This window comes from Phoxinus phoxinus (genome assembly GCF_949152265.1).
Source record: "Phoxinus phoxinus genome assembly, chromosome: 17".
Taxonomy (NCBI): domain Eukaryota; kingdom Metazoa; phylum Chordata; class Actinopteri; order Cypriniformes; family Leuciscidae; genus Phoxinus; species Phoxinus phoxinus.
Genome location: NC_136892.1, coordinates 30,770,011 through 30,842,099, shown reverse-complemented (window position 1 = coordinate 30,842,099; position 72,089 = coordinate 30,770,011). Strand labels below are relative to the sequence as shown.

At 38.6% G+C, this 72,089-nt stretch overlaps 2 protein-coding genes and 1 long non-coding RNA gene across 6 annotated transcripts in view; 2 read left to right on the top strand and 1 right to left on the bottom strand.

Annotated features, from left to right (window-relative positions):
- Nucleotides 1-16,680: 16,680 nt before the first annotated feature.
- hmgcrb (3-hydroxy-3-methylglutaryl-CoA reductase b) lies at nt 16,681-27,887 on the top strand. Its single transcript, XM_079586995.1, has 20 exons — nt 16,681-16,810; nt 17,712-17,902; nt 18,206-18,317; nt 19,287-19,374; nt 19,460-19,544; nt 20,360-20,465; nt 20,800-20,906; nt 20,999-21,118; nt 21,786-21,910; nt 21,985-22,199; nt 22,379-22,485; nt 22,760-22,954; nt 23,272-23,430; nt 23,978-24,135; nt 24,241-24,346; nt 25,334-25,504; nt 25,618-25,758; nt 26,570-26,728; nt 26,935-27,089; nt 27,539-27,887. The coding sequence occupies exons 2-20, from the start codon at nt 17,735-17,737 to the stop codon at nt 27,588-27,590; spliced, it is 2,529 nt and encodes an 842-aa protein (XP_079443121.1). The 5' UTR covers nt 16,681-16,810; nt 17,712-17,734; the 3' UTR covers nt 27,591-27,887.
- A 2,757-nt stretch (nt 27,888-30,644) lies between these two features.
- cert1b (ceramide transporter 1b) lies at nt 30,645-69,217 on the bottom strand. 4 transcript variants are annotated; one of them, XR_013794604.1, is made up of 19 exons: nt 68,563-68,958; nt 67,171-67,305; nt 50,669-50,785; nt 44,500-44,607; nt 43,198-43,336; nt 42,780-42,863; nt 41,670-41,827; nt 40,307-40,399; nt 40,134-40,220; nt 37,588-37,680; nt 37,382-37,462; nt 35,246-35,341; nt 34,433-34,565; nt 34,225-34,295; nt 34,023-34,151; nt 32,959-33,088; nt 32,628-32,762; nt 31,275-32,408; nt 30,645-30,766 (listed from the first exon to the last, which is right to left on the bottom strand). XR_013794604.1 is itself a non-coding variant. In XM_079586315.1 (18 exons), exons 1-17 carry the CDS (start codon nt 68,704-68,706, stop codon nt 32,635-32,637), a joined length of 1,926 nt encoding a protein of 641 aa, XP_079442441.1. In that variant the 5' UTR covers nt 68,707-69,144; the 3' UTR covers nt 30,645-32,408; nt 32,628-32,634. The 4 variants fall into 4 exon arrangements, 2 of the variants coding, with proteins under 2 accessions (XP_079442441.1, XP_079442442.1); XR_013794603.1 differs by lacking the exon at nt 37,382-37,462 and having other exon boundaries at nt 68,563-69,144; XM_079586315.1 differs by having other exon boundaries at nt 30,645-32,408; nt 68,563-69,144.
- A 1,021-nt stretch (nt 69,218-70,238) lies between these two features.
- The window catches only part of LOC306984973, a 6,559-nt gene continuing 4,708 nt past the window's right edge, over nt 70,239-72,089 (top strand). Inside the window, exons 1-2 of the long non-coding RNA XR_013794707.1 lie at nt 70,239-70,367; nt 71,805-71,904. This is a non-coding gene — a long non-coding RNA (uncharacterized lncRNA). The remainder of the gene's footprint in view (nt 70,368-71,804; nt 71,905-72,089) is intronic.

Sequence of the window (72,089 nt, the reverse complement as noted above, 5' to 3'; positions counted from 1 at the left end):
TTATAGGGGGGAAACCCCTAGAGAAACTTTATTGTAAGTGTGATCAACAAACCTGTGGATGCCAGAACTAGGAAATACACAGAGAATAGGCAGAGAAATAACATATCAATAACATTATCAAAATCATTCACATTAGTTTTGGCTGAAGAATACTTAATAATACAGTAAGTAAAGCACAAATTTGTATTGAGATTTACAGCTCATAAAACACATGCACTGCATGCCATCATGTGAGAGTAGATGAAGTGTTTCCCAGCAGTTGGATATTAAAGGGCTGGTAAAATGCCCTTTTCACAAGATGTAAAATAAGTCTCTGATGTCCCCAGAGTGTGTGTGTGAAGTTTTAGCTCAAAATACCCCACAGATATTTTATATACCATGTTAAAATTGTCACTTTTTGAGGGTGAGCAAAAACGCACCGTTTTTGTGTTTGTCCCATTCAAATGCAAATGAGCTTCTGTCCTTTTATGTACATTTTAAGGTTGGTGATGTCACTAACCCGGGAGGAATGTCGTGTAGTTCCTACCAGCCGTTTGTTGTAGTCCTTTTCTTTAAAAGCAAATATCTCCCTTTGCTTTGAACTTTGAGCGTTGTAACTTTTGCAGATGTTGTTTATGATCAAACAGCAACATTACACACTAAAAGTTAGAAAAGTGAAATCATAATCAACCACCCCTTTAATTCAGTACTGAGGGATATTGGCACTTTACGTTCCAGGAAACTAACAGAGAGAGGAAAAAAAACATCACATACTTTCACATAACTATTTTATCAGCATAGAATTAAATACACCTCACAGTCACTTAACACTCAATTGAACTCTTTCCCCGTCAGTATTATTATAATTTTTTTTTAAGTTGCCAGCCACTGCCAGCATTTTTGATAATGATGCAATGATTTTTGATAAGCGGTGCTCACTGCAGTCAAATGACGTCCAGCTCCTCCTCTCTGGACGCCTAATGGAAACAGAGCCTCTGCTTTTAAACAAAATAATAACAATAATAATAATAATTCTAGTTTCATGCATAATTTTTTTTTATCATCACTTAAATGTAAGTTACATAAACATTTTGAACAAAAAGATGACAAAATCGCTTTTTTGTCAAAGACTATGCCTGGATCGGATTCAGAAAGATGATCAAAACACAGATAGTAGATAATTTCCATCGACACCCACAAAGTAGTCCTATACCTCTCTATGGGTCAACATTTCATTCGGTAACGTTGAGGCCCGTTCGCACCAAGAACAAAAACTATCAAGATAACTATAGCAATAATATTAGCGTCCACACCAGCGGACACTATTCTTTTGTTTATTCGGTTTATTCCAAGTCTTCTGTCGCTTTAAATGCTCAAGCTCTTTAAAGCAGGATGGATTCCGATTGGCTGTTTAATCGTTCATCAGCTGGAAAAATGTATTTAAAAAGTTATTCCAACGTTATCATTCCTATAGTTTATATATAGCTATCATTCTTGTGAACAATGCGTCTATCACTTGTTTCGGCTTATTTTTTGCTTGATTTTGGATCTGGAGATTCTGTACTCTTTCAGAAGATGTGTAATAGCGCCCCCTACAGTATAACACTGAAAACTGGCGGGGAAAGAGTTAAGCATAAGAATTGAACAATTTATATTATTCAAAATGGAGCAGAGCATCCATGTGTTTGTAGCATGTTGTACACAGCATTCTAATCATCGTAGATTGTGAAGAGAACAATGGGGGCTGAAACTTCACAATCGCATTTTAAGTTTAACTTGTAATTAAAACTTAACTGGGAACCTGGAATATCCAAACACTCACCTCAGTTCAATTACAGTACACTCATATGCAGATTACGTTCAGATCCTGAGAGGAAGAGACAGGTGTGTGGTTTTAGGTATCACATCTAAGGAGTCAAATAAAAGGCTAAAAGCCTCATAATTAATTCACGTTTTCTACAAATCCACAAAATAATTATTACCATCAGGTGGATCTAATTTCTTGCTGTTTTCTCTCACAAGTTTCAATAGAATACGTTTTTAATTGTATTGGAACTACAACTAAAATAACATATTTTCTGAGGTTAACCTGACAGCATCTGTTATTGAGCTTACTTGGTTGTGTAATACTTACTGGGTGGATCTTGAATGCTGTTCTGTCTTGCAGATTTCACTCCTTCACCTTTAATTGTTTTTCTTTCCATCTCAGATTCTCTTTCACTCTGAGGTTGGACTTTGCTTTCAGACACTGTAGATAAAAACACAATGACAGCTTTAGTTCACATACAGTATAAGGATCTAAGGATTCTTAGCAGTGTGTGTGTGTGTGTGTGTGTGTGTGTGTGTGTGTGTGTGTGTGTGTGTGTGTGTGTGTGTGTGTGTGTGTGTGTGTGTGTGTGTGTGTGCTCTTTAGGAGAGCCATACATCTGTGTTTTATTTGTTTTATTCAATTTAATCATATAACAATTTAGAATCATTAATCAATTATGTAGATGTCATTTTATTTTACATTATGTATCACTGAATAATTAATTCATTTACGTCATTTTTTATTTAATTTAAATGTTTTACTTATTTTCATTGCTCTTATGCTTGCTATTGTTATTTTAAACTTATGATTGTGTGGTTTCAAGGGATGTTTGTCGATTAAATGCAGGGCTAGGCTAGGCTTTAAGGCTAGGCTATAATTTGTCTTTTTTCGCTCTCTTTTTTTGTGCTTGTTTTGTGTGTTTTTGTACTATAAACAAACGTAAATTAAAATGTATTAAATTTAACTTGCATGATAAAACTTAAAGGATTTAAGGTTTAGACACTCGTTCATGGGTTCAACATATCAACGTCATTTAGCGGCGAACCATCGGAATTTCGAATTTTGAAACGTTTTCAAACAGCATGACATGACGTTTGCTGAAATCACGTGACGTGATATAGAATAAAATAGAATAGAATAGAATGAGGCATTTATATAGCGCTTTCATATGTACTACTGCACACCCAAAGCGCTTTACAATCATATCAGGGGGTCTCTCCTCAACCACCACCAGTGTGAGCATCCACTGGGATGATGCGACGGCAGCCACAGTACAACAGCGCCAGTGCGCTCACACACACACCAGATATAGTGGAGAGAGGAGAGAGTGATAGATCCAATTCAGTGGATGGGGATTATTAGGAGGACATGATTGGCAAAGGCCAATGCCGGTGAAGTGTGGCCAGGACACCGGGGTTACACCCCTATATGTTGAAGATTTTATTATTTAGAAAATAAGTAATTCAGCTATATATTAGTACACCATTATTTCCTCTATGTGTGTCTTTGGTTTGACTTTTGGGGGCTTAAAGAAAGGTCAGAATGCTGATGCAGCAGAGAATTCTATTTAAGTGTGTCACATGGTGTAAGACCCTATCTATAGGATGTATGACCATTTTTGGAGGCGATGTATGTATATATGTGAAAAGCTAACCGATGTTCGGGAGTCATCTCCTGCAGGACCTCCCCGCGGGAGGTTGCTCGGCTTTGTTTTGTTAAAGGATAATTCCGGTATTTAACACCTTGAGTCTATATTGTAGTTTGTTTTGGATGAACAAGAGTGGTGGACAACATTTTTTTGACAATGGTTCCTCTCTCGAGTTTTTGACTATATAAGAATTGGCCATGGACCCATTTAACATTGGAGTCAATGGGCATGTCCGAAAATGTCATTAAAACAACCTTTAACATTAGTTTTCAAAACTGTTAAACTCACCGAGTGATTAGTGATGTTAGTTGATGTTCCAGAAACAAAAAGTGTTGCGAAATACAGTTTCTGTCGTGTTTTATTCGTCATTTTGTAAAATCCCATTGAATTCTGTTGAAGGACTGAGTGCCCGTTAGTATAAATGCGCTACCGGAAACGGAAAGGGGGCTGTTTACATTTGGTCGATGATGTAGTCTTTTTGCTCGCTTCCGTTTCTCATAAGGCTAGCGAGCAGAGCAACTGTGCTCCGGGAGAGTAAGCCAAATAAACAAACAAAACCTTGAAAATTGAAAGACGTGACCACTGACCAGTGCAATATGAAGTTGAACTCGACTGTGACCGTGAGTGTCCCGCGAGACATAAACATCGGTTATCGCCATCAAGTGGTCGGGAGTGTGCTAACGCTTCAGATTCAAATATTGAGCGGAAGTTACACGGTTGTGAAGTGTCTGAAAAAATAGTTCCACTATAGCAAAATAAACGGATTGGAATCATATATTGCGACGATATATTGTTTATAATCATATAATCATGCACCCAGCGCATTTGACTTTGTACACCGACGCATGTATCATTCCTATTTTGCACCCGCGGACTTTTCCCTTCACAGACGCACGTCGGTAAATTAGGGAATGAACTTGCGCTCGCGGGGGCGGTTCAGAAAAGAGGAGCGTGTTCCGGCGCAAACGTTCCCTGGTGCTATTTTGCAGATTCAGAAAACAATTCCGCCGCTGACCAGGAAAAAAACAGTCTAAAGACAGTGGCGCGTTGCGTGTTATTCAGATTCTATTTTAAGGGCGCGTGCTTGGCCATTATGTAGCGTGTGAACAACGCACACACACTTTGATTCTCTAATAAACAGATGCAGCAGTTTTCATTTTGGCAAATCATACATTATTAAAAGGAAAAATATTAACACACGAGGGAAATCATTGTTGTGTCCGTGAAGATGTGAAAAAAAAATAGGCATAAATCTAGCAACACATTTACCTAAATTATTATATGCCTGTTTAACCGAAGCTTATTTGGGTTGGTTTCTCCCATCATCCTCATACAATGTCACTTCTCTGTCTTTTCGGCCCTGACGAGAACGTCGGTCTCCTCAGCTGTGAACCGCTCCTGGCGTGCGCTGGCAAATCCGACGTTATAATAGCAATCCGCCACGGAACAAGCGCGCCGGCTCTTAAAGGGATAGTTCACTTTGAAATTAAATGTTGGTATGTTTTAGCTTACTTGAAGTGCATCCAAGATGTAGGTGTCTTTGTCTCCGCAGTAGTTTCAATTTTGATATTTTTAGGTCAAACCGTTCTTGTCTGTCAGTCATATAATGCAGGTATATAGGCACTGTCTCCAAAAGCATGCAGAGAAAAGTCCAAATTAAACAATTCCCCATCGTAAGTGCACATTGATGGCCTAAGACACGAAACAAGCGGTGTGTGTGATAAAACGAACAGTATTTATATAGTTTTTATCTCTTTTACACAACCACGTCCATCTGATCTGTTTACGTCGCTTGCGCAGACATAAAGCGCCGTATAGCGCCGGAAGTGATCTCCCGGATGAGTTTGCGCGAGCTTACGTAAATTTTTTTTTTTTCCATCGGTGTAAACATCCCGGATAAGCGCAAACTAGTACCATTTCTATTAGCCGTCCTACGTATAATCTCTGTTCTGTGCATCGGTTCTGTTGTAAACAATGAGTGACGTACACACGCAAGAGATCACTTGCGGAGCCTTGCGGTGCTCTGTGCAAGCGACGTAAACAGATCAGATGGCCGTGGTTCTGTAAAAGAGATAAAAACGATATAAATACTGTTAGTTTTATCACACAAACCGCTTGTTTCGTGTCTTAGGCCATCAATGTGCACTTACGATGGGGAATTGTTTAATTTGGACTTTTCTTTGCATGCTATTAGAGACAGTACCTATACACCTGCATTATATGACTGACAGACAAGAACGGTTTGACCTAAAAATATAAAAATTTAAACTACTGCGGAGACAAAGACACCTACATCTTGGATGCACTTCAGGTAAACTAAAACATCCCAAAATTTAATTTAAAAGTGAACTATCACTTTAAAGGGAATGTGAGAGGATGCTCTGATTGGTTTATTTCACGTTACGCCCAAAATCACACCTATGAATAATGAAGATCAACCCATTTTAGATTTGCGTCGGGCACAAAAGCCATTTATCCCGCCGGTATAATAGCAACAGTGCCGGGGTCCGCCCACAAAGTTATTATTTGATACTTGCGTTTCAGATCGTTAAAATAGTTGTATTTCAAATGTTGTATTTCTATGTTGTATTTCAAATAGATTTCTTACTGTAAGGTGGATTTTTGTCCATGCTGTTTCGTCTTACTGGTTTCTGACTTCCAAGTGATCCTGCGGATTGTGAATGATCTCTGCTCTTAGACACTATAGAAAAACAAATGATTTTTTTTTCTGTATGAAGTTTGTGATTTAATCTTGAGCATTATTAAATTCAAAGGGTGTACACCTTTTGAGTACACAAACCTATAAATAGCCCCAGTGAACCTGGTAAATCTAATGACACCTTACATTTGTACAGATAACAGATGATGATAATACTCACCAGCAGAACCTGCTGTGGCCTGAAGATGTTCTCTGGATCTGACATCTCTCTTTCTCACTTCTCTCTCTCTGATCTCCAGCTCCTTCTCTCTTTCATCCAGTTGCTTTTCTCTTCTATGCAGATTTCTCTCTCTCTCACGCAGACAGCCTTCTTTAACTCTGGCATTATTTTCTAGTTGTTTTTTTAACTCTTCAATTTCTCTTTGTAGTTTCTCGATGTCGTCCCTTAACTGATTATCTCTGTCTCTCGTATCATTCAACTCTTTTCTTAGTTTATCCTCCTTTTCCACATACTCTTCCTGAAAATAAATGCTAGCTTTTTTGAAACACTCCAGATGTGTTGTGAAAAAACTGCTGTCTTTACTCTTTGTCATTGTCTCTATTTTTTTAAACAGTTTCTTAACACTGTCGTCAGTATTGTTTAAAATGTGGTATCTGCTTCCACACATCTTCAAACAGTAGTTCTTTTTTGGATCATTGTGTTTAGCCCTATCCATGAATAATACCATACAATAATCCAAGACCTCCTCCCCGAACACATCACTGAGAGCTCGTAAAAGGTAATTCTCTCTACCAGAATCTTTCACATCTCTATGTACTAACAGAAAGGCATGAGGACCTGGAAACATCATAGACTCATATGACTCAATTTCATTTCTGATAGCTTTGACTCCCCTGCTGAAAAACAAGTATGATTTCAAATTTTTCAGCCATGTGAATGGCGTTTTCAATACAGAAACCTGTCGTCCACTAGCATAAGCATTCCTAGGCTTTAATGGTCCAAATGTAAATGCAGTCTTTCTATTTCTTTTCCTAAGGATTGTGCCACACGCTTTATCCATAAGAACATCATCACCTCCAAGAACCATCAATCTTAGCTTTTGAGTGGAGCCTGTGTTCGGTCCGGCTTCATCTGTGAATGACCCATCTGTTAAAAAGTGAACGAAGCAAATTCAGTAGACAAATGCATAAAACCTGTGTTGTAGAAATAATAACAATAATACTGAAGCAATCGAAAAATTATTTAATGTAAACATTCAAATGTGAATATTGCACAACACTGAAATAGACTTGTTTCCAAACAGTGACTATTTACATACATTTTTACCAAATTGGGTGTTAATGTGAATAAAATGTGCCCCACACAATAATTCCTACACCACTGGTGTAATTAATGTAATGGGTATACAATTCTAACATTCATTGCCATTTAACTGAGTTTAAATGAAAAGTATGTCAACTTCAAAGAAACTAAATTAATGTGCACCTGATTGTTCTTGATCTTGGTTCTCTGTTATGCTGGTATATGGCTGTGAATCTAAGAGGGAAAAAACAACTTGTAAATGTGACAGACAAAAAAATGACCTGACCCAAAGATGTAGCCTAACTGTAAAGTACAGTGTATCTGCGCTTAAATGCTGCAGGGTTTTTTGTCTTCTTTAAAGGTGCTCTAACTATCCGATGTTGGGTGACGTTCAAAGTATTGTAAAACAAAACGGAGGCTAGCTCGGCCCTCCCTCCTCTTCATCCCCTCCCCTGATGTAAATTTGGGACTTCGTGGGTTCCTTCTCCTTTTCCCTCTTCTTTGCTATTTGTTCATCGGAACGTCATCTCTTTGGTTGTGTGTCAGCCGTATCAAAATTCAAGAAATATAATTCTAACGTTAGTCGTTGTCTAGGTCGGACATCTCTCCTTTAGCTAACTTCCCTCTTCATGCTTCTCTCTCCTTCACTCCCCACACCCCCCTTCATGTGCACACACACTAACCCCCCCAACCCCAAATCCTTCTTGCCGGTTATTGGCTGGAACAATGTTTGTTGTGTTTCATGGTCCAGGTTGGCCCAGTTTGTTTTAGTTGCTGTTTGTGGAGCCTGGGCTGTCTACAGAGACCACGTTTTTTTACAGTGTGTTCAGGGGACAGGCAGCTAGCGGATAGTGAGGAGATGTTTGCTGTATGTGATAAATATAGAGAAAAACAGTCTCCATGTAAACAACAAAAACATGAATATCTGAAGACGATGACGTCATTCACATGCGCATTAATGTTCAATCTATAGGGCCCTAACTTGCACTCAGCGCAATTGACTTTGTACACCGACGCATGTATCATTCCTATTTTGCACCCGCGCACAGCGGACTTTTCCCTCCACAGACGCACGTCGGTAAATTAGGGAATGAACTTGCGCTCGCGGGGGCGGTTTAGCACAAAGAGGAGGCGTGTTCCGGCGCAAAAGTTCCCTGGCGCTATTTTCCAGTTTCAGAAAGCAATTCCGCCACTGACCAGGAAAAACCCAGTCTAAAGACAGTGGCGCGTTGCGCATTAGTCATGTGGTATTTTAAGGGAACGTGCTTGGCCATTATGGAGTGTGTTAACGCGCATCCACTTTGATTCTCTAATATAAAAAGACGCAGCAGTTTTCATTTTTGCAAATCATACATTATTACAAGGAAAAATACGAGGGAAATCATTGTTGTGTCCATGAAGATGTGAAAAAAAAGGCATAAATCTAGCAACACATTTACCTAAATTATTATATGCCTGTTTAACCGAAGCTTATTTGGGTGGGTTTCTCCCATCCCCATACAATGTCACTTCTCTGTGTTTTACGGCACAGACGAGAACGTTGGTCTCCTCGGCTGTGAACCGCTCCTGGCGTGCGCTGGCAAATCCGACGTTATAATAGCAATCCACCATGGAACAAGCGCGCCGGCTCTTAAAGGAGAACTCCGGGCAATTTTTAAGTTAATCTTGATCGTTATATCTTTGTGAGTACTGTCGATAGGAAAAAAAAAAAACCAACTGGATTGGTGCTTGCAACACGGAGCTGCTACCGCTAATGCCCAGAGCTCCACTCAGCTAACGGCAGTTATGGGGCATATACATAAAGAGTGTCTTTGTGCCTCTTAACAGACACAAAATGCAATTAAAATGTCTGTCCACATGAACAGGGTCCTTACATGACAACAACATGCGTTTAGCAACTTAGCCATTGTTTAAATTCACCTAAATAGTGTTTTAGACGGCTAGCTGTAGTCTCGCGCTGAAGTCCCGTGGGAACTCCCGTTGTAGCCGGGAAAAGGTATTGTTGACTGAAGAGTGTGAGGCTAGTTCTTCGTCTGTATACTCGGGTTTGAATAAATAAGGACGACCATCTAACTCAAAAGCCTCTTCCATGTGTTCAAAATCTTCTATATTCTCCATAGTTAGCCTACGTTACGAACCATTTCTTCTTCATTTGTGAGCAACTCCGATCATCACTCTTCACACACGACGCTCCTCCTCCTGCACACTGCTATTTACCCTTTTCCCGGCTACAACTGAGTTCCCACGGGACTTCAGCGCGAGACTACAGCTAGCCGTCTAAAACACTATTTAGGTGAATTTAAACAATGGCTAAGTTGCTAAACGCATCTTGTTGTCATGTAAGGGCCCTGTTCATGTTGGACGGACATTTTAATTGCATTTTGTGTCTGTTAAGAGGCACAAAAACACTGTTTATGAATATGCCCCATAACTGCCGGTTTAGCTGAGTGAGCTCTGGGCATTAGCGGTAGCAGCTCCGTGTTGCAAGCACCAATCCGGTTCGGGGTTTTTTTCTATAGACAGAACTCACAAAGGTATAATGATCAAGATTAACTTAAAAATTGTCCGGAGTTCTCCTTTAAAGGGAATGTGAGATGACTCTGATTGGTTTATTTCACGTTACGCCCAAACAACCACACCTATGAATGAAGCTACTTCAGACCAACTCATTATAGATTAGCGTCGGAGATCCGCCCACAAAGTTACTTGCGTTTCGCGTTTGATACTTGCGTTTCAGAGCGTTAAAATAGGGCCCATAGTGTTTCATGGCCATCTAATGGCCTGGCATTAGAATAAAGCATTTTTAGTCGGTTTTGCGGTTCCGTGTGAATGGGGATCGTTTTAACAATGGTGTCGTCTGAACGGAGAAAACTCAAAGGTAAAACTTCTCTGTTTTAAGCATATCGTTGTCGTGTAAACGTGCCCTTAATCAGCTGGTGTTTTAGTGAATTTTATTAAATGTATGAAGTCAGTTGCTGTCTAAATATGATACTTGATTTATTTTGTCAGATATTGACAACCCTAACCACAGTCCTAACTGTCTTTTATTTATAAACAAATGTGTTGGTATGCATCTTTTCATGTGTCAAAATATTATAGTTAATATACTCTAAAATAGGCTACAATACTACAATTCTACCAATTTCCAATAAAATCAGAAAACAAACACTTGTTTCTGTCCAAATAGGCTATACTTACCATTTATTCTTACACAAGGAACTGTAAAAAGAACAGAATGTCATTCTTTGACTTGTACATTTATTCATAAAATACATCTCATTACATTTTTCACATAATGAATCTTTACATCTGGCATTCCAGAAATTCCTTAAAGGTGGGGTATGTGATTTGCAAAACGGCCGGCAGATTTTGAAAATACACAACTCAAATGGTCCTACCTTCCTTCCTTTGACTCCACCCATTCAAAGAACATGGACATGGAGGGGGGAGGGGGGGATGGTACGACCGATTGATTGACACACTTACTGTCCAATGATTCTAGGTGGTCTTGGAAATGATTGGCTGGAGTTTTTCGAGTCCTGCCCGTTCCACAGATAATTAAATTGCTTAATTTTTATTTCAGTGCTTCTAACTCAGTGGCTGTAAGTGGGTTAGGAATAGGATTTTAAGTGATTTTGAAAAAATGGGCAAAAAAGAGAATTACATACCCCACCTTTAACTAAGTTGGCTTTGATCATGTGAACTACTGTAGTTTTCACAATCAATTAGCTATTTTACATTAAAAGACAATTTATACCTATACTTTTCATAAGTGAATCAAAATGTTTATGTATGATGCTCTTTATTCTCTTTCATTCTTTATTTATGTTTACCGTATCAATTTTATTTTATGAATTGTATCTCCTGCCTACAACACTTTGTAAACATTTCCATCCATCCAGGGTCACGGGGATGCTCTATCCCAATGCATTAGACCATCAGCAGGGGACACATCCACACCATACAGGCAATTTTAAGCACTTTTATATTTATTTATTTACCAATAAATAAATTTGTTTTATGGTGTTATGTCCAAGGACGTAGTAATATTTTGTTGTTTTTCATGTCAGGAGTGTTACTGGAATCTGTGTGCTGCTTTTTCGCTGTGCTTGCTTCCCTGACCGTGATCAACTGTTTTCAATCGCCAGAGAACTGATTGGTGCGTGCCTCGAGGATTACAAGATAAAGCTGCAGAAAGAGCCCTGGGGAAGGGGAGAGACAAAGCAGCGTTTGAGGATTTCCATCCTCCAGTCCCAGACCAGTTTGCGCTCCTTGCTGTTGAGTTTCAATGTTTGTGTCACAATGTGCATATTTTGTTGACGAAATTTGTGATAAGTTACAAGTTTATGGGCATAGGGGGAGACCGGGTATGGTTGAAACATGGAGAGAGTTGTAACAACACCAATTGCACCAATCAGGGATAAGCAAGGAGTCCTGATCATTTCATTATTTATCCCATGTGAATAGTTGTCAAGACTGTATAGGCACATGCAGATTTTACAAAGATAAAACAGATTATTAGGTAAGAATGCATTTTGTTGACAAACTATATTTTGTTTAGTACTGAACCATTTGCAGATAAAATCATATAATTTATATATTAGATTAATTTGTAGTTTCCGATGCTAAATGTGATGCATTCTTAACCTGCAAATTGCAAATCATTATGCTAATGAAGCTCTGACTGACAGGGGTGGGGTATAGTAACACATCTTTAAAAAGTGTTACAACCATCCCCTTTCGTACAACTAAAAACTTTATTGGTAATAATTTTACAGAATGCTTAGACAGTGGAAAAGAAAAACAGATAGATCAGCGCCACACGCGAGCCTCGCGAGTCCCGCGGATATAAGAAATAAGGACCCGCAAGTGCTGTATTAATACTCACACACAGGTCAGTTTATTAGACGAATGAAGAGGTAACGCAGCGCTGTCTCACTCGCTCTACACTCTACACTATCACACTAAACTGCATTTGAGTGTGTTAAAGTTATAATGTTATTCTATGTGTTAGTTTGTCTGAATGAGACTAGCAGTAAGCTAGATCAACATTAGAATAACATACTGATCATATTCTAACATTTCATAATGTAGAGCTATATAATATTGATTAGTTTTATGTTACAATTGTTCACCTGTCTAATAAAGTACATGCAACAAGTACATGTCCCTGTCAAGTCGTGGCTCATGAAGCTCTGTCACGGACGTGGAGCTCTCGGCATCTCGAAAACGTCACGCTGATATTGATCCTCGTTTTAGTTCTCCTTTTTTCCCAAAGTCTGCTTGCCATGGTCCATAATGTTTGAACGAAACAACAACAGCGTGCAGCTAGACGTAAGACTGTTGTTCACGTCTGTCGCCATGGTTACTATGGCAGTACGAGCGGAAACCAGGGATAACGCGGATATTACGTCATTGAGGCAACAAGTGAACAGGGATTGTGCAAGATAAGAATTTACTTGTATAACACACAATTTTAGACATGTTCTGATCTCTAAGAGATGCGTGTTTGCACTATTGTAAAGAAAATTCTTGAATAAAAATAAAAAATTAAAAAATAAAATAAAATAAAAAATTCCGGGACGGGCCATTATTTAAAATGGGAATTTCTCTGAATTTAAAAATCTTTGGGAACTTTTGGGATATTGTAAGTACACAACTGCAGGAAATATATCACAATGTGCAAGTGATTTTGGGATATTTTATTTAAAAATTCTTACATATTGTACCTTTAACTGATGAAGTTTTAAAGAAGGCCAGGTCAGTCAGATCAGTTGTGACGGCAATGTTGAAAGCCAGTGGTGAGGATTCTGAGACCACCACAGACAATGAAAACTTTCATGTTGTCTGTTTGGAGCCATGTGGCAGGAAGTGTGATTGAGAATATTCATACATGACACACATTTACACATAAAAAATTTATAGATCTATATAGTGTTCATTAAGCTAAAATACTGCTAAGGAACTTTGTTCATATAATTTACTGACACATAGGCTACACACACTCTGAGTGCAACTGAATGTGTATTTGAGCTGTGGTCGCTCACAGAAAGAGAGACATTGTTTTGTATTGTTTCAATAAACCTGTTTCTGAAGCATATTGCATGCTGTGGCCACTGTTTTCTTTTTGGCTTATTTTGTCTAAATTGTACTACTTGCCCCAGCATTAGTTACAACACACACCCGGTCTGTCTCCCCCTATTGGTGGACGATTCCTATTTCGTTTATCCTGTTTAGAGGACAGTTACGAGTGAGGGAAGTTATCTGTTGTTGTTGTTTTTTTTTAATGTTAGACAAGTTAGTGTTTATTCCCTTTAGGTAGGCCTACTTTCTTTTGTTCGGGTCCTCCTCCCGAGGTTGAAGTTCGTTCTTTGTTTCTTTTTTGTATTTCATTCGTTCTGCTTCATTTCTTATCCCTGCTTAATAAGGAAATAAACTGACAAAGCGACAGTGAAACCTCAATTTTTGTGTTGTGATTCTGGGTCTGGAAAGCTGGAGATCCTCAAAGTCTCTCCATATGTGTGTTGTTCGTTGTTCTCTAGACTGAGAACGTGACAATGTTTAAGTAGCTAACGATCTTTTTTTTTGTCATTAAAGGATAAATCTGGGGAGTCATGATATGTCCATTCATTCAAAAATGATTCAGTGGTTTAAATGTTACTCACTCAGTTCATCTTTATCTCTGGAACCTGGTAAATACAAAACAGTTTTTAAGTTTAGTTTGTTTAGCTATCATACTCGGATTAGACTATAGGCCATAAATACATTTAGTCGCTACTCAAGTTCTCAATGAAAGATTGAGAAAGTGTCAAGTAAGAGATCGAGTTACCGACCTCTGGCTCTGCGTTTTCGTCTCCTCCCCATATTGCAGTGCCGAGAATGAAGAAAAAGTCGAAATAAACCTAATTTTGGCCTTGATGCAATCTTCCTCAACAAAAGCTTGTTTCGAAAGTGAAATAAAATAGGGATCTCATCAGTGGCGTAACGAGTCAACACCGGGCCCTTAAGCAGGATTATCAAGGCGGGCCCCCCTACTACAACACGTGATGACGCTACACGCACAAAAAAAAAAAAAAAAAAAAAAAAAAAAAATGATGACGGCGCACCATAACACATTGTTACTGTTACTGTCACTGTTATACATAGGCCTAAGTCCAAATACATAAAAAATATGCTCACTTACATTATAGCTGCATTTTCCGGGCTTTCCTCTGTGCGAAGCTGTCAGGTCATAGGTTTAGTTACCTATGATCACGCGCGTGAACTCGACAATTGACTACTTTGGACTTCAACCGAAAACAGGAACTAAATACAGGTATTTGCGCTGGCTGATATAACATCATTTTTATTCATATCTTTCACATCTACTGCAGTCAGATTCACCGTGTTCACTCTGAAGGAATCACTCAACATGGCTGGGCACTTGTATGACACATCAAGGATGATAAGAGAAATAAAAGCAGGTTTAAAATTAGACCCCATTCAAGTCGCAAATTTTAAAAAGAGGATAACACGGTGTAGGCAACACCGATTTTTGTCGTTGTTCTCTGTATTGACAGCACTCCAAATTTACTAAAAATTGAGCTCAATGTTAAAATTGACCGGAGTTCTCCTTTAAGATCCAGATAGCGCGCACGGGCATTCTCAATTGACAGTATGGCAAGTCCAGAGAGACGACCCTGTCCCATTGAGCTCCTGAGATAGCTTTTTATCAGTTTCAGTTTAGAAAAAGAACGCTCTGACAAACAATTTGACGACTCCATATCTGTCTCAAGTTCACCGGTTTTTACTGTTTTGCACGCAATGCGCATCTTCACCCGGGGATTCCCCAGTCCCAATTCGAAACAAATTACACCAAATTCATCATTGTTCGTTTCAAACATTTATTTAATGATCAGTCAAATATGTTGTTGTCATTATTTATTCAAATCAATAAGCAAAAAATTAAAATGCGATCAGACTATAAGTAGTAAAATGCGATAGGGGGACCCGCCTGGGCCTGTCAATCAATATCGTCCAGTCACGCGGGCGGGCCCCTGATTGGCCCGGGCCCGTAAGCAACCGCTTACCCTGCTTACCGATAGTTACGCCCCTGCATCTCATTCACTGTGCGTTACGTGCGTACGCACGAATTTGTGCGTAAAATCTGCGTATGAACGTTTTCAGGAACAAATCATGATATGACACACTATTAACTTTCATATAGGCTAGACCTACAAAAAAGTATTCTTAATTGAAAATGTTTTTTTTTTTTTTTTAACAACCTAAATCACGTGTAGGCCTAGCCTATGCAAAAACCACATATCTCAGATCTCAGTCAGATCTGAGTGACCTTAATTATAATCGGAATATTTTCAAGGTTATGCGGAACAAAACCGTTATGGCAAGCCGTATTGAATTTTATTTATTCCCATATGAATTATGAACAATTACATTTTCACTTGTTAAAATGCTTATTCTTGATATCAGGAATTACATCTCTACTAGTAGCCTACATTTTTTATTCTTGATATCAACAATGGCGTCTTCTTTACTCACAGAAATAGGCTACAAAGTCTTGATATCAAGATACATTTAAACTAAAAAACTGTATTTGTATCTGTAGCCTAATTGTATTTTCAATAATGTCACAATTCATATTCATTCAAATTCAATTGTTGATATAAAGATTTTATTTCTTAGTTGAAATTACAATTGCACATAGGCCTATCAAATATAGGTCTAGGCTAAAATTCTTGCAAAAAATCATAATTTTTAGATCAATAATTAGCCTACGTGGTTACTAAAAATATAAATTCCTGATCAAGAACTCAGTTCACTTGTTGAGATGTTCATTCTTGATAGCCTGTAAAAGTATTTCAACATGTTACATTGGTTATTTCTGATATCCAATAATTAGGAAAATAATTTCAGATATAGTCTATAAAATATGTCTTTCTTATTAACATCACATTCGAAATTAACATCGTGACAATCGAATTATTGATATCAAAAATTACAATTTTTGCTATATGTAGCAATTCAATTGTTGATATCAAGAACAGACATTCTCTCTAGTAACAACGTAATTATTGATTATGAACCGTTAAATTTTCGTAACATATATTTCTTTTTAGCCATAGTCCTAGATGTTCATTTTATATTTTAGTTGTTGTTATTCTTTGTCTTACATTCTCTGAACTGTACAACAATGCCTTGTGGTTGTCTTGTAGCCTACTTTTTGCACTGTAGGCCTACAAAAAAGAAAATAGGCTAAAAATGTCCGCAACCCCCTTGCCTTGAAGATTACGTCGCGGTAGTGGGCGGGGCCTGCTCCCTCCTGGTGGCTCGTGCACGAGCCCGTTGAGGGCGGATTACGTCAGTCACATTCACCGTGTAACACGGACACTGATCAGAGGAGAACAGATGAGGGTATGTTAGAATATTTCAGACATTAACAGTTATATCTTTAACTTTCAATCTTAAATGCCCTACTTCAGTCGATATAATTAGTTATCTTGACATTTGTCGGTGTTGTTGTTGAGTATGAGGCTCAATGACAGCTGTGACTCCTTTAGCTAATGCTAAATTAACTTAGCATGCTGTCTTTTCATTCTTTGACAAACTTAGTGAGACACGATATTAATAATTACATTTCTGTAATGTGTTATAAAGGCAATATAGTGTGTTTATGGTTACCCGGCTAACGTTACTATTATAACTCGAATGATTATTATTGTGATCATGCTAATGCTAGTGAACTATTTTGTGTCATGTTTCTTTTATTAATGTCAGTAAGCTTATATTACTTTACTGATGGATATGCTTTATGTGTGAATAGTTTTGACGTCTCGTCAGTTTAATATCAGTAAAATCTTCTTATATATCTTTTTAGAGAGGAAAATTACTGTCTAAATGAATTAAAATTTAGGTAAATAAAAAAAGCTCATAAAGAGTTGTTAACCAAAATAAAAACTAACGAGAAAGGAGTAAAGGAACACATTTGGACTAGTTTATCATTGATTTTCTGAATAATATTGGTTGTTTGAATAATATTTGTAAAGTATCCAACACTGTTTTGATCAAAATTGTCACATTTTTGTTTACATTTTTGAAGATTTTGTCGTTTTCCACATGTTGGAAATTGGGAAAGAACAATAAAAATGCTAAATTCAACTAAACTTAAATTCTAATAAATTGTCAGTGCTGTAAATAGGCACATTTATCATATTCTGGATATTGATAGCAGCTGACACCAGTTTTGATGTTTTATATGTTCTGTCAACAGATGATGGTGTATATGTTCTGTTAACTTTATATGTTGTGTTAACAGGTGATCATCCGCTGAAGGCCGTGATGATGCTGTCGCGTGTCTTCCGGCTGCATGGCCTGTTCGTCGCCTCTCACCCGTGGGAGGTGATCGTGGGAACAGTCGCGGTGACGTTGTGTCTGATGTCCATGAACGCTTTCGCTACTAATGACCAGATCTGTGGCTGGAACCATCAGTGTCCCAAAGTACAGGAGGTACTCGGATCGACTTCACTGGACTTCCAGAACACACTGTTATTATTATACAGATCTGTTTCCATGTCCATTCACAAAAATATTGACATAAAGTATATTTATATATTCTCTGTATATTTACACACAAGGTTTATGGCTTAGTTCCTATTTGAACTGTTTTATTGCTGCTGAAGTCTAGCTCAGTTTATAGGCTGTGAACTGTGTGATTGTGAATTATGATCTTTACAGAAGCATAGGTTGCAAGTTATTGTATAAAACCAATGTTAACGTGCAGATTGTTTGTGTTTGCTCATTTTTTTGTAGAAAATTCAAAGCGGTGACATGATAATTTTAACCATCACACGATGCATGGCCATCGTTTACATCTACGTCCAGTTCAAAAACCTTCGTCAGCTCGGCTCCAAATACATACTGGGTGAGTTTCTCTCTCTTCAAACAACTCATTTAACGGGACTTATTTCCAAATAAAATGGGAATAGAATAGACACAAAAAAAAGTTAGAGTTAGGGCCCTATAAAATCCGTTTTATTTTTTCCCAAATTCCGTTTTAATTTTTGCAAATTCCTTTGTTTCTCGTTAAAATTTTTGGGAATTACGTTTTTTTTTAACCCGTTACTGTTATAAACTGTATAAACTCTCTTTACTGTCGTAAAAAGAGTGTGCTTTTAATGTTAATTATTAAAATGTACAGAAATAAAATAGTAATGACCTTAAATTTATTGAGGTAACAAACATCACGTTTACTCAGTACTTTTCAGGACAAATACTGCATGATGCAACATAACACTGCACTCTAACTACTTCAAGTAACAACAAAATATTAATGGTTATGAGCTTAAAAATATGAATGGTTATATTGACTGGTTAAAACGCAGTGCAGCTGCACAGCAGACACATAGCTGAGTGTCTAGCGCGGTCATTGGCACTAACTGCACGAACCTATGGCGAGGCGGCTCAGACGTGCGAACCAATCTGTGCGTCAGAGCCCACCAGAATTATAACTTTATAAGCCCTCGTTCAGCCATAGAAATCAGGTTAAATCGACTAAAGCGATCCCCCGATCAGAAATGACGGGATGGGTTGTGTCGCCCAGATTTGCTTCCTGCATATTCCCCAGACATATGTTGTTCTCCCACACAAAAACAGAATTTCATTCCAAATATGTAAAATTCCGCGAAATTCCGTGTTAACACTAGATTCCCCGTTAATTTTCCAATTCCCCGATTCCATTTTATAGGCCAAATTATAGGGCCCTATAGAGTTTATCCTGTGGAATTGGATGTTCTCTATATCATTTATGATTGTTCACGATGAGACCAGGAAACGTTGTCTTTCTTCTGTTCGACTGTTTATAATAAAAATGCATTTATTGTTTCATGTCCAGGTATCGCTGGTCTGTTTACCATCTTCTCCAGCTTCGTGTTCAGCACTGTGGTCGTTCACTTCCTGGGTAAAGAGCTCACTGGACTGAAGTATGACTCTCATCCGTCTCCCACAGTCACTATTATTATCTGTCATTAGTTTGTGTGTGTAAAGCGTCTCCTCATGTTCCTCCAGCGAGGCGCTGCCGTTCTTCCTGTTGCTGATCGATCTGTCTAAAGCCTGCACACTGGCCAAGTTCGCTCTCAGCTCAAACTCACAGGTACAGAAATATGATTTTTGCTGCCAGTATAAAATTAAACAACATCATGAATATTCCTTTTGTTTTTTATTTGACCATTTCCTCAAGACCATGTAGTTTCACAATCCTCCCTGAGTGTTAAGACAGATGTTTTTAAAAAAGGCAGAATTTTTAGTTAAATGATTTCTTTGAACCAATTCACACTCTTCATTTAAATAAACAGATAAAAAATGTATGATCTAAATCATTAGTTTGTTTGGATCGTCAGTGAGGTGAACACTATAAAAAATTAACAAAAATACACATTCAAATTTTTTTTTTGGTGAATTTTGCCCATCTCTCTCTCTCTCTCTCTCTCTCTCTCTCTCTCTCTCTCTCTCTCTCTCTCTCTCTCTCTCTCTCTCTCTCTCTCTCTCTCTCTCTCTCTCATATATATATATATAGAGAGAGAGAGAGTTGAGAAAGTTGGGTATTATATGTATATAATACCCAACTTTATCATTATACATAGTATATACTGATATACATAAACTGATATATAATATACAGTATATAGCAAAATCACAGCTGCATGATAGCTTGTTTTAATATAGTAAAATGTAACTATATTATTGTCCAGCTCTAATTTGCTAAATGCAACTCTAAGACATGAAGATATTATAAACATTAACATCATGATTTGCTGGTTTAAAACTGTGTGCTGTGAAAAGTGCTGTACAAAGAAATTTGACTTAATTTAATATGTGTGAGTATCTATGTGAATATTGCTGTTTGTTACTTTGTGCTGTTATGTTGGTGCATATGAATGTAATGATGACGGGTCACGTGACCCACAGGAGGAGGTCCGAGAGAATATCGCTCAAGGCATGGCCATCCTGGGTCCCACGTTCACACTGGACGCGCTCGTGGAGTGTCTGGTCATCGGTGTGGGCACCATGTCTGGTCAGTCAAAGCAGTGTTTCTCACTCTCGCTCTTTAGTATCGATTTCCTACAGAGACGTCTTTAATTAAAAGCAGGGGTGACTGTGGTCATAGAAACCTTCGTAAGAGAGGTTTTTGTGACCTAATTGTGATTTCAGGGTGTGGAAATGTCAAGAAAACGATCAAATATTGTTCATTTTTAATTTTTAAATACATTTTGCTCAGGTTTATTTTTTGTGCAACTTTTAGTCATGGAAATGTATTGTATAGAAGTCGCTTGAACCCTTAAAAATGTCTTACTCTGCCTTTAAACTGTGTAAACGTGTCTCTGTAACTACTTCCTGTCTGATTGCAGGTGTGCCCCAGCTGGAGATCATGTGCTGTTTCGGCTGCATGTCGGTTCTGGCCAATTACTTTGTGTTCCTGACGTTCTTCCCCGCCTGTGTGTCTCTGGTGTTAGAGGTCAGTGTGGCACTGTGGGATTTGTGTCTTGTTTAAGATGTTCCGACTGAACATTGATCTGTGAGTGACCATTGACCCCCTGTCTCGTCCAGCTGTCCCGTGAGAGCCGTGAGGGGCGGCCCATCTGGCAGCTCAGTCATTTCGCTCGTGTCCTGGAGGAAGAAGAGGGAAACAAACCGAACCCCGTCACTCAGAGAGTCAAAATGATCATGGTGAGTTTAGGAAACATGTCATACACGGATCTTCAAAAGTAAGATCTCTTTTTTGAAGGAAAATCAATAAGAATCCATTAAATTGAATACAAGTGACAGGAAAGACATTTATAATGTTACAAATTATTTCCATTTCAAATAAATGCTGTCTCTTTTAAACTTTCCATTCATCGAAGTATCCTGAGAAAAATAAATATATCATGTTATCAATGTTTTTAACATGGATAATAATCATAAATGTTTCTTGAGCAGCAAATCATCATATTATACTGATTTCTGAAGGATCATGTGACACTGAAGACCGGAGTAATGCTTAAAATACAGCTTTGATCACAGGAATAAATTACAGTTTACAATATATTCGCATAGACATTTTAAATGGTAATAATATTTCACAATATTACAGTTTTTACTGTATTTTTACTCAAATAAATGCAGCTTTGGTGAGCAGAAGAGACTTGTTTCAAAAAAATATTACGGACCCCAAACATTTGAATGCTTGTGTACATGCAGTGGTCACAAAAAGTATTTTGACTAATCTTTTCTCTTGACTTTTTGCTTAATGTTTTTTAATCAGCTGGTGTCACTTGTGTTGATATTTTTGTGTCCTCTTTTGGGCCACTTTACATTAATATGATTTTTGCCTGTTGCTGTGACTGTGCTTCAGTCTCTAGGCCTGGCTCTGGTTCACGCTCACACTCGACTCGTGACTGAATCTCCGACACACAACATGAGCAGTTCAGACGTGGATCTGCCCACATCCAACATGGAGTCGGACAGAGCCATGTCCAGGTACCAGCTGAGAAACAGAGCTAATGTTGCTGAGATTCAGGAGTCGTTTTAAACAGTCTTGTTGTTCTTCTCAGTGTGGATTTGGAGCAGGTCATCACGCTCTCTCTCGCTCTGTTATTGGCGGCCAAGTACGTGTTTTTCGAGCAGGCCGAAACTGAATCATCCCTGTCAATCAAATCCCCTGTGGCCACGCCCAGCTGCGCTCTGACCAATAAGAGAGCAGGAGAGGACCGCTGTCAGAGGGAGTCGGCCCCGCCCAAAGCCCTGAAGACGGTCCAGACCAACAAAGGTGAACCGGATCTTCCCTTCTCTCAACTTCTGTCCATTATTTCTGCTTATTGATTCATTCATTATTTTATTCTTGTTTGTTTTGATTTCTGTTGTTTATTGATTTGTTCTTTTTTTCATTGTTTGGTATTTTTTTTATTTATTCTTTTATTCATTCTTGTTTATTATTCACTCTGTCAGATGGAGATGGACAGAATGAGGGGGAAGAAGCGGACGAGTGTCGTGAGCTCCAGTCTCACCAGCGCCGCCCTGTGGACGAATGTCTCACCATTCTTAAAGACCCCAGAGTAATCAATCAATCAATCATGTGATCACTTTCTTAACCGTCTTGTGCTTTACATCAGCACTCTCGCTCTCGTGCTGAAGTTTGATTATTATTTTAGAAATGAGTGTTAGGTTTTCTAAGATGCTATTTTCACGTCTTGAGAGACTCCGTTTTAAATCTATTGCGCTCCTTCTGGCTGCTTTTTTTAAAATAGATTTTTACTAATAAATGTTATCTTTATTTTTTTGTAAATAAAGTGATCTTAAAGTCAAGTCTCTCTCTCTCTCTTGTTTAAGAGAGGAGCTCGGTTCCTGAGCAACGCTGAGGTGTCGTCATTAGTGGAGTGCAGAGGGATTCTGGGATACCGTTTGGAAGCGGTGCTGGAGAGTCCCGAGAGAGGCGTGGCCGTACGCAGAGAGATGCTCTCCTCTAAACTCTCAGACTCGTCAGCGCTGGAGAACCTGCCCTACAGACACTACGACTACTCAAAGGTGCTGCTCACCGTGTGTGTGTGTGTGTGTGTGTGTGTGCTCACCGTCTGCTGCGGAGATGCAGCGTCACGTGTGTGTGTGTGTGCGTGTGTGTGTGTGTGTGCTCACCGTCTGCTGCGGAGATGCAGCGTCACGTGTGTGTGTGTGTGCGTGCGTGTGTGTGTGTGTGTGCTCACCGTCTGCTGCGGAGATGCAGCGTCACGTGTGTGTGTGTGTGTGTGTGTGTGTGCTCACCGTCTGCTGCGGAGATCCAGCGTCACGAGTGTGTGTGTGATGAGCTATTTAACTGTGTTTAACTGGTGTGTCCTTGTTCTCAGGTGATCGGCACTAACTGTGAGAACGTGATTGGCTATGTGCCTGTGCCAGTCGGCGTGGCCGGACCGCTCCTATTGGACGGGAAAGAATTCCACGTCCCCTTGGCGACGACGGAAGGCTGTTTAGTGGCCAGCACCAACCGAGGATGCCGAGCCGTCACAGTGAGTCTTTCGTTCATTTATTTTTCTTCATTATTTATTTTTTCTTTCTTCTGCTAGTTTTTTCTTTTGTTTTGTTTCTTTTTTGTTCATTCTTTCTTCTGCTTTATTTTATTAGTCATTCCTACACTTCTTTTGTCGATTAATTCATTCTTTTGTTTATTCGTTCTTTTGTTTTAATTTCTGTTGTTTATTAATTAGTTTGTTCCTCCATGTTATTTATTTTGTTGCTTGGTCCTTCCGTTTGTTGATTTATTCGTTCATTGTTGTTTTTCCTCTTTTATTGATTTATTCATATTTTATATTTCTTTCTTTCTTTCTTTGTTAGATCTTTTGTTCATTCTTTATTTTGTCATGTCTCATTTGCTCCTTTTTTTTATTCGTTCTTCAATTTGGTTTCTGATGTTCATTAATTTCTTATTTTTTTCATCATTATTTCAGCTTTTTTTTCCTGTCAGTCCATTGTCTTTTGATGATACGTCCATTCTCTTGTTCATTTGTTCTTTGCTTTGATTTCTGTTGTTTATTAATTTGATCATTAATTGTGTAGTTGTCGGGTGGCGTGAGCAGTCGAGTTCTAGCGGACGGGATGACCCGCGGGCCGGTGGTTCAGATGCCGTCAGCGTGCCGGGCGGCCGAGGTCAAGGGTTGGCTGGAGAGTTCAGAGGGCTTCAGTGCCGTCAAACAGGCCTTCGATCACACCAGCAGGTCAGAGGGCAAAGGTCACGCACAGAATGAGCCTCATATAGTTTCCAGTGATAAGTGTATTAAAATGCGTCTCGAGTCCGAGTCTCTAACTGGACTTTTCTCCAGGTTTGCTCGTCTGGACCGGCTGCAGGTCAGTTTGGCCGGGAGGAACCTGTACATCCGCTTCCAGTCTCAGACCGGAGACGCCATGGGCATGAACATGCTGTCAAAGGTGTGTGTGATGAAGCAGATCTGTGGGTCAGAGTTCACAGAGCATCTCCACTTCAGGCCTAAACCTTTTACTCCAGTATTGACAGTCAAACGTTTTGGGATCAGTAAGAATGTTTTTAAAATGAGTCTCTTCTGCTCACTCCCCGAGGCTGCATTGACTTGATTAAAAATACCACAACAACTAAAATATTGTGAAATATTATTACAATTTAAAGCAGCTATCATTTATATAGTAATTTATTCCTGTGATCAAAGCTGTATTTTCAGTATTATTACTCCAGTCTTCAGTGTCACATGATCCTTCAGAAATCACTCTAATATGATGATTTGCTTTCAGGATTCTTTGATGAATGGAAAGAGAACAGCATTTATCTGAAATATAAAAGCTTTTGTAACATTAAACACTACCGTTCAAAAGTTTGGGGTCAGTAAGAATTATTATTTTATTTTTTGGAGAAAATCAATACTTAGTTTTACTCATCAAGGATGAATTAAATTGATCATAAGTGACAGTGAAGACATTTATAATGTTACAAAAGATTATATTTCTAATGAATGCTGTTCTTTTGAACTTTCTATGCATCATAGAATCCTGAACAAAAAATTGTACAAAACTATTTTCAACATTGATAATAATAATGACTTGAATGAATGTTTTTTGAGCAGCAAAGCATCATATTAGAATGATTTCTGGAGGATCATGTGACACTGAAGACTGGAGTAATGATGCTGAAAATACAGCTTTGATCACAGGAATAAATTACAGTTTAAAATATATTAAAATAGAAAACAGTTATTTTAATTGTCATAATATGTAACAATATTACGTTTTTTTTTTTTTTTTTTTTTTCAAATAAATGCAGGCTTGGTGAGCAGAAGAGACTTCTTTTAAAAACATAAAAAAATCTTACCGATCCAAAACGTTTGAACGGCAGTGTGTATGTTGTGCAGGTTTAAAGTTGCAGTGTGTGTGTGTTGGTGTGTGTAGGGAACAGAAGAGGCTCTCAGCAGACTTCAGGAACGCTATCCGGACATGCGTCTGTTAGCCGTCAGCGGGAACTTCTGCACCGATAAAAAACCAGCCGCTGTCAACTGGATCCAAGGCAGAGGAAAATCCACAGTGTGTGAAGCCATCGTACCGGCCCGAGTGGTGAAGGAGGTCAGACTGAGAGACCATCACTGACACACTGTTCATGATCCTCTAGGGGGCGTCAGAAAGCTCTGTGTGCAGATGTCTGTAGTGTAACCTCCTCAATCTGTGTGTGTGTGCAGGTGTTGAAGAGCAGCACAGGCGCTCTGGTGGAGCTGAACATCAGTAAGAATCTGGTGGGATCGGCGATGGCCGGAAGCATCGGCGGATTCAACGCTCATGCAGCAAACATCGTAACGGCCATATACATCGCCTGCGGACAGGTGTGTGTGAGAGACATACTCGGTTATATTATACACATAATCCTGATCATATAGTGCATGACTCATCAGTGCATGTGATTCTAAAGAACAATAATAATAGTAACAATCTTACTTGATTATCTATTCACAATCCAGGGAAAATTCCAGTGGATACGTTTCTGTTAAAATGAAGTGCAGTGCATTGAAATGTATTTAAAAAGTACACACACACACACACACACACACACACACACACACACACACACACACACACACACACACACACACACACACATATATATATATAGGCTGGAGACAAGATACATCTAAACTTGTTTTGTTTTTTTATACACATATTTTGAATCATGTTGTGTGCGATTCATCAGTGCATATTATGCATTGTGAATGATATTATACGTTAGAATATTATATCATTATATGTTATAGTATAAATACAATTTATAATAAAAGTATAAATATAATGGTTATAATAATAATATATTAAAAAAGTTACATATATATTATATTTTATATATTATATACGATAACAATAATAATCAATAATTATTATTTGTATGATTCATTTATAATTATTTATATATATATATAATGTAATTATTATTTTATTATCAGTAATTTTTCTTATCTGTGTGTTGTTAAGCACTTTGATTCGCATTGCTTGATGTTTCTAAATCTTCTTTTTAAATTAAACAAACTTGAAACCTGAGTAAAGATTTCACAGCATGTCAAATAAATAATTGTTCTAAATAAAATGTTAGTGTATGTAATTACAGATGTGTGTGTGTGTGTGTGTGTGTGTGTGTGTGTGTAGGACCCTGCGCAGTCGGTGGGCAGCAGTAACTGTATTACTCTGATGGAGAGTGTTGGGACAGATGGAGATGATCTGTACATCTCCTGCACGATGCCCTCATTAGAGCTGGGCACTGTGGGCGGAGGAACCGGCCTGCCCGCGCAACACGCCTGTTTACAGGTAACACACACACACACACACTCTCTCTCTTTCTCTCACTCACTCTCTCTTTCACACACTCTCTCTTTCTCACTCACTCACTCTCACTCTTATACACACACACACTCCTCAAGTGTCACTGAGGCCCTCTATGAGATGAACCCCTGGTGTGTGTGTGTGTGTGTGTGTGTGTGTGTGTGTGTGTGTGTGTGTGTGTGTGTCATCAGATGTTGGGTGTTCAGGGGGCCAGTGCTCAGTGTCCCGGGGAGAACTCCCGAACGCTGGCACGGATCGTCTGTGGGACAGTGCTGGCGGGAGAGCTCTCGCTGATGGCTGCTCTCGCCGCGGGACACCTCGTCAAGAGTCACATGACCCACAACAGGTGCAACATATAGTATAGTATATAACTATACATATACATAGTTCATTTGCCATGTCATACAGAAAACAATATTTCTTTTTTAAGTACAAATATTATAAATAATATATATTACATTTTTAGATAGAAAGATTTTCTTGAAGTTGTGAATAAAACAAGTGTTTCTACTTCAAAAAAAAAATTATTTCACTGTTCCTTGCCATTTCTTTGTAATTATTTGTAAAATATACTTGCACACACAATTTTTTCCAACAGTTTCATTATAACAGACATATATATATATTTTTTTTAAATGTAAAAAAATCATATGATTTTACATAGTTTCTTTCTAAATTGCCTAGTAATAATACAAATAATATTTAACTTATAGTACTAATATACTTAATTATATGATTTTACATGATATTGTTTTGCTGGGATTCTGAAGTTGTTCTACTCTCTCAAACAAACAGGTCAAGTGTCAATATTCCAGAGACTGAATCGCAGCCCAAGGAAGCTTCATGAAGAGTGTACACCGCAGAGAACTCTGGGAAATGAGTGTGGAGCGCCGTCTCGGGCCGTCTGACGAGTGGACACGCGTGTCTGGAGGACTTCTCTTCTGTGAAGCAGCTCATTTTGCAGTCTGAACGGGAATTATGGGAAATACTAATGTTTTACTTTTGCTTTGTGCCTCAATTTTATAAGGCGACCACATGAGCTAATGAGCGAGATGCCCAGTGATTGGCTGCTGATCGTTGCTCATGTTACTGAATCTGTGTGTTTAGTCTTGCACTACAAGCCAGAACTGTCACTCGCTCAAGATTTGTCAAAACCTGGTACAAGTTGATAAAGCCGAAACACAGCAACGTTTTATCACTCTGTGAAAAACTGGATTTTTTTGCACACTGGCTGATAGTTTTGAGACTAAATCATGATCTCAGATCAGGGCTTGATGGATGATTGTGTGGTTTGGACCTGCAAGAGCATCAGATTGTGAATGAATGTATTTAATTAATGTGTCGAATCAATCCTGCCAAACTCACTGTGACAAACTCCACTGACGGACCTTATAAACCAGGTGCTAATTTAATTTAACAAGTGGTGTGTGTGTGTGTGTGTGTGAGAGACTAAAGAAATGCGTCTGGTTGCGTTTTGTTTCTGAATTGCCACTGTATGAATTCATGACTTTAAAGTGCTTCAGCTTTTGACAAAAGCAAATCCTTTCACTTTCTGACTATAGAAAGTGCTGATAAAGCCATATCTGTCTCTTAAAGTTGCTTTATTTCCTGCTAAACTATTGAAACTATCAGATCTGCATATTTTATTAAATTGTCAGTATTTTTGTTAAATAACTGTTAAATGCATTAAACTGAAAAAAATAAACATTATAAACCGGTTAGTTCCAATCCTTGATTCTGATTGGTCAATACCTGTTTTATTCACTATAAAACACGGCTATGACCGCTTCACCCAACGGTTCTATGTATCACTACACAACACCCCTAGCAACCGCTCTTAGCAACTTAAACACGTTGAGCTCGTTGATATAGAGGTTGTGAGGGATCAAGTTAGCGAGTGTACCTGCATGTACACATAGCATTTTCCTTGAGTTCAGTCCTATATTCATAATAAATAAATCCGTTTGAATGTGTGCTGCGATATCTTGTCTTTTTAACAGTTAACGTTAAGGGGTTTCCCCGTGCCATCTGTCAGTTGCGTCTTCCTTCTCCGTGATCACAAGTTTGAGTCCTTTCAATGTAAAGTCTTCTCTCCTGACTGACTCACTCATAAAGACAGTCTTTGCCGCCATCTATAGGCGAAATAATGCATGTAACGTTAACTTCTGTTGCCGTTTACGGTCAGGGACTATTTTTTTCCAGCGGAAGGAAGGCTTTTAGTGATTTTACTTCATGAAAGTTGCATAGATAAATATTTTTTGGCTTTAATATTTGTATTGTGTGGTAACCGTTTTATAAAAGCAATAAGGTACTCGAGGCTAGTGCTGTATCGTGAATAAGTCACGACCGAAGGGCGTTGTTAGGCATGACGCAAAGCGGAGGATACAGCACAGCCTCTCGTACTTCAGGATTTAGCATTACGCTTTGTAGCAGTAGAAAACCTGTAATATTTTCACCGTGCTTCCCTCCCTCATACCCCCCTGAAACTAGTGATTTATGTATTTTTTCTGTAAAAAAAAATCCTGATAAAGCAAAAATCGTCATTTTGCATCATTGGAGGCTTTTTTGGGCAGAGGCTAAAAACTACAGCCAGTAGGAGGCGCTCGATCCACATGTTTTCAACCCGCCAATAGAGGGAGGGATCTCACTCACAGAATGTACAAATAGTGTCAGCCATCTTTTTTTGGAAGCTAAGCTAACAGGCTCTTATTCTGTGGAGAAAGCTGAGTAGTAGCGGTTACCATCCTCTTTTTCCCGGACATGTCCGGCCGTCAAAATTATCCAAAATGTCCGGGATTCGGCTTTTGCTTTCTGCGGTCGCCATTCATTGTTTACATGCACACCTTTTGTTTCAATCTCACTGAACTCATTCCGATTGGGGAATCTGAATGTTGTTTTTACATTCAAGTGATGGGTTTATGTGCGTTTCAACATTGCTAAGAAAACTCCCGCTCCTCCGTGAGAGATACGAGACCAGTGCGTCTCACAGGTGCCGCTCATCAGTAATCACGCCACCGGCCTCGCGCCGTTCTCCCGCGGTCGTCAGTCTCGTCCCGCTCGCCGCAGTAAACATGAGGAATGGCGACTAATCCAGATCTCGAAATCCAGGGCAGACTCGTCACGGAGACTCACTAGTAGCCTAGCGTAGTTGTTTAACTGCGCTCTTACCGATAGGCGTGGCTTGGGAGTGGTCTCGTAGGGCAGAGAAGCAAGTGCATTCTGGGAGTTGTTGTCTTTCATCCACATGAGCCACAAATAAGTTTTCTGGCTTTTCTCAGTCTAGAAGGCTCCAAATTCAAAAATAATTTCACATATCTACTACATAAATGACCCATTTTAAATACACATTCATCTTTCCAGAGGTGAAGTATCCCTTTAACAATATCATTTGCATTTTGTGTACAATAGTTTTTTTTAAGCATTGTAGTGTTATATGGGGAAAATGAAATATTTGTGAGTTTCTAAAACTCCACAATGGCCAGGAACATTATTTGAAACGCAAAGAAATGATCAACACAACAGTCAGCGGTGCAGAAAGATGTCAATCATTTTATTCCTCTCTAAAACAGGCAGCGGCGCCGCCTCTATTCACAGTACATGTTGATCCTGACACCTTTAGTGTGACGCGTATGTACACACAACATCTGAACCCAGAGGACTTTACATTCAGTGCAAATGCAGCTAATAACACACTCGACTGTATTAGAGGGACACACAAGCAGAACGCCTCTCCTGAAACACACATTCAGCTTTACGGTTTCACTCCGGTGGATTCGTACATTCGGGTTCAGCGAGTGTCTGGAATGTTTAAGTTGTACGAGCGTGACGTTTTGAAGATCGAAAGCTTGCCGTAAACACTCGGATCGATCGGATGTTGTCGTGCAACTGCTCTTTTATTCTATTTGTTGTCCTCTAAAGCGTCTTTAACAGTCTATCATGTGACAGTTTGACCAATGAAAATGTTCAGCAAAAAATGTAAAAGCTCTCGTCATTCTGCAAAAAGTGATGATCAGTATTTTTTGTCTTGTTTTCCAGGACAAATATCGAAACATTCTTAAATCAAGATACATTTACTGGAGACACAAAACGACTTTAAAATGTTCTGAATAAAAAATCTAATTTTTTCAATCTAAATGAAGTGACTTTATGCTTAATTCAAAGAGAAAACAAGATTATTTTTCTGACCCCATTGGCAGTTATTTTTTTCATGTTTTAAGTTTCTGAGATATTTGCATAAACTCACTTAATTTTTTTTTTATTTAGAACATTTTAAAGTGAGTTTATGCAAATATCGCAGAGAAACTTAAAACACGAAAAAAAAAAAAAGATATGCCAATGGGGTCAGAAAAATAATCTTGTTTTCTCTTTGAATTAAGCATAAAGTCACTTATTAAGATTTTTTTTTTAGAAAACAAATACATTCATTCAGTCATTTTTCCTATAAGTAAATGCATCTTTACTTAAGAACTTTTTGATATTTGCACAAGAAAACAAGACAAAAATACCGAGTTAGAAAATCATTTTTTTTTGCCAGGTTGTGCCTTGTAAGATTGTTTATGAATGCTTGAGATTTAGTTTTTACTTCGAAAATTTCATTTGATCAAGAAAAAATAAATAAACAACTAATTCTACCCAATCAACAACTACGTGTGATCTACGCCCCAAAATTTAAACCACATCTCCCTATTGGATAGAATATTTAAGTGGCATCAGAGCTTCTCCAATGAGAAGACACTTCTCTTCACTTCCTTGCTGATTGCAAAATCACGTTTAAATAATACAAGGTAAAAAATCAATAGGAAAAGATCTATGTAGAAACACTAAAGGATGCCTGGGTCGTGGCTGTGGTTTAGATATTATAATAATAACGTTGGCGGTACGAACAGCAAGACGTACCAGATCAATAATGAGGCACTTTCTAGAAATGTTTGAGTAGGATACACACTTCTCATCTCTCTCTCTCACTCACACACACACACACACAACCACACACACACTAAGGCATATGGAGTTGGATTAGTCAGGTAAAAGCATCGACTGACGATCTTCAGCAATAATGAAATTATATACAAATAATCTGCGCGCAGTTCGCCCGACGTATTAAACTTGCCGGTCGCGATGGATCTGTAATTGTGCTACGGTACGTCAGCTGCTGAGACACGGATATAACTAAAGATTACACCGCGGGAACAGAAGAAGGGTCCGTATCAGCTCTTCGTCAGCGTCAGATCCTGCGCTTCATCAAAGAGACGGCGGACACCGAGACGAAGAAAGGCAGGTTCACAGGTCATTCACAAACATGCCTTTGATACTGAACGTTGACGATTATACGAGGACAATGAAAGCAAAGCTGAAATGTTTCTTCTAAACAGAAAAACACTAATAATCAGGACTAAAACAGCCGGTCTCGTGTGTTCAGCTTCAAAACTCTCCGATATATATATATATATAAACTTCCCATCTCACTTACTTACATACATACATATATACTTGTCTCAATATAGACCTCTGGCAGAAACACGGCCTGTGTGAACTAGTGTGGCGCTACAGAAGGGCTTCAAGCGTCTGCCGATGGGCCGCTGATGAACACACCAGTCTTCTGTGTGACTGCAGGAGTGTGTGGGAACTGGACGCGCTCACACACACTGACAGCAGAACTGGGGATCTGCAGAGGACAGAACAAAAACAGCCATTAATCATCTATTCCACTATAATAACAGCATATTATTGAACACATAACAACATAACTAACACTTTACAATACGCTCCCATCAGTTAAAGCTGCACTGTGTAGTTTATAGCAGCATCTAGTGGTGAGGTTGTGAATTGCAACCAACAGAAGTTAACGTATGAAACGGGTCTCGTGTGCTGTAGTTTGGTGTACCTGGTGCTCAGAAGAGGATGGGCTTTCCGGCAGTTTTCTCCTGGACGTAGGAAGTGAAGCGCTTGAGGAATTTGGGATATTCTCTCTTGGCCACGGCCCTCAGGACAGACGCAGGAGCCCAGCCGCCAGGATTCACTGCGACGACAACAACAAACAAACGTCCAGTCAGCGTTTATACACACACACACACACACACACACACACACACACACCTTATTTATTAACAAGCAGGTTTGTGTTGAACAGATGTCCCTACAGTCTCACCACACTAATGCATTTACATGAACTGAAAACATTTAGAAATATTGATATGTTTTTATGTGAGAAGTACCGTTGGCCACATATGTGATTTTGCACAGGATGTTGTCTCTGCTGATCTCTTTGTCTCCCTCTGGTGGACTGACCAGCGTCTGGCAGATCATCCCGATGTTGATTTTAGCACGAACACATCTGTTGTTTGGCTGCATGAAGACAAAAACAATGAAACTATGAGTCATAAATAAATTATACAGCGTCTTATACAGCCTACATGCACCATAGCACCTCTCTTTAACAATCTAACTACATATTATGCCCCGAGTCTTGATCTGTTTTCAGGCTCTCATGAACAGGTTTTAATGCTTCAATGTTCATTATTTCTCTCATATTCTCCATTGTTGCGGCTCCTCTCTTCTCTCAGTCTGTCAGTAACGCTCTGTTTACTTCCTGTCTCTATGAAGCCCCTCCTTCTGAAAAGCACACTGTGCTCTGATTGGTCGGCTGGAGCAGTGTGTTGTGATTGGTCGAGTGGGTTTGGGAAATGTCCCGCCCCTTTCTTCACGTCCCAAGTTTCTTCTAACTATTCCTCGTGCGCGTCTCAAATTGAAGTGTGATCGTGCTTTCTGTCGCTGGTCCTAGATTGTGGAATAATTGCCATTGGATGTTAGATCTTCCTTGACTCTTAATGTTTTAAGGACCGGTTAAAATCTTATCTGTACTCTTCAACATTTCAGTACATGGTAGTTTTTATGTTTTGTCTTATTGTTCTGTTGCTTTTTATTGCAATGTACAGCATAAATAAACAAACGATCGAACAACCCTTACCATAACCACCAGTTTAACACACTACTAACTAACTCAACCAGGCCCGCCTCTTTATTCTGCGCATTAATTATTCAAATGAGGAATATTGTGACGTGTTTGTTCCCAGGAGAAACTGAAGAGTACAATGGAGGCGTTTCAGGAGATCAGAAACACTGACACTGATATAGAGAGGAACTCCCGCTGGAGGGACTTTGCAGTAAATACACAAAATCTGAATAAAATCCACATAACACAACCCTGTAAACTCACTGAACTGCGGCTCGGTTAATCATAATCGTGCTGACTCAGCGGTTGCCATGGAGACACACTCACCTGGGCATTCTCGTGGTCGACTGAGAAGTTGCAGACGAGCCACGTGTCTGGGTCGTTCTCGTTGTTGGCCACGATCTTGCGGATGGCAGACAGATACAGGACGTCTCTCTGGGACGCTGGCCACACTCTCTGCACGAGGAACACACAACATGAGGACGTGCTCTTCCACTGAGCCCAGTGTCAACTCACACACTCTGCTCACCTTATGAGTCTGGTAGATGATGACGGCGTTATCCGACAACGTTTCCACTACGCTGAAGTTTTCAACAGTAGCTGGAGGCAGAAATGAGACCTGATATAAATGATGCCAGACGAGCTGAACACGAGTAAACGTAGTTATGTGTGTGTGTGTGTGTGTGTGTGTGTGTGTGTGTGTGTGTGTGTGTGTGTGTGTGTGTATACACACTCACTCTCCCAATCGTTACGGACATCCGTATCCCAGAAGTAGTGGCAGACCTCATGACCTGTGACCCCTTTGACAGAGTGTGTGGCCTTCAGCGGGTCCAGCACGATCCCGTTTTCCTCCACCTCCCTCCGGTACACCTGACACACACACACACACACACACACACAGAGAGAGAGAGAGAGAGAGAAAACACACACATTAGATTGAGAACCTTAATCTCAAAAGTGACTGATTCCAGTAGTTTGATTATAACATGATGCTAAGCTAATGTCATGATGAGGCACAAACATACATATATAGTGATATTGTTAACAAAAAACAAACTACATTTTTTAAAAACATTTTGAAATAAAAATACAATATTAGATGAAAACATTAAACTAACTGAAAATAAGAAAGGTTGCCTTGGCAACTAACTGAAATAAATAAATTCTAAACCTGAAATAAAATAAAAAAAATAATATAAATAATAAAAACAAACAACTAAACTTAAAAATTAAAGCTAAAAATATAAAAATAAAACCCAACTATAAACATAAATTTAAACTAAAACTGAAATAAAATAAATAAAAATATTTTTTTAAAGTGTTAATTTAAACTAAAATTAAAATGAAAGCTGAAAAAACTAATTTAGAACATTAGTGAAAACCAAAACTGAAAGAAAAAAAAGAAAAATACCCTAATAAAAATTATACCTTAAATTAAATATAAAAATAAAACTCAATATAATATGCTACCAAATACACTGCATAGAACGCACAAATATTGTGCTATTTAAATCAATAGAACTAGTTTTCCTGTGTATTGTTGAGCTCACCTTCATCTCTCCCTCCTCCACCACCAGCTGCCAGTTAGCGTCTCCACCCACGTCCTGCAGAGAGTAGGTCATGTGATTCCTCACCATCTCCTCCACCTGCACAACACAAAGCAGAACAAGAAGGTCAGAGGTCATGGCCTCTGGAAAAATAACACTGAATCTGAGCAGCAATCAGTCAACATGAAACTCTTTCACCACACACACACTTCACTTCTGTAATGCACGAGTGACTTTCTGAGGTCAACTTCCCCCTCCAGAGCATCTCCACATAACATTTCACATTATGACTGTTAACTTTATTACAGGCATTAAATTGCTGGTTTTAGAAAGGCTGCATCAGATACAGCAGAAAATGATCAAATACAAATGACGAAACCACTGTTTAAAGTCGGCATGAAATCAAAATTGACCCTATTTACTTTGTTCGCGGATATTACTAGTCTTGTGGTGAACAATTAATCCGTGCAAGTTAATACACGGAAAAAAATTGTTTGCCGAAGTTATCTTTAATCAAAGTCTGAAAAGTTACTTCCGGGTCTGAAATGAGTCTTTTTCTGATGACATAGGCTTGACGGCTTGGGTTGGTTAATCGCTTAACCACTCCTCTCAAACCGTTACTCTGCTGTGGGCGAGAGATGGAGAGGAGGAGCGCTGAAGTAAAACCCGGCCCTCTGTTCAATATTCCCTTTCACTCGGAAATGCGTCACAACACTTGAGAAAAGTCGTTTGCAACTTCCGGTTCACGCGGACTTTAAAATGTGAGTATCAAATATGAACCGTCAGGATTTTGAAGAACATTTGTCCATATTTCCAACATCATCGTTTTACATTGCATTATATGTTTTGCCCTATAATTAAAACAAAAGAGCTTTGACCCTGGACCACAAAACCAGTCACATGGGTACATTTTTCACCTGAGAGCTGAATAAATAAGCTTTCCATTGATGTGTGGTTTGTTATGATAGGACAATATTTGGTCGAGATACAACTATTGAAAATCTGGAATCTGACGGTGCAAAAAAATCGAAACATTGAAAAAAATCTCCTTTAAAGTTGTGCATTTATGTTCACGATTGTGCTGCATTCACTCACACAAATACATGTTTTATATATTTACGGTAGGACTGACATTTACTAAATATCTTCATGGATCATGATCTTTACTTAATATCCTAATAATTTTTGGCATAAAAGAAAAATCAATAATTTTGACCCATACAATGTATTGTTGGCTATTGCCACAGATATACCCATGTGACATGTGACTGGTTTTGTAATTCAGGGTCACATATTATTGGTATATATACCAGTATAACTAAAGCATAACTACTTAATTTATTTACATGGTACAAACATGCAAACATTTTACTTTACACATAAGACCATGTGATTTAATCATAAAACCAGGAACATGAATTAAGAAAGCAAATTTAAAGTAAATTAAAGTAAGATAGTTCCAGGAAATTACTGAACATGCAAATTATGATTTCAAAAAGACACTTAAAAAGTATCATTAGCTATAATTTAAAAGAGCCAAACACACAAAGACAAGAAAATAGAGGTAACAAGGCAGACTATGTGCTTTTAATGTGTTGTTAACATACTGTAGTTGGCTGTATTTCAAAACACAGTGCGCTGCTTAGCCAGATAGCATTTTTGGACTCACTAAGCAGCTCACTAATTTTTTTAAAACAATTTTGTATAATATATATATACACACACACAGGGGAAACTCGAAAAATGTGAATATTGTGCAAAAGTTAATTTATTTCAGTAATTCAACTTAAAAGGTGAAACTAATATATTATATAGACTCATTACATGCAAAGTGAGATATTTCAAGCCTTTATGTGTTATAATTTTGATGATTATGGCTTACAGCTTATGAAAACCCCAAATTCAAAATTAGAATATTGAAAAGGTTTTCATAAGCTGTAAGCCATAATCATCAAAATGATAACAAATAAAGGCTTGAAATATCTCACTTTGCATGTAATGAGTCTATATAATATATTAGTTTCACCTTTTAAGTTGAATTACTTATGCCTGTAAATAGGTGCAAATGCATCAGTAATGTAACATCCAGTCAACGGCTTGTAATGCGTGTCGGATGAGTGTGCTAGAGGGCGCTGTTACCTCAGCACTGAAGCGGTGCTCATAGAGTGAAGGAGTGAAGACTACAGCAGAAGATGAGGGAGAGGAAGGGCGAGAGGGGGGCTACACAGGTGAGGAAGAAGAGAGAAATGCAGCGTCATCAGGAGTGCAGAAAAAAAGAAAATGGACAGACAACAGGGACACAGGAAGAGGTCTGCAGACGATCGTGATGAGAAGCACAAGCTCACCTTCTCAGCGAATCGGTGCGAGCCCACGGTGGAGTAGGCGTCTCCTGAAGGCACTGAATTGCTCCTCAGTATCCTGCTCTTCTCACACTGAGACTATAAAAACATACATATGTTGATGATTAAAAACATTATTAACTTCCATAATGTGACGTACTTCAAAGTGAAACTGAATAATCAATGGGAAATGATTTAGGGCAGAACTTGATTGTTTCCATTAGGATTTGATTTGGATGGTGAAATGTTAATATTAATGTTTAAAATAATTTATTTCCCTTACAATTGAGCACACTGATGAATCATGGGGCATATTGAGACGATAAATCGACTATAAACTGTTTCCCCCCCAATATATTTGTTTAAAATTTTTAAAATAGCGACTATATTTTACACTTGCGTCACATTTGGCAGAAGCTTTTAACCAAAGCAACATATAATTTGGTTAATGCGTCCCATCTCAGATTGCAATCAGCGGGTTTTCTGCAGTTTTTAAAATCAAATTTAAGACTTTTGAAAAACAGGCATGATGCTAACAAATACAAAACAGCGTAAGTTTAAAATACTCAGGACACATGTTATGCAATATATACACTAATATTCAAAAGTTTGGGATCAGTATTTTTTTTTTAAGAAATTAATACTATTTATTAAGGTCAAAAGTGACATTTATAAAGTTACAAAAGATTTCCATCTCAAATAAATGCTGTTCTTTTGAACAGAAGACAACGCATGTGTGTCAGTGTCAGTGTACTGGACCCGTGCATTACGTCTTAAAGGAACACTCCGACTTTTTGGGACTTTAGCCTATTCACCTTATCCCCCAGAGTTAGATAAGTCCATACATACCTTTTTCATCTTCGTGCGTGCTATAAGTCTGTTTGACGCACCCACCGCTAGCCTAGCTTAGCACAAAGACTGGATGTGAATGGTTGCAGCTAGCATACTAATCCAAATAAGTGACAAAATAAAACAAACATTTTCCTATTTACATGTTGTGATTTGTATAGTCACAGAGTGTACAAAAAACAAAGTCACATGAGACACAGACATATTTTAACTGTATAAATACTGGGAACTATATTCTCTGAAGGCGAAGCACTGCTACTTGGGCGGAGTGATAACCGCAGCACCTGAGACGCGCTGGTGAGGAGCAGAGAGTTCGTTCAGAGTTTGGGTAACAGAGTCAGCAATTTATAAATAGTAAAAGCGTAGTTTACAATCATGGATTTTCGCTGTATTGTAAAGAGCTGTGACAATAAACAGGGGAGACCAGGTGATACCATGATGTTTCATAGAATTCGAACTAAAAAAGCTGACCGGATGAAGAAATGGCTACTTGCTCTGGATATTGATCAAAACACACCTAATGAGATTATCAAGGGACATTATGTTTGCTCGGTACATTTCACTGAGGACGACTATTTTCAAAAAATGGAATACAGCCATCCCATCGATATCACATACAGGACAAAGTGGAGCGGCTGCGGTAAGTGTTCCGTTATATTTTTAAATGTTTAGCCTAACGTTACTGTAACAGTGCTTAGATCTAATGTAACGTTAGTGACACTATTATATGAATAGGGTGGTAACTACTATTGCAGTTGTTTACGGGCTCCATGTATCCCCTGTAATGTTAGTATTGTTGCCTCGAACGCGCTCTGTCGTCCCAGTAACACTTGAGCGGAGCTAGAGGTCACGTTGGTTTTGTTGACAGAAGAAACAACGGCGCGTCTCAGGTGCTGCGGTTATCACTCCGCCCAAGTAGCAGTGCTTCGCCTTCAGAGAATATAGTTCCCAGTATTTATACGGTTAAAATATGTCTGTGTCTCATGTGACTTTGTTTTTTGTACACTCTGTGACTATACAAATCACAACATGTAAATAGGAAAATGTTTGTTTTATTTTGTCACTTATTTGGATTAGTATGCTAGCTGCAACCATTTACATCCAGTCTTTGTGCTAAGCTAGGCTAGCGGTGGGTGCGTCAAACAGACTTATAGCACGCACGAAGATGAAAAAGGTATGTGTGGACTTATCTAACTCTGGGGGATAAGTTGAATAGGCTAAAGTCCCAAAAAGTCGGAGTGTTCCTTTAAAGGGACAGCAGCCTAATATTACTGCTGTGTGTGTGTGTGTTTTTAATGTTAATCAAACTGCAAAAGACGAGGAAACCACTCACTCCTCTTGACTGAATTGCCTTTGTAACTTTAATAATGATTCATCTTTATTTAATGTATACAGTGAAGATTATATGCAATGTTTCACATTTGATTACTTCAATTTCTGTACCTGAAAACTGTTCGATACCTGAAAAGGTATTATTTTATTTGTATATTTGCTCTATTGTATTTATTTGTGCTGTTGCTTGAAGTTTAATTATTTGTTCTTATTTAAAATATATATATATTGAAAGTAGTCCTTTTTCCCCTGAACATACCACATACCGAACCGCAGCAAAACCATAAAACCGAACCGTGAGTCATTTGAACCGTCACACCCCTAATATACACACACACACATCTGTATCAGAGCTGTCTGTAATAACACACCTGCTCTTCTATTTTGTCTTGTCGGTCCAGAGCGGCCTCCACGGCATCAAAGAACTCGTCTTCATTGATCAGGCTGTTTGGACCCTCCTGATGGGCAGAACAAGATGAACATCTTACAAACCGAAGGCAGAGCTGTACAGCGTATTAAGTTCTGCAGGCACCGGTGAACCCACCTCGTAATCGGGCCCTCCGAAATGAGACTTCTTCTTCAGCTCGCACAGAGCAGATTTATACGCCTCCTCCACCCTCCTCCTCTTCTCCATCTCCTATAGAAAGCAAGAGACTTTAGCTGACTAAACACGCTTTAGTGTCTTGGCTTGAGTAGGACTGGTCTCGGTGCGCTCTGGGCCGAGCGAGAGACTGTATAGGTGCAGGATTGTTGTGAAGCGCTCCATTGTTCTGATTGTATATGTCAGTATTGTGCTGAATGCTGCTGACTGCGACACATTCAGCTCGGTCGCTGTAACACACGCTCGCCACTTTCACACACAAACGGCTGGATTCACTTTTCTGCAGCAGCAGCCGCTCACAGAAACAGCTTTCCGTGTTTATAAGCACACCATCACCAAAATGATGCTCAGACTCTCAGATATGATTTGGTGTCGTGGGAATTACCAGCACTTGTATAATTTGCAATAGCAGCAGTATAGGGATTTGATTTCACATAGTAGTAAATATTAGCTCACTTATAACTACAGTAGTTAAAACAGGAGGGCGAAATGCAGGTCTGAAAAATCTGTTGATGTTTGCTGCATATTAATAAAATAATACAGTCCAGTCACATTAGTCACACAAAACAGAAGACATCTTATATCAGATTATTCTAGATTGCACCAGTGTTATTTTTGAATTATTTATATAGTATTTATTAATATAGGTTTTTATCTTTTTATTTATTTCATTTTTATATTTCTATATAACTTTAATCTATTTTTATTTCAATTAAAGTAATTACTAGTAATAATTTCAACATTCATTCTAGTAAATTGGAAGTTGGTTAAAGGAAACATTTATAATTTCAATTTTACACACTAGTCTGCACGAACTAGGCGATTAGCTGCAGCAGTGTTTGATGCTTTGGGCCGGTGCCGACCAGTCATGGGTCATGTGACTTTATTTACTTGCATTTATTCAATGTCAATGCGTAGCATTATTTTTATATGAAAATGTTAAAAACCAAATGCAGGTGAAACTGCAATAATGTGAAAGGTCACACTGAAACTGAAGCTGACTATTGCTCTTGATGATTGGTATAAATGAGTAGTCATGGAAGCCGTATCGCATCAATACATAACATTTCTACCAATCTTACAACTACTTTAACCGGTGAATTTCCAGGGCTGATGTGCATTCATTTTGACGACAGTTCACACACACATTTTTTGCTCTGCACTATGATTTCCACATTGAGGAGACTGTGATTCAGGGCTCAGGCAGTTGACAGATCGCTGTTGTGATTGTGACTCTGACAGATACAACATCCCTCTCCTGATTTTAGTAGCTCAAGGACGAGCTCCAGACGGCCGTGTATCATACCTTATCCAGTCTCTTCTGCCAGCTGTCCTCTCTCTTCACCATCAGGTCGATGCAGTGAGAAAGTGTGGCCAAGATCCCCGCCGTGGTCGCCTTGAACGTGATGGCCTCTCCTTTAAAATCTATCCCATTAATGCCTTTATGACTCAAACACTGGAATACTGATGGGGAGAGAGAACAAATTCAGTCACACTCTTTAGAGATTAATCTTAAAGACATTATTTTACTAGACAGTGTTACACAGTGTCCAAAGCAGGCACGATGTAATAAACATCAATCGAACTTGAGGTGCTGAAAGGCGCTATATCAATAATAATATTTATTATTATTGCTATTATTATGAAGCGATAAAACAAAATCCCTTCAGAGTTTTTATTCCTAACCACTACCAGTAGTTGCCCAGAGTTATATTTTATATTACATTTATATGTACTGTATGTCTACTGTACGTTTTTATAAAAAATATTTAAAATTAATATATTTTATAGATATATACATAAGATGTATTATACTACATATATTTATAAATGATTTAAGATGTATTTTTATACATACATAATGTGTGTGTGTGTGTGTGTGTGTGTGTGTGTGTGTGTGTGTGTGCGTGTGTGTGTGTGTGTGTGTGTGTGTGTGTGTGTGTGTGTGTGTGTGTGTGTGTGTGTGTGTGTGTGTGTGTGTGTGTGTGTGTATATATATATATTTAAAAAAATATATATATTATTTTTTAATAAAGACTTGGTTGGGACATGGTGCGAAACATCTGACATTTTTTCGATATATTATACAAGAACAGAAATGGTTTGATGACCACAAACAATTTAGCCATATCGTTTTTCCACAAAAAAATAAAACAATGCATAAATGCATAACTCACTGAAAACATCTCAAACGCAGTTCAAATGGAGAAATGCTGACTTTATGTTATAGATTATTACACACAAATCATTACAACAGGCTCAAATTACTGGATGACTGGAGTAAATTAAGTGGAGAAACTGCTCAAATTGTCAGTGCGCCCCAGTACGTCTCCTCGAGCTGAATCCGAGAGACTTCATTGAGCGTGAAACCTGCTGAATTTCACATACGCAGAAATCAAAATGTGCTCACACTCACGTTTCTCCTTGCTGCCATTATTGTTATGCAGGAATTCTCCATCTGAGCGAGTGGTAGGAAAATCATCTTCATCATCCTCCACGACTGAGATGAGAAAAACACACACACACACACACAGTCAGAGTGAACTCATTGCCCTGTGGTTGGTGGTGCCCAGATCGGCCCAATCACACACTGAGAGTCTACTGTAGACGCATACTGTAGTACAGGGGAAGGACTAGGACGAACAAAAGAGGCAGTTGATCATTTGTGTGGATCAACAGGCCCTTGTGCTGTAACAACAGATGCATCCAGAGAGAGCGAGAGGAACCGCACCAGTGCAGAGGAATCTGGATGCCGCAGTCTGAACAAGTTTCAGCGTTGTTATCTAAACATCCCTGTCAGCAGAACCACTGGCATTCACGCTCCGTCTACTCACTCTTGTCCCGCTGGAGCTCGTCTCTGTGAACAGCATCAGCACAGCCGTCGAAGTACTTCTGGAGCGTGTCCACCTGCCTGCACAAGATGTCCCGAAACGTCTCCATCTCAGACAGCTTCTCCCGCAGACTGTGACCCTTCTGTGGGTCACATATGCAAACTTATTTGACTTCAGACTAGGGAGGAATGGCATATTTATCGGCCTATAGCAGTGATTAGAGATGCACCGATTGATCGGCTGGTGACCGGAATTGGCCGATTTTCACGTGATCGTTTACCGGCCGGTCAGTCTGACATATGCCAGTCAAACGCACTCGGGCACCGCATGATTAACATCGTGCAACATCAGCATCACACGTGCACACCGAACGCACATGTAGGAAACCTTGTGAATTACGGCCGATTCACACCGCAAGCGTGAGCGGTGCGCATTTTTTCCGGTGTGCATTGTAATGGCATTTTTAATCTTTCCTAATGATTTAACAGATTAATGCTGTATGTTCTCTGTCTGTATTCTGAGTTTTTGCTGATGTAACGTTGGTTCAGCTGGAGATGGAGGTGTGAGCCCGAGAATGATCTGTATCTTAAGTTCCCATGCTGGGGGAAGCTGTTCCTGATTGTATAAACGGTGGGGGTGATGGTTTCCCCTTGCATTATAAAGTAGCAGGCCAAGCTCTCTTGAGGAGAAGTCGCAGTATCTGTCTGTCTCTGACTCTGGCCTGCAGCCTGGCTGCAAGGCTGGGGTCAGAGAACCATTTTTCTTGCATGAATAAATTACTTTTCTTTTTAAATACAATTTGGATCTTGACGTCTCTTTGCCTGGGAATGCTGAGTTTAGTAATTGTTTTTGCCACAACAGCATGTTAATCAATGAGTGCGTTCACACCGGGAGGAGCAGCTCGTGAGCATCAAGCAGGAGAGTCGCGTGAGTCTCTTTATGCTGCGCTGCTCACGCTCAATTAAAGTGAAAGCACACTTGATGAATAAAATAAATATGATTTCACACAAAAAGTGCCTAAAATGCACAGAATTTGCATGTCTAGTGTGTTTTAACAAGAACTGGAGTCAGAAAAGACTTTTACAGAAAATGTACCCATTTAAACTTGTTTTTATTATTCAGTTTGGGTAAAAGTATGTGTTTTATAAAAAAATTTTTATATAGAAAATAAATATTTGTGTGTGCTGTAAAGTGGATAGAAAAAATGAAATCTGAATCGACCTAGAAAATTGTAATCGGTGCATCTCTAATGTTTTATTTATTGTCATGGATCAATATTGGACATTTGGTTTGTGTTCTTCTCACCTTAAAGGAGGAGGTGGAGGTGGCCGAGTATCCGCTGGTGGCAGATGTGAGGGAAAGCATGGATCCATGTCTCCTCAAACTGGACTCAGAACCGTAACCAGATTCAGCCTAAACACAGACAGACAAAGATAATGTGATATTCAGAAGTACTTTCACACTAGAGACTCTAGTCCATTGGCAACAGAGTTTGTGTAAGAGCCAGCTTCATCTGCAACCTGGCACCATTTGCAGAATTTGATGACAACAAGCAGGACTATCGACCTAAAAGTGGAGCCGTGAATGCCTTGTGCATTGCAGCTTATCACTGCAGAAGTTACACTATTGTTCAAATACGATTTTGTTTTTTTTTAAGGAATTAATACTATTATTCAGAAAGGATGCATTACAATTTATCAAAAGTGACAGTAAAGACATTTATAATGTTACAAGATTTCTATTATTTCAAATAAATGCTGTTCTTTTGAACTTTATATTAAAATATCAGAAGTATTAAGCACCCTGACTGTTTGACATCGATAATAATTGTTTCTTGAGCAGCAAATCCTCATGAGAATGATTTCTGAAGGATCATGTGACACTGAAGACTGGAGTAATGATGCTGAAAATCAGCTTTGATCACAGGAATAAATTATAAGTGACTCTGGATCACAAAACCAGTCTCGAGTCGCACGGGTATATCTGTGGCAATCGCCAACAATACATTGCATGGGTCAAAATTATCTATTTTTCTTTTACGCCAAAAATCATTAGGATATTAAGTAAAGATCATGATCCATGAAGATATTTAGTAAATTTCATACCGTAAATATATAAAACATTTATTTTTGTGAGTGAATGCAGCACAATCGTGAACATAAATGCACAACTTTAAAGGAGATTTTCTCACAATTTATTCAGCTTTCAGAAGATGACAGATTATTTTCAGAAATTGACCCACACGTGACTGGTTTTGTAGTCCAGGGTCACATATTTTTAAATATATTCACATAGAAATTGTTCCAATTATTTAAAATGGCAATAATATTTCTGTATTTTTATCAAATAAATGAAGCCTTGATGATCTGATACTTCTTTCAAAAACATTTTAAAGAAAACTTAGCGACCCCAGACTTTTGAACAGTAGAGTATATTTAATTGTTGAAACCCTCTCCTAATAAGTCATTATTATCTCCGTGGAGTTGTAAACAGCTGATGCTAACGCTCATGATGATACTCTGGCTTTGAAACGTGCTGTGGTTCAAAATTAAATAAATACATAATCTGTGAGGAGGAATCACGCTCAATCAAGATTTAGATCAAATAAAAATTATACACTTTAAAAACAACATAAACTGTGTGTGTGTGTGTGTGTGTGTGTGTGTGTGTGTGTGTGTGTGTGTGTGTGTGTGTCCTGAACAATTTCCACTTCATCTTCCGGGTTGGTCACACACACACAGAAAGCACAGAGACTCACTTTCCATGAACCCGGAGCTCTCCCGTGGCTCATCTCATGAGTAACAGCCTCTTAAAATAGTTTCTGAGTCTCTTTAGAAGCATAAACACACACAATGACTGTCTCCCCATGAGGCTTTGGGCAGAACATGACGGTACAAGCCCAGGTTACTGTATCTTTCCTCCAGATGAACTATTTTCACCTCTGTACCGTGTTAATAAACACACATAATCTGGTCAATCTGAAAGAGGGGATGATGAAATACGACCTGAAAATCATTCACTTCCCCTCTGATGTTCCGCATACAGAAACATATTTAAACAAATGAATCCGAGCTCAGTCACACACACACACCTTTCCTGTAGATAAGAAATGCCAGTAAACACACACAACTTTACAGTCACAACAATCTATTTTTAAATAAATGTCCTGTCAGAGCAGATAAGAGTCAAAACACAGCCTTCAGTAAAAGTAGTGCAAGCAGTATTATTGCCATATCAGCATCACCGGCTACATGGCAGATACATATTAAACATTTAACACCATAATATATGGAATTTATCGAAATATCGCAAATGTATATAATCGGAATATGCATATCGCAACAGCTTGCAATAAATGGGGTCATGAACAAAAGACAAAGTTTTTTTTAGCTTTAATAAGTATCAGGATATATTTAATTCATACAGTGAAAACTAAGCAATGCTTTATTTTTATATTTTATGATTCAGTATCTTTTATTAAATAAAGCAATAGTAGGATAACCTGAAACCCTGTGGTTTACACTGATGTTAAAATAACACTTCTTATGCTACAGTAAAACACTGATGTTCACTTTCAGAAGTTATAAGGATGTTTTCTTGTCATAAAAAGAATGTGAAACACATGTAGGTTATATCATTTTAAATATATTTTAAAGATAATTTAAGTTTATTTTACACACTTTAAGCATTATTGTATCGCATATCGAATTTCGCATTATTTAAGGAGTTATCGCATATCGCATTTTTCTTCAATATCGCACAGCCCTAAAAAATAAGTACATGTACAAATCGAGTACAATTCTATAAAATATTATTTAAATGTAAAAAAAAAATGGATCCATAAATAAGTCCTTAAAACTTTCAGCCTTCAGTGAGAGCTGATATATATTTTTTCTGTTTTGGATTGCAGCTATTACTATAAAGATCGCTCTCCAAAACGTTGATTAATTCAACCAGTATAAGAATACTAATACCGGTACAATTTTTTTCTATGCTACAGAGTATGTAAAAACACGTTGCATTATGGGATACTGTATTCCTTGTCATGTGCTCTTGTTGTATACTGCACATTTTGGGTATGGAAAAACTCACTGTGTGTGTGTCCACATTTTGTAAAGTATGCTACACTGATTTAGTGAGGACTTTAACATTATCCACCACTAGATGGCAACAGTGAGCTCAGTCTACGGTTGAGCGGGTTTAATCTGAGGTAACTATCGGGTAGAACTAGAGATAACCATTCAGTGTCTCAAATCAAACACGGGCCAGTCCTGCATTCACTCCAGCCAACCAAACACACTCTTACTGTGACTATGGCATTGATGATGCCTCCACTGACCAATCAGAGGTCAAGAAGACAACTGTCCGCTGTATCTGAGTTACACAATCAATAGCCTCAGCGGCTGGTGCGCAGATGATAAACTTCAGGATGATAACAACCATTACCGCCGTATCACAGACCACACACACACACACCAAATCAATAAACCTAATCAAGCAAAAGACAGCAAGAGAAGGAATTGTAATCAGTGTCATGTTTAATTCAGAAGCAGATTCATTAAAATAGTGTGTGTGTGTGTGTGTGTGATGTGTGCAGTGTTATTTTAATATAATATATTTAATATAGTATACATGGAGTATTTGTGTGTTATCAAACTCTGCTGATGTTTTGAAGCCATGGACAAAACAAACTTCTGAGATAAGATTACATCCAGCAGGTTTTGTAGATCCTCATTTCCAGTGGCTTTATTGAGAGTGTGGTGTTGACAATGAGAGTGAAAGGCTTAACACAATACAGCTCTGATTAGATTTGCAGATCACGCTCACAATCTGCAACAACAGCACCACCCATACAAGCGTGTGTGTCACACCCTCCATGCAACTCAAGCCACAGATTTCTTTTTGTTTTTTTCCCCACAAAACAGGATTTTTTTATTATATAATTAAAATAATTTAATAGTAATTGCACTCACAAGTGCAATTAGCTCATGAAACATTTTAGAGCAGAGAATCTACATACATTTTCCAGGACTGTGGAATATATATACAGAATCAGAATTGATCTAGCGCTTTTGCTGTGTGGAACATGGACGAATATATCCCACAATGCAATGCGGTCCACTTCATATTCATATTTCTAGTGCAACAAATGAATCAGAAGTGACCTTTTCCTTTTCTTTTTTACACATCTCATTCTTAACCTGTTGAAGTCTAATCAAACAATGAGATAAGCCACTTCAATAAATATAGATGATAAAAATTATAAAAAATACTTTAAATCAAGTTTTGTGGGCAGGTTCTACATGCGTGTTCGAATTTTTCGATTCACATTTAGCACTTATACTCATTTAAAATGAACAGTCTTACTCTCCAGGAAAATTAACAACAAATATTGATGACTCATCCTGCACTAAACTGATTTTTGTCCAATCAAATGCGCTCTAGAAAAAGACTGCCCCTCCCAACTGCAACCAGCCAGCACAGAGCAGATCACTGTTGTGACAACTACTTCCTATAGGCCATGTTTTCCCTTAAAGAATGTGTCCCACCCAAACTTCCAGTTTCTAAAACAAATATGTCAATACAGGAAATAAAAATCCACTTGTCAAGAGATTTAATGGGTTTTGAATTAAAAACACGAATTACTGAGCTGATAAGCAGGCTATTCCCTTTGTGTACCCTAATGAGAAATGATAGATAGGGGGAGAGTGTCCTCGGGAAGAATTTCAGCAGTGATTCAGAACGAAAGTACTCTTCCAAGAAGAGTCTTGCGCGTGTGTGTGTGTGTGTGTGAGTCACTATCAGAGAAGGATGAATGTGCGCGTGTGTGTTGTAAGTGACACACACACGCTCTCCGGGCGTGCGGGAAATCAGAAGCACGTGTGGATCAGGGTGTGGCCTCAAACACGAACAGTTGTGCAAACTCAGCAGACTTTGAAAGAGGCAGACCAATACAGACGCACACACACACGCACAAAGTAGAGCTGGAATTATATAGCTCAAATAAAATAACATTTATTTGTATTCATTTTTTAAATAATATTTATGCATTTATAAATAATTCCTTTTATTTTACATTTAAATGAATGAAAATAAATAATCCAATGTATAATAATAATAATAATGTTTTTGGCATTTTTTGAATACTTTTATTTTCTAAGCAATTAATTGTGTATACAAATAAATGATAAATTAATATACAGTATATATATATACACACATACATATATACACACACACATTAAAAAAAGATTACATGTAAATTATTTATATTCATTTAATTAATCTTTGAACTATATATATTTATGTATATATAATTATCTATCTATTACAATATCATATAAGAGAGAGAGAGATTTAGTTTTCTATTCATTTTATATTATTATATTTTCATTCTGTAATCTCTATACATTTACACACCCGCCACATTTGCCACAACAAGACCTTTCCTCTCCTCTCATTTCTAAAGCGCTTCATCGCTCAGTAATCCTATGATGACGTCGTTCTCACCGTTCCTCTCATCTGGCTTTGATTGTTTTTGTTTTTCTCGGTTGTTGAGTGACAGTTCTGTACCTGCAGTGCCCACATCCTCTCTCACTATAGAGTATTTTACTACAGCTATGCGAGGGGCATGTTCACTCATGCATGTTAGTACTGATCGGCAGCATTTTTGTGTTTGTATGCTTTATGAGGAAGAGTGTGTTAAATATCACGTATGATCATCATACATAGTGTTTATATATACACATTTCTTTAATTTGCGTTACTGTGTATTTGAGACCTAAACTGACTTCCTTGTGTGTGTGCGTGTTCTTGTTTATGTGATTTATGACGACACAAATTTGTATAATGACATTGTGTATTACACTGGTATTACAACTTAAACGTGGTTTATAAGGACATTTCCTCATAGAGAGTCCTCATAATTCAAATGGCTAAAAAAATATAAAAAACAATGTTTTATTAAAAATGCAGAATGTTTTCTGTAATGGGCAGGTTTAGGGATAGGGGCAGTGTAAGGGGAGAGAATATACAGTTTGTACAGTATAAAAACCATTACGCCTATGGAATGTCCTCACAAGTATAGTGTGTGTGTGTCTTCAGTGCTCTGCCCCTTAGATAATGTCAACAGACTGAATCACATTCATAATCTCACAGTCACACACAGTCAATCTTTCCCTTCTATTTCTCAATGAACTATTATTCACTTCTGTGACTCAGCAAGAGGACTGTGGATGGGCAACGAACCCACACTGAGCTTACGATTACAGTAATGGGTGAAAAAAAACAGCAATGTCCGACCTACCCACCCAAATATGAGCAATGGTTGGTTGTCAGTCAGATGTTGGTCAGATTGCAGATTCCTGTCTACAGGGGAGGTTTCAGACAAACCAGACTTAATACTGACAGTCAATAGTCTGGCTGCATGAGAAAGAGCCTGTTGGGTAAAGACAGGCGTGATGGGGGAACTCACCCTGTGAAGCTCGATGGAATCGATCCACTGGTTGCGATGCTCTGGGTCCTGAGCCCGGAGATACCACACGCTGTCATTGACACTGATGTCCAGACGGCACTCGTCAAACTCGTGAGGCTGCAGAGAAAGGGAGGATACTTGTTAGATTGATATGCATGACCGGATTATCAAACACCATGACTAATGATATTGATATTTCTATTTTGTAAACAAGGTGCTTTTTTGGTAGTGGAGGGATCTAAATACTCAATCTGTTGTTGATGAGGATTAGACAGAACCACCACAGCCAAGAGAAGAAAAAAAAAAAAAAAAAAAAAAGCCTTGACCCACAGAGCCAGCTGGGAAATGTGAGATATTTCCCTCTGAGAAAAAAAAAACGAACAGCATCCATGTCTGCTGTGAGTGTGTGTGCGTTTGGTATTATTGCCAGATGTTGATCTCCGCAGACCTCACACTGCTCTATGAAATCCAGATGAGGAGTCAAACACTCCTCTCCTTCAGTCTGATATACTGCACTCCACCAGCCCCGTTTCTTTTCACTTCCCTTTATTATTCATTCCTTGCCTCCCTCTATCCAACATTTACAAACTAGGGCTGCACGATATATCGAAATATCGCAAATGTTCATATCATTATCACGATATGCATATCTCAACGGCTTGCAATAACTGCATGATTTTAATACTCCAAAAAAAGAAAAAAAGTCCGGTATTTAACACCTTGAGTCTATATTGTAGTTTGTTTTGGATGAACAAGAGTGGTGGACAAAATTTTTTTGACAATGGTTCCTCTCTCGAGTTTTTGACTATAATAGAATTGGCCATGGACCCATTTAACATTGGAGTCAATGGGCATGTCCGAAAATGTAATTAAAACAGCCAAAAATGTTCGTTTACAAAACTGTGCAACTCACCGAGTGGTTAGTGGTGTTCGTTGATGATTATAAACAATATATCGTCGCAATATATGATTCCAATCCGTTTATTTTGCTATAGTGGAACTATTTTTTCAGACACTTCACAACCGTGTAACTTCCGCTCAATATTTGAATCTGAAGCGTTAGCACACTCCCGACCACTTGATGGCGATAACCGATGTTTATGTCTCGCGGGACACTCACGGTCACAGTCGAGTTCAACTTCATATTGCACTGGTCAGTGGTCACGTCTTTCAATATGGTTAGAATTTGTGCGGTCAAAAACTGCGGTAAAGTTCCTAAAAAAATTATTGTTTATTTCGCTTACTCTCCCGGAGCACAGTTGCTCTGCTCGCTAGCCTTATGAGAAACGGAAGCGAGCAAAAAGACTACATCGACCAAATGTAAACAGCCCCCTTTCCGTTTCCGGTAGCGCATTTATATTAACGAGCACTCAGTCCTTCAACAGAATTCAATGGGATTTTACAAAATGACGAATAAAACACGACAGAAACTGTATTTCGCAACACTTTTTGTCTCTGGAACATCAACTAACATCACTAATCACTCGGTGAGTTTAACAGTTTTGAAAACATTATTGGCTGTTTTAATGACATTTTCGGACATGCCCATTGACTGTTAAATGGGTCCATGGCCAATTCTTTTATAGTCAAAAACTCGAGAGAGGAACCATTGTCAAAAAAATGTTGTCCACCACTCTTGTTCATCCAAAACAAACTACAATATAGACTCAAGGTGTTAAATACCGGAATTATCCTTTAAGTTGTAGGTCATCGCAGACAGTAGACTGGACACATGAGAGTTACATACCTGTAAAATGCTTAATGTTATTCAACACAATAAGCGAAGTACGCATGCGCACAGAAAGCAGTTGAGGACGGGCACCAAAACAAATGCCCGTTTTGGTGAATATTCATGTGGAGTAAACCGTTGAGAAAGAAAGAAAACCGGCACGTAACAATATACTGGATCCGTGCAGCTCTTAAAGTGACAGCAGCCTAATAAACCTGCTTCCCTCTGTGTGCTTAAGGGTTATTCACCCAAAACCTCTGTCAGTAATTACTCACCCTCATGCGTGTTCTTCAGAACACAAATGAAGATATATTTGATTAAATCTGAGAGCTGTCTCACTCCTTCATAGGCTTCTATGGGATTGAAACTTGTGACTTCAGGGGCTCAACCTTAAGCCACTGTAGTCACTTGGACTATTTTAACGATGTCTTTACTAACTTTTCTGGGCCGGCAAGTTTCAATCCCATAGAAGCCCATGGAGGAGTGAGACAGCTCTCAGATTTAATCAAAAATATCTTCATTTGTGTCCCGAAGATGAGCGAAAGTCTTACGGGGTTGGAACAACATGAGGGAGAGTAATTACTTTTCATTTTTGGGTGAACTAACCCTATAATGTAAATTAAACAATAACAGACAGAAAATCACTTAATGCTCATGACAGAACAACTTTTGTAGCTTTAATAAGAATCAGTATAAATTGTATTCATCGTGAAGACTAAAGCAGTGTTTTATTTTTACATTTGATTATTCAGTTTTGGTTGTTAAATACACCTAATGTACCGGTACCTGAAACTCTGGTGTTTACCCTCTCGGTTTAAAGTCTACACTGATGTTAAAAGGACACTTCATTTTTATGTAATGCTCCAGTAAAACACTCTGTTCACTTTCAGAAGTTGTAGGGATGCTTTCTTCCCAAAAAAAGGTTGTTGCATTATGGTTAGGCCTATATAATTTTCAGTTTTTAAATTTTACACACTTAAATTATGATAGTTCGTATCGCATATCGAACATTGCATTATTTAATCGCACATATTTTTCTTCAATATTGTGCAGCCCTAATACTTAATATTATTCTAAATTCTCATTTTTAATTTAAAAAGGGAATGACCTGAAGTGTGAGAGTCATTTGACTGATTCAGAGAACTGATTAAGACCAATAAATCATGAGTTAAATTCAGGCCAATATGAGAATTGGTGATTCAAAAGAATGAATCTGACATAATCACTTTAGGGAAAATCACAATGTATGTTTGTTGTTGCATGCAACCATCGTTGACAAAGCTATAAAAAAGAAAAACGTTGACTTATTAATGTCTATATTTTGATTTCACTCACAGGAAATGTTGTCTGACACAATCCTCACATGAGTAATAATCAATGTCACAACAAAGCGATTGATCAGACTACATCAATAGAGACAGAGCATTTAAAAAACTGCAAACAATATGACAGACACCTGGTCTTCTGGGTGAAGCGCATTCAAAGCCTGACACTGATCACAATATGAAGAGGCATGACAGGAGACGCATGAGGACGGAGAGGGGCTGTTTTAATGAGATGTAAAGGAGAGAGAGAATAATCACTCACATCTGAGCAAGGACACTTATCACACCACAGGACAAAACCACAACAACACATGAAACACAGAGCAAGAGGCCTGGAAGTACTAAACACGAGACATGACTCAATCTTTACCTAGAAACACAGCATCTTTCCACTACAAATCCCAAATTCAAAGGAGACTGCGAGATGAAAAACGTAGTACCTTGCCTACTTAGCACTGTGTTCCTCAAAAGTGTCCGAACACCTGAAATGTAACTTATTTTTTTCAGTAAAAATCATATATTTTTGTTAAATAATATTTTGTATTTTGAGGGAATTCATATTTTTGCAATAATTATGCATCAATTCTTTAAATGATTTTTCAATCAATGCAGTATTTCATGTTAAAACAGACGAGGCCTTTAAGATCCAATTTTTATCTGCCAGGAGTAAAAAATAAATAAAATAAAAACTAATGCCATGGTGTATAAAAAGAGGCTTGTAAATAGTTGTCCCTAGTTGTTTTTAGACATAATAAACGGAAAAGGGAATTTCAGAAAAAAATGATTTCATAGGGCCCTAATTTTAAGGCATGTTCACAGCGTGAGACTATTCATAACACAGTAACATAATGCTGCCTTATAAGATGCACTTGCGGAGAAGGCAATCCCAGAATGCACTTCAAGAAGCTCAGTCTCGAATGCTCTTAGTGGTTGGATCTGTTGTGCATTTACAATGTCAATGTTTGAAAAATGGCTGTTGTGATGTTGAAAATGTCACTTTAGATTTAAGAGTGCTTATATTTATGCATATAACCCAGAAGCAACAGACTGACATGGGAACATTCAAGTGCCTGCATGGGAAAAGCTTTGAGGAGGATTCTGGGAATGGAAAATCGAGACACAGTGGGCAATGCAAGGGACCTCAAGAGGGTCACAGCGGGTACTGAGAAAAGACACTAAAATAAACACAAGGGTCATCACTATGGGACTGACTTAACCAGGGAGACGCCATTAATTGCACGGGAAAGTACACATACACAAACACACATATCACAACACTGACACGCAGATGTTGAACAGAACTGGCATCTGTTTATTCATGTGTTTCCATCTCAGGTAGCGCTGCATTGTGGGTAAACATGCAGTGCAGAGCTTTGGTAGAGGTGTAAAACAATGTTAACACACATCTTTGATAGGGATACACCGAATGTTCGACAACCGAAATTATTCGGCTGAAAATATTTTTAAAAAGCACTTTCGGTGTTTATCATAAGTGAAAAGACCAAATAAATTTTACCAAACAATGACGTTTTTGATGACGCGATCTATTGGCAACCAGCGCGTAGCTCACGCTTTATGAATCCAGCAAAGTGTGGAAGCGTTTTAAAGTGTCCGAGAAAGAAAGTCAGCGCGGAGATCCAGTCAGAGACGCGCGTGTTTAACGAGAATCTTCAAAAAGAGTATCAAGTTATGCACAGTTAGTTGTTAAAAAAATAGCTCTAATGTTGTATCGGGCTGAATGACGCGCACCAGAAGCGCTCTCTCAGACAGCGCGCGATCCCCAATTCACTTCTCTGAAATACTGACACACAGCTGTCAGTCAAACTGCCCATCATGTGGAGCATTTCACGTAAATACAGTCGGGTATGAATTCTGCCGGTATTCAGACAGTCTCATGCATACAGATTCGGGCTACAATCGTCTATGTAGGCGAAATTAGTTTGACATTTCTAATCGTAAACACAGCCATGTTGAAGTCTGCAGTGATGTTTTTCACTGATGTTATGGCAGTCCACTCTGCTTATTGTTTTTCGAGAATGCTGCACTCATGTTTGGCATTGTGCACGAAACTTCATGCCAATAAATAATCAGAAATATTGCTGACTTGTGCGCGTCTCAAGCGCCCGCTTTACATTCGTCCTAATGTCTGTTAGTTTGCCTATTTAGCGTTGAAAATGGAAACGTCTTTAGACATGGAAAATCGATTTTACAATCGATTCAATGAACACGTATGTCTCAAAAATCGAACAGGATTTTTTCACAAAAGTGACAGCCCTACAACATTTAAATTTTTGGGTGAACTATCCCTTTAAGTAATACTGAGTCAGACTATCGACTGTTACAAAGTGAATTATTGGATATCTTCCATAGCACACGTGAGCTGAACTTCAAACACGCTTGGTGGACACATTCATTCTCTCTCCAAAGTGCGGCTTCCCAGCACACACACACACACACACACACTTACTCTTGACACACACAGGCCTATGTGTGCAAAGTCAGGAGAGAGGCAGTGAGGGAGCCTGTGAAATTTACAGCCCCGTGTCAAAAACTAAATGAAACGTCTCATATACAATATCCCAGTAATGGGAGGACAATAATCAACATGTCGTGTGTGGCAACATAAGAATGATGCATTATGTAATGTATCCAGAGAGTAAAACACAATATATAAATACAGCAACACAGCTGTATGGCTTTTGTACAGCTATAATAATTATTTATCTAAATACACCAAACTAAATCCTACATCTAAAGATAATAAATCTGTCAAAAACTGATTAATTCATAACAAGTAAATACAAGCCAGACGCATCTGTGATTCGTAGTCCATTAAATCGCATTTGCATAATCAACAAGCTGATCACAATCATTTAGGGTGGAATTTGAACTGATACTGGAGTATGTTTATTTACACTGTGCAACAATTAAAATTTAGCATTAAATGACTAAGCAAATGGACTAAAAAGCTCTGTTGGCTAATTAAATGCATTTTATAGGCTGTCGACAACAGTTTTACAACATCTTTTAAAATTATTCAATGTGCCACAGTGCAAACGTTAAAGCATCCCAACGTGCCTTGACTATTTTTGCGTTTATTGAATAAATGGCCAGTGATTCTTGAAAGTTTTAAAAAGTAAAAAAAAAAAAAACTGATTTTAGTTTCAAAGCCAAACACAATGGGACCAGTGATGAAAAATAACAGCCACATTCCTTTTGCCTGATAAAAAAAAAAGCAGCGGAAAGACTAAGAGCTCATCAAACTCATCAGCTGTGGGTCAACTCAATGTTCAGCGCATAAATGAGGACTTTGAGGTGTATTAACTTAAATTCCTATTTCGCAATAATCTGTACTTCAATTAATAACCAACAAATAATAATAATCATGTTAATGATAGCCACAGTTTCAAGGTCTACATTTAAAGAGCAGAAGTGAGGTGTGTCAATCACAAAAGGCCGTGATGATAATGTGTCCAGGGTGTGAAATACACATCTTGTGTTGAAGTCCACATTTTCCTCAGAAGGCAAGTACGGTAGTATGGAAACTTAAGCCCTATTCGCACTGGATTAGTACTATCTGGAGACCTCGTGTGATTTAGATATTATCAGAGCCCGTCCACTCCCTATTAAGTCCTATTGTACCGAATTTTGGTTGTAGTTCACCAGAGTTCCACTGGGGGCGATCACCCGAGTGCAAAATGAATGGGAGTCTATGGAGCTAGACGGCTAAATGTGTCTCTTTCACCCGATTGCCGTTGAGAAATCTCAGATTTGATTTTGCAAGTTCAACATGGGTTATAGGTCGAAAGTTGAATGAACGAGTACTTATGTCCTTTCCATTTCTTACAGGTTGAGTTGTTGCCCATAACACGCTAGCATTATGCTAATGAAATTGGTCAGTGAAGGACTGATTACAAGATACTGCTTGATGGCATCGCAGCATCCGAAGCATGTCTTCTAGCAAAAACTCTTCTAGCTCGTGTGTTTACCTGTGTCTGCGCCGCTGTGTTGTCATCGATGCCTCAAGAGAAAAAGTGCAGAGCGCGAAAGCACCAGTGACTGAAGGGTTGCCGTAAAGCAGTATCTCTGCTCGTATGATGTGTATGACATCATTGACATTTTAAGACTTTTTAAAGCAAATAAGCGACTCTAAAAAAAAATCTACCACCCAGCAATGTGTAATTTCTCCCCTTATTAGACATTCTCTGATATCAGGAGCTGGTTAAAGACGGACACTAGGGCTCACGTGGCCCTCGCATGCTGCTTTCTCTTACGGAGACAGAACTAATGAGTAAATCACTGTGTTTACTGAGCATTTCAGTCTTGGATCTGGCTTTGGGAAATCAGAAACACAGGAAGGTGGGACTTCAGCTTGAATCCAAGAGGAAAAGACAAAGGAAACACAGGCCACGCTGAGCGACAGCTTAGGACACAGGATGCAGAGGAAGGGAGCCAGGTCATATGACGAACTAACCTGCTATTATCGATGGGTTAAAGTGTGCCTAGATGTGAAGCACAGAGTCCTGGTTAGAGCAAATATAGGAGGAAGGAAGTGGAAGACAGGAGAGATGAGCACAGGGACTTTCTGACTTGACCCCGGGGTCATCAAACAGGAGGGAGCGAACTTCCCGTTTCAGACAACAGGACCATCGCACACCTCTCTTGTTTTCTCTGTTCCTTTTATTTCAGATCTACACAACCTTTTTTTTTTTTTTTCACTAGTCTTTAAAAATATCACAGATCATTCCCTCCTAGTGTCTCCATGCTGCCATCACCTCCTCCTCCTCCTCATATTGCCATCGGTTTTCTTTACAGGACGTTTCAGGGCTCACTGACGGTTTGATCCGTAATGGAGGCCGTTTGACACCTTCACACACAGATTCACTCAAACCCATTTTAACAAGAGCCCTCTGAAAGCCCGAGGCGCTCAATGGCTCCGGCAGAAATGGGAAAATCGAACTTTCCAGCAGCTCTGCAGTCAAGATTTAAAGGGACAAAACACAAAACGTCTCTAGTCGATCTTCACACTCACAATAGATGTGTTCTTCACCAACCATACTAAACTAATCTGTTTATGGGATGTCATTAGAGATAGTTTGCACAAATATTAATATTTTAAACACCCAGTTTATAAAGCATTAAAGGTTTCATTACATGTAAAACTATAAACGTTATATAGTCAATACGGTTATGAAAAACTGCACTATATCTTAATAGTGTGGAGGCCAAATATGCTAACCCTTTCTCAGAGTTTGTCCTCTGCATTGATTTAACCCATCCAAGTTAATGCACACACATTAGGAATAGTGAGTAGTTAACACACACACACACTTTTGCTGCGAGTCGGTATTGAAAAATCAAACCCTTCAAACCTTCGGGTTTCCAATCTGACTCTCTAACCATTAGGCCACAACTGTCTTCCCTTTATAAAGCTATCCAACACCATTGAACGGCTAAAAACGGACAGATGAAACTCGAAAAATTTGAATATGGTGCAAAAGTTAATTTATTTCAGTAATTCAACTTATAAGACGAAACTAATATATTATAATAAATTATATATAGACTCATTACATGCAAAGTGAGATATTTCAAGCCTATATTTGTTATAATTGTGATGATTATGGCGTACAGCTTATGAAAACCTTTTCACAATATTCTAATTTTGAATTTGGGGTTTTCATAAGCTGTAAGCCATAATCATCACAATTATAACAAATAAAGGCTTGAAATATCTCACTTTGCATGTAATGAGTCTATATAATATATTAGTTTCACCTTTTAAGTTGAATTACTGAAATAATTTAAAGATGTGAAAAAGTTGTGCCACTAGCATCACTAAATGGAATCGTAAAAAAAATGACCCTTTTCAAACCAGTTTCCCAGTTGACACAGAAACCGGTGCTGGTCAAGCCGAGGAGAGGAGAACAGGTCCCGCCGTCTGTTTCAGACATGAAGAGCTGCTTGTGTTGTCTGAGGAAATGCAAGCAAGCACACTGTGTGGTTTTTGAGCCCAAACCAGCAGCACAGCCATGACCTCAGATGGTGACTCGAACCCAGAGTTTACCATGTGACAGAAGGTGAGGACACGCACACAATGGCTGTGAGAGTGAGTACAAGCCGCTTGATAGCACTCCCCTGGGTTTAGCACAGAACACTAATCGAAAATGCAAATACACAGACAGAGACACACGCACACACACACACAAAATCATTGACATTTTAAAATGCACTTGACTACCTCTCTCTCTTTGGCAGCTGTAACTACAAAAAACGTTGCCTTTATAAAATATTTAGCAGGTCAATACAAGTGAGTGTGAGTGTGTGGGAGTGTGAGTGTGAGTGTGAGTGTGTGGAGCATGACTACAAAGAGATGATATATTTATAAACTTTAAGAATTAGCCTACTTTACTAAAAGCATCAGGTGTGCAAATACGACTTCATGAATAAGTGCCTATATTTTTAGCACATCTCAGAAATTATGCATACATGCATGGATAGTTTTAGAAAGAACAGCCGATTCAATTTCTCTGAAAGAACAGTCATGAAGACAGACATTAAAACAGAAATGCTGTGTCATTTCTGAATTCAGTTCAAAATGATGCCTGTCGTCCTACAGCAATGTTCTGCCATAACAAAAAGTACTAATGCTGCCGTTTTATTTCACCAGAGAACAGCTTCATTTAATGTCTGAAAGGCTGTTACACACCGTTTATTGAGCCTGCTGACCACTGCCAACATAAGCGTTAATAAGAGATGCACCTCGTCTCAGCGCTGCAGTAAACAGTTGTAAACTGATGACCAATGACTCCTCTTCTGTTACTGAATAAACATGCAGTTGATGTTTCCCATCAAAAGTTAGCCCATCAAAGTAATGATGGGCTAACTTTGACTTTGGCCCACCAAAGCAACCTAGCAACCTTTATAATGGCGCTTTTCCACTGCATGGTACGGCTCGGCAGGGTTCGGTTCGGTACGGCACGGCTAGGATCGCTTTAGTTTGGTTTGCTTTTCCACTGCATGGTACGGTTCGGCTCGCTTCGCTTTTCCAGTTCGTGGTACGACTCGGCACGGCTAGGTTTGCTTTAGCTAGGTTTGCTTTTCCACTGCAGTTAGTACTAGAGATGCACCGATTGATCGGCTGGTGACCGGAATTGGCCGATTTTCACGTGATCGGCGATCGGTCGGTCAGTCTGACATATGCCGATTTTATGCCGGTCAAACACACTCGGGCGGCGCATGATTAACATCGCGCAATATCAGCATCACACGTGCACACTGAACGCACATGTAGGAAACCTCGTGAATTACGGCCGATTCACACCGCAAGCGCGAGCGGCGCATATTTTTTCCGGCGTGCATGTTACTCAATGAGTGCGTTCACACCGGGAGGAGCGGCGCGTGAGCGTCAAGCAGGAGCGTCGCGTGAGCAGCAGTGAAGCGCGGGATTCGGCGCTGAGTCTATTTTTGCAGCGCTGCTCACGCTCAATTAAAGTGAAAGCACAATTTTGACAAAATAAACATGATTTCACACAAAAGTGCCTAAAATGCACAGAATTTGCACGCCTAGTGTGTTTTAACAAGAGCTGGAGTAACTGTCAGAAAAGAAAATTAAGACTCAAATATTTATAGAAAATTTACCCATTTAAACTCGTTTTATAGAAAATTTACGTTTTTACTATTCAGTTTGGGTAAAAGTATATAGAAAATGTGTGTGTGCTGTAAATTGGTTAGAAAAAATGAAATCAGAATCGGCTAAAACCGGTATCGGCAGATCAAACTCAATGAAAAATCGGAATTGGCCAAGAAAACTGTAATCGGTGCATCTCTAGTTAGTACCACGTCAAAGTTGGTGCTACAGCGGTGGCTGTTACTGGCTATTTAAATCTAGCGGGTTTGGGGTCTCGTGTCGCAAATACAATGCCGCTGGAAGTGGCGATTCTGTCTGACCAATCAGTGATCTGCAGTGTTTCCACATCACATTTTAGTATCGGTATGGTACGCTTGGAACCGTACCGTACCATGCAGTGGGAAAGCACCATAAGAATCTAGATATACCTGCACCATTGAATGAAACTGTGTTCATTTGGTGAGACGTTTCTGTGTAAATAATTTACAATAAAAAGGTGGCATGCAAAAGTTGTGAAGATCATCATTTTCCCATTTTGTGGCGCCAGAGCAGTTCAGCACACGAGCGCAAGGCCGCATGCAGATCAAGTCGGTTGTGTTTACAGAAGACTGAAGGGTTGGCAACTCATCTGGTAGCAGTTTTGATCAGGTTCTCTTGTGGTTTAGGTTTGGATAAATGAAACCAGTTCAGGACTGGAATAAATGAAAGAGTAATCAGAGCAATATTCAGCCCAAAACCACATGAATTATCTAAAAAAAGAAAACGGCAGAATACACACAGGACCTGCAGAGTTGTACACCAAAGAAAGCATACACGCATACATGACAGGAAGACCTCAGTCTGATCTCTAATAAAACCAGCTAAAAGAAACAAAAACCATCAGGTCAAAATGACAGAGTAACTCGATACACACTGTCCACATTCAAATAGCCGTCAAGGTTTCTGCTTTGTCTCGTCATTTATGATTCTTTCTCTTTTCCTTCTCTCTACTCATCCAACAACCTTCCAGGGCTCAATATTAAGATGTCTTTTCTGATGTAAATATTAGTATTGCAATTTTACAGTAAAATAATAACAATAGTGTTCTATTAGTATTAAACAAAATAAGAAATATATTGTATTTTAGCCACATTAAAATCATAACAATTATTGTTATCTTATTGAATTGTTAAAAAAAATAAATAGGAATATGGTCTAAGAAAACTCAAGTAAAACTAGATTTTTAAAAACACACAAAAAAATTTTTTGCTGTAGGATTCACAGCAGTTATTTACTTTGTAATTATTTGTGAAATTTACTAGCAATTTCTGAGTGAAATTTGTTTCAAAGAAATGGCAAATAACATTGAATTAAACATGAAATGTTGAAGTAGAAAGAATCAAATTATATTCTCTTGTAAAATGCACTCCAGTTTTATTTATAACTTCAAAAACACTATTTTATTACACTGAAGCTTTTCCTAAATCGTCCAGCCCTAAAGCGATTTTCCCATCAACGTAAAAGGTTTAAAAAAATATATATATAATTATTTTTATTATTTTTTTTATTTATTTTTTCAGATGCAACAAAATCCCCCCACTCACTCCAGAAATGAATAATAATTATTTAAAAATATAGCTTTTCAAGTCATCAGGTGAAAAATCCTATATTTTGTTTTTAGATTGCAGAAAAAATTTGGATTTTTTTTTCCAATAACGTGTAGATATTTTTAATTTTGGCCCACAAATGTTAAGTTTGCAATAAAATAAAAGCACAAGAAGATGATCAAGAAATGTCAAGAACAGTGTAACGCACTTTATTTTCTATCTCCTGTAAACTCAGCTCTATGAAGTACTCTGCCTGTCCTGACATGCGCTGAATGCTGCACTGGATCCCATGGTGACGTTTGCAATGACCCGCCCTGGACCAGAATAACCTGTACCTGTGTGTACCTGTCCCTGATACACACAGAGCTTTCCCTCGGCTCATGACATAGTGCAGGTCCAGCATAGCTCAAAGAAAAAGTGCATGTTTATGAGCCATGCTTTAACAGAGATTAGCAAGAGAGACAGAAAAAAAGAGATCCAGCTCACGTGAGGCTAAAACTTGGCAGGCGAAAGCACATAGTTCAAGTTCAATGCACTGTGAGCGCTGAAAGCTGTGTGCTGTGGCCGCTTTATTGAGGGTTTTTTTCTCTTGTGCTGAATACGGCTGTTGATAACAGATCCAGCTCAAAGTGAACAGAAATGCAGAAAAAACTTTGTGGGATAAGATGCACATTAAATGTAATACTTTAAAACCTCATGTTTGCTAAAGTGCCATGTAGAGCATCACGAACAATGTGAAAACGAGCATGTTGGATTCGTTAAGTGATGTTGACAGACCGATTAAATCAGACCGAGTGTCTGTGAAATTGTTTTTGTCATCGCACTGATTGATCCTTCACAATCTGTCTTGCATCTCTTGAGGTCTCAAATTCGTTAATCTAATCAAGTCCGATTCAACAGCCTGAGAGTCTCACAAAAAGCATAATTAACACTGTTTCCAGCTAATATGCTGAAGCAGCGAGACCCGGTTTTATACGGACACACAATGAGGCATTCTGGGTTTGAATCTGATATTCATGAGGCCGGTGTAATCCTGTTGTGTCTGCAAGGGTTAAGCCTGTCTGAATTTGGGGTGGTCCTGTGGTCTTAGACACTTAAAAGCGTGATGTGTGACCCGTTTAAGTGTGTGTGAGTCATGTGACGACAGTGTAATAGCAGGAAGGAAGAGCGGTGTGACACAATAACCTGCTTTTTGTGAGGATTTATGAGGGCAGATTTGCTGCCATGTGCATGCTGAATAAATCTGAATAAAGCTGCTTCGTATTCTAGAACGGCTTTCAGAGGGAAACAGATTTACTGAGGAAGAGAAATAGACCTTATTCAGAGCAGAGCCGTGACAGGTATGAAAGAGGGATGAACTTGCCGTGTTTTCAGTGGCATCCGCTGTAAAAAGCTCCTAGATAATCTATAATTTTCAACAGCTCATATTGTCGGGAGTTTTTTGTCTACTGAAACTTATCAGAAATATATTTTTGCAGTGTTTCATCCAAAAACACATTAAATAACAGTACAAACCCACTGAAGAAGAGATGAATGTCTATCCCTCACAGCCTCGCTTTCATTCCCGTTAAAAATGAAAGATGGCGCTGCTGTGAATGAGGTCTACAGGAGGAGATGCACAAAGAATGCTAAAAATGTGTTGAGATTACAAAAAATACTTTGTTCAGTGGCCAGGGTCCAAAATGAACAGTAGCCAAGTGCCAAACATGAGTAAAAAAAACTGTTTAAACACAGTGGCCAGCTGGCAGTTACATTTATGAGGAACTGCAACATAATATATATATGGCTGAAACCGAACGGTTAGAAAGAGTTCCTCGCTAATGTAAGCAACACAAGCAAATCAATACGTAGACATACAAACATTCATCATGGCTTGTGCATCGTTTCTCAAAAAACCCTTGCATTAAGACAGAAAATGTCCTATTTTTGACCGATATAGAGATGCGGACTGGCTATATATATATATATGATTAGGGCTATAAACGATTAATCGAATCCAAAATAAAAGTTTGTGTTTACATAATATATGTGTGTGTATTGTGCATAATTATTTGTATATATAAATACACACATGCATGTATACATTTAAGAAAAATGTGTTATTTATATATATATATATATATATATAAAATAGTTATATTTAAATTATATATATAATATAAATCATATAAAAATATATGCATGCATGTGTGTGTATTTATATATACAAAATAATTACACAATACACACATATATTATGTAAACACAAACTTTTATTTTGGATTCGATTAATCGTGATCGTTTACAGCCCTATATATGATGCACACAATGACCTGCACTGTTACCTGCACAACCTGCACAAACTAACACACAAGAAAATAAATAAATAAATCACCTAAAAAATTTAAACAATGAATGTAAATACTAGGTTTCATAGCTGGAAAGGAATATTTAAGGCTGATACATTCAGTCAATTCACTCACCATTGCATTGGCTGGTGTGGCAAAAAAGTTAATTTTGTACCCTAAATGTTACATTTCCAGTCCACACGCTTGTGTTTGATACCAAAGTTAATATTTATGCTAAACCATAATGGTTGGAGTTCAACAAATACGCAGCTGAAAAAAGGTCACTCTCACGTCACGCAGAGTCTTAAAACAAAGGAGCCATTTTTCTCTCGCTTAAAGCCAAAATGCAAAACATCACATTAGAATGTGGCGCTCACAGCATCAACCGGCAGCTTTACACACAAACCACCTGAGCACAGGCGGCGCACACGGTCACACACCTCATTTCAGACTTCACGTTTCATATTTAGGTGTTTTGATGAGTTTTCTTAATGCTTCAGTTTCACACAGACTTGTGTGTTCCTCTCTCTGTATCCTTGGAGAGAGTGTTGGTTTAATCATTGAAGGACTAGCGGTAACAGGGTCACCATAAGGACTTGTACCTTTCCAGCGGTCTCCATAACAACACAACCTTCGCCCTGTTTCCTCATTTTCAGTGGTGACTCAAGACACTTCAGGCATGGACTGTTGCAGCACATGTCGAAATCTGTGTGTGGTCATGAGTTAATCTTCAACGCAATGCAGGGAATTCTCATTTCATGCCGTTTGTCTGACATCTGGGCCAAATCAGATCATAAGCAGTCAAACTGAACCATGCATCAGTCATTTAATTTAGCAGCTATACTGAATACATTCAGCAATATCTGCCACTGTAAAGAACTCGAAGTTAGGAGTCAAACGTGACATACGGGTGAAACTCAAAAATAAATTCTAATTTTTTTTTAGTAATTGACTCTTAAAAGTTGAAACTAATATATTATATAGACACATTACATGCAAAGTGAGATATTTCATGCCTTTATTTGTAATAATTTTGATGATTATGGCTTACAGCTTATGAAAACCCCAAATGCAAAATTTGAATATTGCGAAAAGGTTCATAGCTGTAAGCCATAATCATCAAAATTATAACAAATAACGGCTTGAAATATCTCACTTTGCATGTAATGAGTCTATATAATAGATAAGCTTCACCTTTTAAGTTGAATTACTGAAATAAATGAACTTTTCCACCATATTATTCTAATTTTTCGAGCTTCACCTGTATTAAAACGCAAAGTACACCGAGTCTCTGGGCATCTGCAGGTGCGCAGGCGTGATTTGACCATGAATGGGGGGTTTTAATAGGGCACAGTCTGTCCATGCCTGGCCGGCTGCCTGTGGCAAAGGATCATGTCTGCCCTCCGTCAATCTCTTTTCTCCTCTCCCCTGCCATAAAAACAGCTCTCAGCACATCTACAGCCTCAGCGCTAATCATTTTAGATAAAGCACAGCCATAAAAACAAATCTAATTTCTAGAGATGCTGCAATACAGACACTTCACCCATGCCAACAGCCAATAACTGATTTGATGGCACAAAACAATTAATGAGGTTTTCACTGAATTATATAGACATTTCCACAGGGTTATTATTGTGAAATCACATGCCTCAAGTCATCATCAGGCATTGAAATATTATAATGTACAATATAATTGTTTTTATTGTACTATATAATATTACTACTACTAAAGCTGAGAGAAATAGAAATATGAGATCTGCCTAATCAGACTAATATTGATCAACTAATCTTCATTCAACAATCTCCAATTTGAACCCATTCAAGCTTTCGTAGCATCTTTCCAAATTTGGCTCGGCTGTGAAATTCCCACGGCTGTCTGGAGGGATCTTTCCCCAGGATACTCACTGTGATGACAGCCTTGCTGAGGCACAGGGAACCACGACAGCCAAACTCTCGCTCGTCTTGGGATTTGTAGTAACTCAAGGTGTTGTTCTTCAGCATGACCCAGCGGTCCTGCCATCCGTGAATGTAGTTAGTCCACTGTAGAGGGAACACAAAAGAGGAAACATCGTCATGAGAAAGCCAAAGAGTGACCACCAGGGTTGTTGTTATTACCTACAATTAAAACCATAACATATTACATCATCTGCCATATTGTAATTGATATGTGACCTACGGCATACATTCACAAATCTTCTCCCGTGGCATCATGGGATAGAAAAATGTCCATCGATTCGAAAGCGCACATTAGATTCTCATCCAAGTTTCGCCTACTGTTTTATGATATGATTATATGATTTCAGACATACTACTCGGCTCACATGCTGTTTTTCGCCTACTATATAGTATGGAGGTACGCATATTCGAGTATTGACATAGACAAAAATGGCAAACACAACTAAATTACTAAAATGAATACAGAAAATATACAAATTAAATCTAATTCAAAAATATTAACAGAAACAAGTACATCAATGATAACACTGGCATGCACACAGCCATGTTGTTGACTTATGGCAATAAACACTTGATGCACACAATACAACTATTGATTATATTGAATGTAACGATATCCTCCATGGGGAGGGCTTTAGTTTAGTTCATTGCATGTTGTGGAGTAATTCAGTAATCTCGTATGGAAAATGCTCCTCTCATCACAGATGTCTGAGTCATGAGGAGAGGTTTTCTCGTTTAATCCCATCAGGAAGAAAAGACGAGCAGATGAACTCTAGTAACCCCCACAAACTCGAGCTTCAGCTCATGATCTGCTGCATCCCTTCTCAATTATACTGATTATACACGCATAACGAGAGACATTTATGCATCACATATTTAGCCTAGTATTAATAAAAAAAACAGTCTTGGTTAACATAACCTTGAGGCTTGCTGTCTAAAGAGCAGCGTATGGTCACCATGCACTGTAAAATCAGCATGAAAAATAAAACCAAATTATTATTATTACCGCAATGCGAACAAAAAATTATATATAATTTAATTTAAAATGACTGTTAAATATTTGTAGTAGTATTTCACCACTGAGGAACAGAACATAGCACATAATATGGTGGTGTAAAAATGGGTAAAAAATGTGTCATTAAAATACTGTTACCATTCAAAATATCTTAATGCTCCATAATCACTATTTTAGCTTTTGATTTTAAACATGTTCTTGACAGGCTTCGTGACATTAAGCCAACTGAGTCTGACTGGCGTTTGTTTACATCGGATCAGGTGGAAACACACACAAAAACACGCGCTTTCCCGTTTCGGGAGGCGTTATTCGAGATCTTTACCCACCTTACTAAGCACCCCGCTGAACTCCAACACCCCTCCGTGCGGTCCGGGACCCGGTTCGGCTTCCAGATCCTCGTCGGAACCGGAGGAGTTCCAGCTCTGGCTGTCCGGCAGGAGCCTGCCGTTGGTAAGCGGGCTGGAATTCATAACGAACGCTCCACTGAGGGGGGGGGAGAAACGACAAAAACAGAAGAAATTCGGGACTAAAATCAGCGATGAGTGTCCCTTAGTAGGCCTCGCATCGATGATGGTGTTGTATATCCCGAAAATCCCGAAAATAAGCGACAAATGTGGAAGTAAACCGTCCGTGTGTTGATTTCATGCGAATCTGTGAGCGCGTGAGGCTGCGCGAGGCGAGAGCGAGAGACACCCGCCCCCTCGCTCTCTCTCTTCCCTCTCGCTCTCTCTCTCTCTCTCTCACTAAAAAAAACGCCCTTTAAATCAACATCAGCTGCTAAAAGAGAGTATACTCACTCACTAAAACACACGAACGGCTCGAAAAAATGTATGGGGAAAAAATTATATCGCCATTCTATTTTTCTTCAATTTTTTTGAAGGTGGCTTACGTCAACGTCATCCTCAACTGCTGAGGCGCGCGCGTGCAGCTCAAGGCAGTAGTATATTCCTGCACAACCGGAGGCTGCAGTTTTAGGACCCCAGTTTTAGGACCGCAGTTTTAGGACCCTAGTTTTTTGTGACAGCGCCACCTACCGAACTGGATGATATAGCGGCGGGTGCTGTTTCAGGACCGCAGTTCTAGGATCCAGGTGGTTTAGTTTGTACATAGTATCAAGATCCACCTTGATCCTAAGTCTCATTAGAAAATATATATATATATTAACAAATAAGATTATGGAATAGAATAGCTCCTGCAGCAGGTGGATTAGAGCAAGTAGCATCAAGCTACACGACACAATTTAAAAGATTAATATTAAACTTTTACTTAAAGCTCACTTTAAACCACCATCGAGTAAGATAGGATATTTGTACCATATTCCGGTCGCGGTTTAAAATGGTTTTAAGTCATAAAAAGATGTTGAAATATGGTATAATAAAGCAATTTATATGCAGCTAATGGCTATACTTGCTTGGCAATACTGTAAACATTCTTAATTCATATGAAAATACCCAAAATTGCACGAAAATCACACACAAACCACATATACTCGAAATCGTGCATTTATTAGCTTCTTGTTTCAGGTGAAGAGATGTGTCTTAGCTTTGTTATCACGGATAACAGGACCGCGTCATGCAGAAGGGCAGGATTATTGTCACGTTGAACCACGTGAGATGATTGACAGCTGTACAGCGAATGAGACTTGCGTACATTACTGACGCAAATCAGGAAGAGGAGACCCAGATCTCTCTGTGTTCGCTGTTTATCATAAACACTATCGAGTCTTAAATCTTTCTAATGATGCTCAGTTTGTCCAGATAAAATAAGTAAGAGTGTGATGTTTTAACGAGTAATGAATGTTGAACAACAATCTGTTGTGATCAACAATGTGATCTTTTATCTTTGCCGCGAAAGGGGTTAAATTTGTGTTTTTGGTAATCCAGTTCTGTAGGTGGCGCTGTCACATTAAACTAGGGTCCTAAAACTGCGGTCCTAAAACTGGGGTCCTGAAACTGCAGCCTCCCGTTGTGCAGGAATACCCTTCTCGCTCAAGGGGCGCTGGCTAGTGTATGACGTCACCTAAGCCTCGTTTCCTTAAATGGAAACTTTGGCCCCGCCTTTCAATAGAAAAGAGAAGATTGACAGTTTGAGAGAGTTTGATAGCACTTCGCTTGGATTTTACCGCATTTGGGTGAATAAATAATATTCTAAACAATAAAGTTAATAATTCACGTAAAAATCACTTATTAATCATTTTGTCGTTATGTTGGTGTAAGTAACGAATATTGATTGACATAGCTAAAATAGCGTTATCATGGTAACGCCACTGTAAACAATCGGCATCAAAACATCACGTGCAGCCGATTCCCATCTTAATATCAGGCTCAGACTAATATATTTATATATACTTTGAATCTATGGTGTAATAATGGGTGGTTTCCAGCCCTTTGCTATGTAACTTAGTTGCTAAGGTGTTATGAGTTGTTTAGCATGTTTCTATGCGGTTGAGTACGCTGTGTTTGGTTGCTAGGGTGTTTACTCAATCACTAACCCTAATTATGAAATATAATGATAGTGATGGCTCACTTATTAGCAAACACTACAAATAGTGAAATACAAATGTGGTTCGTTAAATTAGTTTTGCTTTGACCTTTTCCTTTATTGGTTTGTGTTGAGACAATTTAAAGTCCCCATGAAATCGATGTTTTTTACAGGTAAATTCGTCAAATTCACAATTCTGTCACACAGATTAGGGAAGAAGCATGGCATAGTGGGAGAATCCTTTATTGCAGATTCATATGCTAAACAAACAGAAAAGTGTGACCCACTTCCTCTTCCTATTGACCTCTGGTGGAGAGTGTGTACTTGTGAATCATCACACATGACAATGAGCTACAAATCAAGCACAGCAGGGTTTGTACTTTAAATTGCTTAAAACCACTCAGAACACCTTCAAAAAATTGAGCCTTTTCGAAACATGCATATGAATTATATGTGGAAAAAATATTCACTTCAAGGTTGTGGCCATGATGACATAATTCAAAAAGATAGAAATGTATCAAAAGTATATCACATTATATGTTTCATCAGTTTTTGGCACATGCAATATCCCACTGCAAAATCTAGCATTATGATGGTGTGGTCTGCAAATGCAAGAATTACTCAAATTTTCTTCAGAAAATGTTTAAATCATTCAAATGCATGTTTTGAGCTGTTGACATGTTTTTATAGTTGTGGATTCAAAGAGTGATTTTACTTCCACTCTATTTTTGTAAAATTGCATTTTGCCTAATAATGGATGCACACATTTTTAGCGTGCAGCTTTGAAATGACTAATGAATGTCTTTGTTCAATCAGTGCTCAGTATCCTCCATTCATAGCGGTCGTGCCCATTAGCTGTGCATCGTTCCCCTGTGACCGAAGCTCAGATATCCAGGTCACTTTACTCTACTGAGCTCTTCTAGCTGGAGAAAGAGATCTCTGTCTATCAAATAATGCTATAGATCATCATGATACCACCTCATTAGTTTTGCCATTACGGTTACACATGCATATCAAAAGCAAATCATTAGTGTTCCACCATCACATGTACCTGACACTTTTCATTTGTTCACATTTGATCTGATAGGGATGGTGCCTTCATCTGGATCACTGTGCCGAAGAAGAGAAGGGGATTGATGGATGTCACGGATGGATGAAGGTGAATCAGTGGATGCATCACTATGGAGGTATGATGATTTGAACAAATATGTCAAGATGAAAAAGATGTGGGAAGGTAGTTGTAGGCTTTTTCAAACATGACAGGCTGATCGGTTCTTTACATGCAATCTGCAAACCATCACATCATCTCCACATATGGCACAAGCTGATTGGCCTCTGCTGATCCTGCAGCCAATGAGATGCTTGCTCAACG

Bases quoted from the DNA above. Each gene is read 5' to 3' on its own strand.
- hmgcrb (XM_079586995.1), top strand. From the start codon at position 17,735: ATGATGCTGTCGCGTGTCTTCCGGCTGCATGGCCTGTTCGTCGCCTCT. The intron at 20,466-20,799 runs GTCAGTCAAAGC...GTCTGATTGCAG, and splicing joins CGGTGTGGGCACCATGTCTG to GTGTGCCCCAGCTGGAGATC. The intron at 22,200-22,378 runs GTGAACCGGATC...TCACTCTGTCAG, and splicing joins GACGGTCCAGACCAACAAAG to ATGGAGATGGACAGAATGAG.
- cert1b (XM_079586315.1), bottom strand. From the start codon at position 68,706: ATGAATTCCAGCCCGCTTACCAACGGCAGGCTCCTGCCGGACAGCCAG. The intron at 67,306-68,562 runs GTGGGTAAAGAT...TTCCCTCTACAG, and splicing joins TCAGCGGGGTGCTTAGTAAG to TGGACTAACTACATTCACGG. The intron at 34,152-34,224 runs GTGAGCAGAGTG...TTCCTCGTGCAG, and splicing joins TCATCTACCAGACTCATAAG to AGAGTGTGGCCAGCGTCCCA.